Source organism: Amblyomma americanum, chromosome 5 (assembly GCF_052857255.1).
Source record: "Amblyomma americanum isolate KBUSLIRL-KWMA chromosome 5, ASM5285725v1, whole genome shotgun sequence".
NCBI lineage: Eukaryota > Metazoa > Arthropoda > Arachnida > Ixodida > Ixodidae > Amblyomma > Amblyomma americanum.
This window is the reverse complement of record NC_135501.1, coordinates 182,738,133-182,810,221: the sequence shown is the minus strand read 5'-3', so window position 1 is coordinate 182,810,221 and position 72,089 is coordinate 182,738,133. Positions and strand designations below refer to the sequence as shown.

Sequence of the window (72,089 nt, the reverse complement as noted above, 5' to 3'; positions counted from 1 at the left end):
TTTAAACTGATCCCGAGGCCGCGCGCTTTCCTCTGTGTAGTATGAGCGCGCCGCCAACATCTCCTCGGGCGCCCCGACGAGCCGCCGCTGCGCAGGGACAGATCGGTATGCGCCGACTGCCCCCCCCCCCCCTTCCCTCCTCTCTTCCTGCCCTTTCTAACTAGTCCCGCTTCCCTCTCTGCTCTCTCTTTTCTCCCCCTCCCCGCGCAGCCCAGTTGCGGTGTTCCCCTGCATAAAGGAGGCAGTTACCGGGCTGCGCCTCCCCCCTTCTCTTCCCCCCCCCCCCCCCCCCCGTATGAAAGTTTCCCAATAACCACTTTAGTACCTATTTTTCCCGTGCCGGTGATTAAGGACAGCCAATGGGCGCCGACCGTGAACCGTGACGTCGGTCCCAGTTCAGTGACCCCGTCGGCGGAGGCTGCGCGCGTCCGGCCGGCCGGCCCCGGCCGGCCGGGGCACTCGGCGGCTGCTTTGCCAGGGCGACGGGAGGGGAGCTAGCAGGGTGCGCTTTCCAGTCTTCTCTAGTGTCACGTGACTATCCCCTTCTCTTTCTGCTCGTTCGGGTCCTCCCTCAGCGCCTCCTCTCTCCACATTCCAAGACAACCGCAGCGAGAAAACGCGCGTAGTGTGAGCGTCATTCCGAGGAGCTGCGAGGCAGCGTCGACGTTGACGCTGTGCCGGCGCGGGAAGCTTCCCGCCAGTGTGAGCGCGCCTTAACGTAGTGAACCTTTTCGCTTCAAAAAGCACAGATCTCTAAAGCGGAGAAAGGGTGGCAAAAAATTAACTGTTGGCATCAAACGAATGGTTGTGATCGATAGAGGTCAATGTGAGAATGATGCGCAATGTGATGTCAATGGGATTATTAGTTAATTCATTAGAGCCAATAATGTCAAAAAACGTCGAAATAGCGCGGACGTCGATATACTGAGTGGACGGGAAAACAGCCGTTGGAGGCAGAATAGTGGGAAAGTAAGCAAAGAAGTGAAAATAAAGTCTGAAATGGATTGGGATGTGTTTGATGAGTGGTAATAAATCGAACAAAATGTTTGATTGACATAGATTAATTATTTAATTAGAAGCAAACGTCAATGGACTCAAAGAGGGGCGAAGAGAGGCGACGAGTGTCGAGGAGGCGTCAATGCTTTTGCATTCCTCCAATGCATGTAGCCGCATTGATCTGTAACGTTTTTTTTTTCCAGTAAATGCGTCTGGTACGTTTTTTTTTTTTTTACTGAAGACAGGCTGAGTGTTCATTGTGTGTTCACGGTATAGATGGAGATCTTTGCCTTGGCGCATAATCTCTGACGTGAATATTCTTGCACTGGTCTCTGTGCTGTTTTGCGACAAATGTAATGTAAGCGCAGCAAATTGACAACACTCACTCCTCATTCTAGATGACACCGCTGCGTCTCACGCCAGCAAAGAGTACGAGTTCGTTCTCTTGCCATAAGACATGAAATATAAATTTTTGTGTTTTTTTTCACAGTGGGACTACTGCGCAGTTTTTCGAATATTAGCAAGGACGAGGCACATAGCTAGTTTTTTTTTTCTTTCAGGAGACCAAGACCGTAAAAAAAATATTTTTATGTTATGGTACTTTTACATCCGCTCCCCCTGAAACAACGCTTTAGAAGCACAGTTTCTGTCTGTAGTCTTCCCAAAAGCGGGCTTCAAGTGCCTGGGTTTCCGAGCTCTATTACTAAAAGAAAGCGGCTTAGAACGAGAAAAAAACTTGTAGTTTCATCCCTTCGCGTAAGTGTAATATATGTGTACACTCTTCTTACAGAGTACGAGGACGCTGCAGATAGATGAAAAGCGAATCCAGCTGGGAATCGTGAGTATTTTTGTCTCCAGCCCTCCAAGGTACGGGAACCGGCACGATGATATCTTCAAAGCCAAAGTGCTGAGTGACATCTCCTCAATTCCGACCTCGTGTTTTTGTGCGGCTTTCCAGGTGCCCCCGATCGCCAGGGAAAAGAAATACAGCCATATCTCCTGTTCGGGCATATATATATATATATATATATATATATATATATATATATATATATATATATATATATATATATATATATATATATATATATATATATATATATACATGTACCCGAGACAGTTTTTAAAACTCGGCGTTCCAGGCGGAACACGAACGACGAGAGATGAACCTGTATTCAGGGCGCCGTGTGTTGGAAACGCAGGTGTTCAAGCCTGAATTTAATAATGCTGAGAGTGCATAGTGCATGGGAAGCACTTATTTTAACCCGACCGCGGCGGCTGCGTTTTTATGGAGGAAAAACGCTAAGGCACCCGTGTGCTGTGCGATGTCAGTGCACGTTAAAAATCCCCAGGTGGTCGAAATTATGCCGGAGCCCTCCACTACGGCACCTATTCTACCTTTCTTCTTTCACTCTCTCCTTATCCCTTCCCTTACGGCGCGGTTCAGGTGTCCAAAGATATATGAGACAGATACTGCGCCATTTCCTTTCCCCAAAAAACCAATTATTATTATTATTATTTACAATTCTCCCAAATTTATTTATCGCACCGTCAAACAAGGCAAGGTTCACTCTAGTAACTGGAACGACCGCTCTACTCTACAATTTGCGCAAATGCAGCTGCATATACAGTTGAACCTCGTTATAGCGAAGGTGAAGGGGCCCAGCGATTGCTTCGTTACAACCGTATCTTCGTTATAGCCCGTGTTGTCAGAGCTTCCAAAGGGAATCGTCATTCCTTCGTTATATTCATTATTTCGTTGTAAATCGCTTCGTTATAACGAGATTCGACTGTAATCGAAATAAAACAATGCGCGTAGCGAAAGCTGGCCACTTGGTACATCTTTCTGACGCCACTCTTTCAATGTAAGCCCGCGGTGGCTTAGTGGTTAGAGCCCTCGACGGCTGAGCGTGAGGACGCGGGCTCGATCCCGGCCGCGGCGATCTCATTTTGATGGAGGCGAAACGCAAGACTGTGCGATGTCATTACACGTAAAAAAAAAAACCCCTAGATGGTCGAAATTAATCCGAAGACCTTCGCTACAGTGTCACTTATAGCCCATGCCACTTCGGGGCGACAAACCCAAAATTACGGAGGGCACTAAAGATTACCTACATGCTTTAAATGGGGAAACATTGTTTTTTTATTTTATTTCTGCTTTGTTTTATTTTTCAACCTTTCTAATAACCCACCTACGCATCAGCATCAGTCGCAAGGCAAAGAATATACTGCTCCACCTTTGTTCGCCAATAGGCAACGCACTTTGGTGGCCAAGATTCGATTTCGATAGTATTCCCTCGTCCTACTTACCGCTCAATGTACTATGGATTCACTTGACATGATGTACTTACGCAGCTGCGAAAAATATTATTTTCACCGCGCACTGCTACCTTCTTCTACAAGCTGCATATGGAAACGCTGCCAGTGAAGATTCGGCTTCCGGAAATAGGCATTTTTGTGTCGTCTGTGAACTGCCGCCTCTCTGATATTCTTGAAACAATTGGCCATGCCTTCATCAATTGTAAGGACGCAATATTGTTTTGGGATGTCTCGCCATGGCCCTTGAAAAAAGCAAATTTATTAAACTTGTCATACTATACGATACCTAACCGGAGTGAAATATGTTGCTAAATCTCTAGACATGCTTTTTAATGGACAACACATATCACGGAAAACTAGGATGATGGACTGTCACTGTGAATCAGTTACTTCGACAAAATCTAATTTCTGCCAAATGATTGTTCATCAAAGGGAAGTTATGAACAGACCGGCTTTAAACTGGAGTGACACTGCCACTTGGTGGTATGCTCAGCCTTACTTCCCGTCTAGTGCTCTGTATGTCTCTCTTTTCTAGATGTCTTTCGTGGAATTTTCTAGAAGCTTTGGAAATAGTTCATGTGAATAGAACATAATTTCACTGTAATAAATACCATGTTTAAAAAAACTTCGGGGAGGACGCTAAAGCTGCTCCTTAAGGGTATGGCGCGATAGAGTAGTGGGTTAGGCTTAGCATTCTGAGCAAGGAAAGCATTTTTCATTTATACAATTGTCTGAAATAATTATTTAATTAATAATTACAGTCTATTTATTTAATTACCATAATCAAGCATTGGCTTTTCATTCTCAACCTTTTGCCACCCTCGAACCCCCTTTTTTCCAATTTTTCATTTTTTTCATTTCTCTAAGTAATCAATTAATTACAATGATACCATTAACTCGTCATCGCCTGTGACACACCAATCATTCATCAGCCACAAGAGTAATAATAATAATTGCTTTTTTGGGTGAAAGGAAATGGCGCAGTATCTGTCTCGTATATCTTTAGACACCTGAACCGCGCCGTCAGGGAAGAGATGCAGGAGGGATTGAGAGAAGAAAGGAAGAAAGAGGTGCCGTAGTGGAGGGCTCCGGAATAATTTCGACCACCTGGGGATCTTTAACGTGCACTGACATCGCACAGCACACGAGCGCCTTAGCGTTTCTCCTCCATAAAAACGCAGCCGCCGCGGTCGGGTTCGAACCCGGGACCACTAGAACCACAAATTACTATGACATGATTTTTTTATGCAGTCCCTAATTATTTCCGTCACGCGGTGACGACTCTTCAGAAGAAATTTCGGAAGAAGTTTCATTTTTCTCTGATACTACAGTGATGTCATCTGAAATATTTCGTGCCCACTTTAGCGATCAACGACGCCGCGTTTCCTTGCTGATACGCCATTTAATTATCTCGCATAAATATAGCATATACTATTTCATACCATGTTTCAGTGGCACCCGGATATGGTACAAGATGTTTGCTTCATGAAAGCAGACGGCGTCATCCTGGTCTACGACCCTGCAATTTTGGTGCGTTGATTTATTTGAGTATATGTCATACATTTACAACCAATCGGACTAGCAATGAAGTAACAAAGAAAAGGACGCGAAATGCGGCGACAAAAGAGAAACAGACGCGACAGGTCCAGCGCCAACTTACAACTGAATTTTATTTCGCGTAAAACCTGCTTTTTTGTAAGCCACCACGCCGTAATAACCGTGTAATCACGCATTCGCAATGTCAAGAAGCCAACACACGCCGTACAACAGAATACTGAAAGAGATCTAATACAAGAATCGCGATACGTACCGACGTAACACATTTTATCATGGCCATCCGGAAGAAAAAACTTAACGACGTGAAAAAAAATATAACAAACAGCTCTAGAGAAGTATGAAAATCAAACGATCATGACCACGAAAATCCTTAACAACCGAAATCTATACAACCGCATGAGGAGTGATGCCAGATGACCAACAAGAAACGTGGAAAAAAGTGCAGAATGAGGATTTTTAAAAGGACACTGAGGAGAACCCTATCAAAATTTTTTTGTTAGCAATATCTGATAGTTCGGCATTTCATGGCTTTGTTGACGCTTGTCCGGGAGCGAAAGATGCATTTATTTCAAAGAAATTTGGATTCGAAGTTGAAAAATTTTTTCCCGCCGCTCCGATTCAAACTCGAGAACTCTTATGACGACACGGAGAACTCTTATGACGACACAGAACGGAGTGACGTGAAACGTGACGTAAACGGAGACTCCGTGATTTCTGGCGGGTGGCGGTGCGATGCGCAACCTTCCTTTGCAAGCCTCAGAGATTAGTGACATCCATGAAGTAAGGAAAATTCCTCCATGGTGGCGTCTCTTGTTCTAGGAAGTTATCACGCTTGTACTTGCGAGATTGGCCTGTGGCGGCGATACCTGTATTTTGGTTCTTGCTATTTTCTACATTACAAGAGCTTTGTTTTCCGGAAGAGTGGCGTTTTTGTGATCAGGAGCTGGTATTCTATGGATACAAGCCAACTTCAATTTCTCCTCAGTGTCCCTTTAAGACCAAAGCCGCGTCAAAGGTAAAAAAGGTGAAAGGCTTGATGAGTGCAAAAACCTTTAACAACCAGAACCGGTCAACCAGCAACCATGTGAATGATATCCGATGACCAACAAGAAACATGGAAAAAGTGAACAAAGTGGAAAAGTGAAAAGGAGGCTCGGACCAACGTCAGCGTCAAAGGCATAAAATGCGAGAGGAATCCGCGCAAACAACGGCGCATCGTCAGAAAGAGTCGAAGGGAGTGCACGAAAAACGAAAAACCTACAAAAATCCTTCTAACAAAGTGAACTCATCATCGCTAAGCTCAACCAATTGAGCTAACTGGGACGGCAAGCTCATGGTAGGGCCAGAGCGAATTGATCAGTAACTCAAAATGGGAACAGCGTTGGTAAAATGTTTAGGGAAATACCCCAAGGTGGAGTAAATTTGTAATACGGGTGTAAAAACTCATTGGCATCCACCCAAACGCAGCCATACAGCTACAAAGGAAAGCTATACAGCTTTCTCAGAAACTTCGTAGTTAAAGAAAAATTCCTCCTAGTCCTGGTCCAATGAGTAATTACTCCTTAATTACAAATTTACTCCACCTTGGGGGATTCCCCTAGACATTTGATCACACACCTAGTTTTCGAATATTCGGTAGTCTGCAATAGCAAAGTGTAAGCCCACCATTTAACACGTATATGCATCATCGGTGCTCTGCACATTGTGTTTAATTGCAGACACTTCCTTGAAGAGCGCCGCCCGGCTAGTTTCACCTGACAAATTTACTGCGTTAAACGTCGCCAGATTCAATTTCCAATGGTCACCTCTCCATCGGTACAAATGGTCGGTGTAACAGCACCAGCCACTTGCCAATCCAGTGTACTTGCTTACTGCCTCAGATGCCGTCCTGTTCCCTCCGAAGTTCAACCCTGGATCGGAGTCGTGCCACCGTTGTGGGAACACACATGAATAGTGTGCATCATTCTGAAAACCGAATACTGGATGCCTTGGGAGGTAGTTAGCACAACAAGAAGGCTCAATGTATGAACCAAATAGCTCAGCTGAAAGTTGTCTTGGGCGCATATGCCTCTTCATCTGTATTTTGTGTTGTTTCCCCTGGTGCTCTTAGAAAGAAATATGCACCAACTAGCCTCGTAAAACTTTATGTTGCAGCGTATGTGAACAGCTTTATAACAATACTTCGCTAACTAAAGCATTTTTTTCTTCTGAACGAAACGCATCCAATGAATCTTGTATTTTTATCGCCTGTTGCTTTTCTCCCCCCCCCCCCCCCCATTGCCTCACCACTCCGCCTGAAAATGCCACATCAGTCGTCCTTCTACCGGGTACAGATGTGGTTTAAACGAACCGACCAGTGTGCTTCTAAAAACGTCAAGAAGCTACTAGTCAGCCACATGGGCGACATGACAGCGAGGAAGGTGGTTGACAGTATAATGGCAAAGGCAAGTTGGCATTTCCGATTACAAAACTTTCGTGTGGTTTAGTGCTGTTTTTTAGAAAGAAAGAGGAGTAAAAATTAGTAAGGCGCCGCTATTTTACTATTATAGTCGTATACAACTCAAGAGCGAAGCAGCAGATGCCTTCCAGCCAATGGCGTCGACCGATTTTCATGACGCTGTGGTTTATTCGATTAAGCCGTGGTTATGCCCCTTTTATATGGCACTCCCTGCGATTTCAAGCTAGCAGATCCAAAGGAATCAGAAAAGAGAGAGGGGGGAAGAATTGGTCGACGCCATAGGCTGGAGGGGCTCCTTTCAGGGGCATTTTCTGCTCCATTCTTGAGTTGTATCCAACTATATATCAAGGAATAGGTTAGACGAAGCTCCTTTTAGAGATTTCAACATACGGCCAACTTTTCATAACCGATTTTTATTGATTGGCTACTACATACTAGCAGCGAGACCTCACAGATTAGGTTGACTGCGTGGCCCAAATTACTGTTTCTTTGCAAGGTTTGTGGCTTAAAAGCAATACTTAGTAGCCACCAATGTGGGAGAAGATTCGCTGTTATAATTAGAGTGTTCAGTCAAGCGCCTGTTGCAGCACATGGGCTCCGTACGATTCCACTTATTTACTATGTTATTTCACTTTTGCCCTGCTTTTTTACTAATCTGTTTTTCTTGCTGATGTTCAATTCCGGACGCACTTGGGAAGAAATAGTTGTTAACTGCGCCTACGTGTGAGCCTGTATACCTGTCTTGTCATATCCTGTGTAATTCGTACAACTGCAAGAACTGAACGATATGACGAAAAACCAGCCTGCACCAGAGCTGCTTGACGGACCTCGAGTGGACCTCGAGTAGACCTTGACGACCCAAAGAGAAGTATCTACACGAGGCCCACGTTCCCGAATGGCTGCATTTCCAGATTTCGGCAGAATTCATTTTTGCAAGCTTAACCTGCTTGCAGTACTTCTGCTCCAGAGTTTCGCTGTAAATCATGACTGAATAGAGGCGGCGCTATCTTCCGCGCACGAAAGCGTTGTCACCCATCAACTCTGAGGATTTTCTAAGGTAGGCAGCGGCGTAGTTAATCGGAAAAGTAGAGCAGCTAGTCGGGATCATACGACACAAAACTCGCAATGGCATAGGACTGACTAATTTAAAGTTATTGACCTCATGAAGCAACTGACTAGAGGAGCAGGCCTAATGAGAGCACCTCACTGCATTATTACAAGTGCTCTACGTACGCTGGAACAGATCGATTCACGCCCGCTAACGGAGTTCAAGATTCTTGGTCACTGACCGCGGCGATCATCGGCGGCGAGGGCCTGCGAGGCCCTCTTGCGGTTCTTAAGAGTGTCGAGCCTGCAATACAGGCTGTGACTTCGCCGAAGCCTTTTCGCCTTGTTTTTTTTTTTATCACTACCTTTTCTCCCTCATCTTTATATCCCCTCATCCCTTTCACCCAGTGCAGGGTAGCAAACTGGTTTCATTTACCGGTTATTTTCTCCACGTTTACTCCTCCTCTACGTAGGTTTAGAATAACTTGTGTTTGATGAGCTCTTCTGTGGCTTTAGTAGTCAAAGTTTCAGCTGTTCAGCCACCGTAGAGTAAAAAGAAAACAGAACTATGTGAAATTAGTGAGGTGTGCCTCCCATTAGCATGTTATGTCTATTGGCAGATTTAGCTCACTAGTCAGAGGGAATAATTTTTAAGAGCGTTAGCTCTTATTAATAATAATAATAATAATAATTGGTTTTTTGAGGAAAGGAAATGGCGCAGTATCTGTCTCATATATCGTTGGACACCTGAACCGCGCCGTAAGGGAAGGGATAAGGGAGGGAGTGAAAGAGGAAAGGAAGAAGGAGGTGCCGTAGTGGAGGGCTCCGGAATAATTTCGACCACCTGGGGATCTTTAACGTGCACTGACATCGCACAGCACACGGGCGCCTTAGCGTTTTTCCTCCATAAAAACGCAGCCGCCGCGGTCGGGTTCGAGCTCTTATTCGCCACGTTTCGAGATTTCGTGGGGTCTGTTAGCACCCTGAGATCACAGCGCCGTCTGTGGCAGCAACTACTCATCACGTTTCGAGATTTTGTGGGGTCTGCCCCACCCTGAGATCACAACGCCATCTGTGGCAGCAACTACTCATCACGTTTCGAGATTTTGTGGGGTCTGCTCCACCCTGAGATCACAGCGCCATCTGTGGCAGCTACTAGGAAACAGCACATCTCGCATTCAGACTTGTAGCGCCATCTACAGTAGCATTGTAGAAACAACCACCTGCCGCGTGCCAATGATGACATCACGGTCCAATATGGTGGATAGAGGTAGAACTATGTGAGTATTACGTCAGGGGACGAAATGGCGGCATAGTTTCGGTTTCTCAAATTCAAAATGGCGGCCATTACAATTGGTTGCGCTCTCCCATCTATCCTCCCCCCCCCCGTATGACGTCAGGGGACGAAATGGCGGCAGAGTTTCGGTTGCACGAATCCAAGATGGCGGCCACAAAAATTGTGCCCTGGCTCTTCCTGGCAGTAGCCCTGGTGTGCTCTGGCTCTTTGCAGGCAGTAGGGTTTGTGGTGAAAACGATTGCCGAAAAACAGTAATGCGCCCCAGTGGTTATTTCTGTGCATCCAGGTATTAACGTTTCGGGAGAAGTTACCGTTACCGGCAGCATAGAAAAATAAGTCAAGTAGAACGGTGTCACCCGCTACGAGCTCGTTAACCGTATATGACGTGAAGAAATGCTACATGTCAATTCTAGTCAGACAAATATCGCAGAGATTTGCGATGAAGCCATAGTGGCTCTTGCTGCTGCACGTTTCCAGTAGTGTCAGCTTCAAGAGATGCTTTGCAGAAATGCAGAAATAGCTGCTACGTGGGCCTGGTACTTTGAGCAAATTCATCTTTGTCACCGTTAAACACTAAAATCAGCACATTGTGCTCATTTATCTCCAAAATATGTCCAGGTATGGCCGTAATTAGTAACAACGTGTTCGTTTCTGTAATGGCCGGAACATACGCCTGTGATTCAGTTCCTCATGAAAAGTACTCTGTAGAATAGGGCCTCTAGAAGGCGCACCATAGTGTGTCCGCCTTTTAAAATATAAGCTCCAACGGATCACGGTATTCCATCAACCTGAATAGAAAGTGATCACTGATAACCTACCAGTTCTTCCTAACTATAGAGCGTCTTTGACGAACTGAATAAAATGAAAATGAAATTTGGTTTCGAAGAAAGTAAATGGCGCAGAAACTGTCTCACATATCTCGGTGGATCCCCAGGTGGTCTAAATTATTCCGGAGCCCTACAAACCAAGCATAGCTGTCTGTGTGGTATTCTAACCGGTCGGTTTTCGTTACAGGGTTTCGCGGACAAGCAAGGTGCTCGATTCATCGATACGAGCGTACCAGATGGCATCAGCCTGGAGGCGGCAGTCACGGACATGGCACGTCAGCTCATTGACGGTTCGAACCTTGAGATGGCTGCGTTAGGTCACCCAATAAACGACCCCAGTGCCGAACAGGGCACTTCCAAGAAGCGCTCCGGGAATAATCGCAGGTATTGTGATGAATTTCACATTTGCGCTCTAAAAGAGGAAACTAGGTTAAGACTCAGTCGAAATTATCAAAAGAAAAGGGCACCAGGAAATCACAGCCTCCAATTACTCAATGTTAGTCACAACGTACGGTGCCAGGACCCAACTAGAATTATCCTCGGAGTTTCAAATTATTCTGTAGAGAATTTCTTTAACGCCGTGACAAATACTTCGGTGCCCTCAGGACATGTGGATTGTGCAGCAAGGCGGGTGTTATTTCCGCAACGGAGTGTAATCGCAAGCCGAATAATTCACTAAAAATTACCCATTTTCTCATTTTTGCTTTGAGGGCGTTAGATTGAATTGCGAAATTCAAGACCATCAGCATTGAACGAACGCTCCATTTAAACATATCGGAATCGGCTTTGTGGTTCAAGATATTGTACATAAAAAAAACGATTTTGCAACCTGGTTAGCTTGGCTTTCATACGTTTCACATTGATGAAATGGAGGCACTTGAATGTTTATCGCAAGTAATACTTGTGCACTTCATGAGTATTATGACATGGGTGGTGTTGACGTCTCCGCGACATCACGTGCAGCCATACCATTTCAGGAAAGTGAAATGTACGAAGGCCAACTTAAGGGGCGCTCGAAGGCATCTTTTTCACGTTTGATACCATGACCCACATTGCCAATTCGGAAATTTTCTAAACAATCCGGCCTACAGTTTTTAAAGCCTTCAATTTCACAATACTCGTATGTCTCAGCGCTCGTGCTGCTCGCCTCTATTTCTGTGTCCTCGACTTCTGCTGTAGTGCAGTTTGATTATCGAACGAGCCCAAAGAGCCACGTTTCTGACATTATTATACAATAAAACCAAAATTCTGAACGTTTTAGGCCTATTTCTGCGAATTGACTGGCTTCTATTTGCACCCATCATACAACCTTTGTCCGTAAAATTCCGAGACTGAGCCCATTAAAAAAAAATTCGTTTAATCTTGAAATAATTTGTGCAGCACCCCTTCGAAATAGTCTTCCTTGCAGTCTATACACAGGTTCCAACGCTTCTTGAGGTGTTGGAAACAGTTGGAAAACGCTTCTTTTGGCAGGGCTCTCAGCTCCTTTGTCGTGGCGCCTTGAATGGCCTCCACGCTCCCCATCCAGCGACCTTTCAGGGCTCGCTTCACACGAGGAAACAGGAAAAAATCGCTTGGGGAGAGGTCAGGCGAGTATAGCGGATGGGGAAGTGCAGTAATTTTGTGCTTGGCGAGAAATTCTGTCACGCTGAGAGCAGTATGCGGCCTTGCGTTATAGTGGAGAAGGCTCCGTTGCCCAGATAGCCATAAGTCAGGGCGACGGCGTCGCAGTGCATCACGCATGTGTTAGAGCGCGCGGATATAAAACTCCTGATACACCGTTGCCCTTGTGGGACGAAGTCGTCGTTTATGACACCTCTGGCATAAAAAAAACTATCAACATCGTCTTTGTTTTGGTCTTCTGTGGCCGCACCTTTCTCGACGCCGGAGAGCTTGTGGACCGCCATTCGGCGCTCTGCCTCTTTCTTTGAGGATCGTAATGAAAACACCATGTTTCGTCTTCAGCAATGATGCTGTCGACGAATGCATCATCTTTCTCTGCTTCGGAGAGCAAATCAGCGCTCACTGATGCCCGCGAGTCCTTCTGGTCCTGTGTGAGGGAGTTCGGCACAAGTCTGGCATTCAGCTTTCGTTTCCCGAAGTTCTCACGCAAAATTTGGTGGCATGTTGTCTTACTAATGTCGAGAACATCTGATAGCATGCGGACTGTAAAGGTGCGGTCTTGCTGTACGATTGCCTTGATCCGAGCCACGTTGTTTTTATTCTGTGAGGTTGAAGGGTGCCCCTGCCTTGTGTCGTCTTCCAGCGACGTTCTCCCCGAAACGAACCTCTTGTGCCACTCGAAAACTCGCGGCCGCGATAATGTATCGTTGCCGTAAGCGTCACGAAGGAGCTCATACATCTGTGCGGCTGTCTTACCAAGCTTCCCGCAGAATTTTATGTTTACACGCTGTTTGAGGTGGACGTCCATCTTTCCACATTCACTTACAGTAGAATGCGCAGACGATTAGTGACCACGTATTTTTCTACATGTAGTGCCATCTAGCTGCTGCCACAGCAAATAACATAAAAAACTCAGGTTGGCTCGAAAAGATGCCACTACACAAACACACCAACTTTTGTTTTGAGTAATCATTTCTAGAGAAGGAAATAAATAAGTCTCGAAACTTTACGGACAAAGGTTGTATAATTTCCGCCTTAGCGTGCAGCCCACAGTCATCATCCATGGTTTCTGTAGGAACATTTCGTATCTAACGAATTTTGAACAGCTGCTGCGTCTGTCAGTGGCTTGTTTAACGTTTTGCACAACTGCGCCAGCGCACCGCAGCCACCGAAACCGCAGGACTGCAGGGTAGGCAATGGCGACGCCATTAAGAGATCAAAGATGGCGGAGCCCATGTTCTCGCACTTTCTTCCTCAGTGCTCTAAAACATCGGGTAACCACATATGACTTCATGCTATTGGTGACCCTTTGTCCCATGAAATCGTCGGCTTTATTGCCGGTTTGCGAATCCAGTCATCCAAAAAACATTAAAAAATGTGGGGCATGTCTTGCTCGAAGTACTACACCAGACGGTTCGCTCGGCATATACTCGAAGTCTGCTCAGGCGTTGCTATACTTTAAACTCTGAACAAACTTGGGCTCAATCGAAAGCAAGTCTATAGTAGGATACAACTTAAAAAAACAGCAGTTGCTAACACTGGGCCACCGTCCGCGGCGTACTGTATTACTCCGCTGGCCCATCGTAATAGCAAACGAAATCAACTTTTTAACGTTTGACTATATGAAACAAGCCATGTTTCAACATTCTAGCTCCTGTAATTTTTTTATGATTATTTTTTGTTTAGGCAGCAGGAAAAGTTTTAACAACGAACTACTTTATTGTCGTGGAGGAAATCTGTGAAGCGTTCGTGCATGTGGGCGGAGCTTCACTGCAGACTTAAGTTGTATCCGACTATAGCTGCACAGCGATCCTGCCAACATTTCCAAATGAATTCGTTCATTTATTAAGCCCTTACCTTTATTCCTTACAGGGATGATGCATTTGCTATCCTTCTTGTTGGTGATAGAGAAGTAGGGAAAACAAGTCTTCAGTACAGGTATACGGTGAGTATTCTCTCAAAGGGAGTCTATCACTTGCCTTGTTCAGCTAGCACCTCGACGTGCAGAGGCTTCTTTTCCATAAGATCTCTTGCTTGATCTTTGTTTTCCTCAACGAAAAAACACCGGTATTGTGGGTATTATGTCACGTATCTCTAACTGCACTGAAAAATGAAACTGTTAAAGTGCATGTGTTCCGTGCGGTACTAAGGAATGGTGTTGCAAAAGCATAAACGTACCAGGTTCTATTTATTCTTTTATACAAACGCAACTCTAAAAGGGAAAAGAACTGGATTTGATATTGGCCATATTACAGTCCCGTATTTTTCTGCGCTAAACCGCCAATCACTCATACATAATTGAAGGAAGACGTTTAAAGCCTTCCACTCCTTTCATCTTCACATTATGCAACCGGAATAACAAAAGGCATTATTTCTTTCAAAGTAAATACCTACAGGCACTTTTTTTTATACAAAGTTTTGCAAGCAGCTGCATTGCAAATGGTGTCGCATGCAATGAGGGCATTCTAGCTGGCAACGCAGCAACTTCAAGTCACCCGCTATTCAGTGCTCGAGCAGACAACGCTGAAGACGAGAGCAGATGGAGACGGAATGAACAGAAGTGTGGAAGCCGGTGTGACGTTCAGGGATGCAAGAATAGAATAAATGAGGCTCTACGCCAGAGAACTTCATGGGTTTTTAAATATTTGGAGCAGTCCACATTTACTGTCGCAAGCCGCAGCACGCCCCCCCCCCCCCCCCCCAGTTTCCCACAGCACATCACGACGGACACCCGATCATTGCTGGCTATGAAGCGGACTGCGAGGATTTCATGATGGCGCCACTGGATTAAACTAGCACACCTTTCCATCAAGCCACTTTCGCCAAAGCAAAGGCTGATATGGACAAAGTCACCGAAAACGGCACAGTGGAGAGTGATAGGAAATTGACAAAATCCCAGTCATGAACAAAGACAGGTGTGAATAATACCAGTATATCCAGCTCCGAAAAGTACGCGCAGCACACAAGGCAGAATGTCATTCAAAGTTTTTCTGCACTTCTTCGGCATGGATCCTCCTGCCACAAGCGCAGTCCAGGTACCATTTCAGCTACGATGTAACCATACAGCTTGAGCCACGAAGAGACAGTTCGGCTCAAGCCACAACTCGAGGGTATGTTAGATTCTAGTGTGATCAGACATTTAATGCCAAGATTTGCGACACCTACCACTATTATGTCAAAGTAAATGGACCTCTTCGATTGTGCGCAGGCTATCAGGCAAACAGCAGGCACCTATTTCCCCTTTCCCCGTGCCCCGAACTGACGAGATATCGAAAGTAGCACGCGGGTGTGAGCGACTCTCTAGAACCGTCTTCTGTAAAGAACGGTAGAAAGTGCCAACTGCATTTATTCCTTCCTTCAACACGTATGAATATAACCGACCTGCATTCAGACAGGAAAACAGGGAATCATAGTACCAGAGACTAACTCTGCTCTTGGAGACTACTTAAGACATTAGTGCAATGCATACTCGGATGACAATATAGTCTCAGAAACTATGGCACGGCACACCAATTGTTTGTCGACTGCATTGGATCCTCTCAGCAAAGCACCGTTGTATATCAGCGTTTAAGAAAGTACGTTTTTCTGCCACACTGCGGTTGTTCTTGGGAAAGCCTTAGACGGACGCAATGATATAACAAAGAGAAGAGCGCACAGAGGATTAAGAATCTCGTGAAACCATTGGACGTTCATTCCTTCAAGATATTCTTTAGTCTCGCAGGACTCTCCGATGTGAGATTAAAAATTATGCATCAAGAACAAGCTTTCTCATATTTCTGACTCATAACATGTCCTATTCGAGTCATGACAAAACTGCGAACGCTGCTGGACAGTGTAAACATAGTTTCATCTGACCCTACAATGGAGTGATATCGGAGTTTAAAGTGGCTTCTCAGTCGTTTCGCATTGTGGAAGCGGAACTGTCCTCTGCCATAAAGGACAATGGTGACGAGGAAGGGAAACACGACCAGCAAAACTGAGGACGACGACATGGAATAAATCAGAAGGATGGAATAAATCAAGTTGTTAGCCAGAGAGCTTCTTAAATCCTTGGAAAAGAAGACGCCCATGATTTCCAAGTTTTCAAGACCATTAGCTCTTACTACTCGCATTCGAACGTTTCTTGTCCGTCCAAAATTTCAAGATGGCGGCCGGTCATGTGATCAAATCTCAGGTCAGCAAATGTCAGCAAGGCAACACAAATGTCAGGAACTTCTGGGTTTCTATTTCAACACCACTGAAAATGTTCCCTTTCTTCAGGGCCCTCGTTGCTTCGTCTAGCACCTAGTTCTACCATGCTCCATAGTGTTGTCATTTTGGTCCCGCTAGCTCTTAACCGTCTTCTAGCAACCGGTCCGTGTTTTGCACGTGCACATCTTCGTGTACTGCCATCAGCAAACCTATCCACCAGAGCTCCCAAACCGGATTTTTGAAAGGCCAAGTAATGACACCATTCGTAGCGATGACAGTGGCTGACGTCCGCCTTGAACTTCTTGAAGACGTTCACTGGCGTTAGCCTGCGTTTTGAGGCAGTCCTGCATTTATGAATTTAGTAAAACGCAAATCTGAAGTGTTAGAGGCTCCCGATTAACCATAGCTAGCAGCGTGAATATAAACATGATCTTGCGAGCGAAGTTAAGAAGGCAATGTCGAAAGCGCGAAGAAGATATCACTACTTCGCAACTAGCCTAACTATACAGATTTTGCTCTCTGCAAACGCCACGCGCTCACTGCCAGACTTGCTTGATCAAACCACTGCTAACCATATGTGAACAGGACTCACTCTACTAGTTTCTAGGTGCTTTATGGAGTCACCTTAGTGAACGCGTCTAATAAAAAAAGTGTACGTTGCCTAGTTCAGTCGTGGCAACATATATACTTTGTCGCAGTCAGCTTCCTGCACAAGGGCTCTTGCACAAAGGTCATTTCAACATTGCAGGAGACCAACTGTTCGCTTTCAATGGCTTGATGAAAGCCTTTACTGCATTCTTGAGTTCCACCTTATTTAGAAACGCTTGTCTCTGCTTGCACTCAATATCCTCTCCACTGTATCCTGTTCATGTGCCCAATTCTTTACAAGAGTGAGCCTCCAAGGTGTCAGGTATTAGACCTTTTTTATTTTATTAAGTAATGCTCCCTGCCTAACACTCATATCTTCAATACCTGCAGTAGCCGTTTGTGATAACAAGATAGCATGGCTGCTCAAGTTTTATTCATCTTTCATTCATGTAGATAGTAAGCCATATCACTAATCCACTTTTATTATTCTTCCAGAATGATGTCTACACTGGCTGGCTTCCGCTTGACATTGGTATAACTTATGTAAGTCACATGTTTATTGCATATATTATCAACTTATTTAAAGGCTGAACTAAACTATTTTTCATGACGCACAAAGACAACTTGTAACCACAGATCTTTGATCATACCAGTTTGAAAACTCGACTTCTACACCTGCCTAGTCCCAGCAACCACTTCGCGGAGGTCACCAGACTGTCCCGCAAAGAACACTGCATGGGCCGCAATCTGAAGCAGGAGCCCGAGCTCGAGACACAATGTACGAGCCCAGCCCAGGCCCGCGACTTCAAGCACGGGTCTGGAATAGGCCCGCTATATTAATCACTCTCCTGGGCCCGGGCCCGGCCCGCTAAGCTCGACGTGATGCCCAGCAGGCTGGGCCCGTTCTCGAAGCAGCTCAAGAAATAAAACGTAATGTGCAGGCAGATTCGTACTAAACATGAAAAGAAGTAGCTGGCAAAGTCGCTCAAGTCGCAATAACGCTTGCAAAATTGGTTCGGTAAGCACAAAAAAGATAGAAGATAAGGAGGGTTCGCCCACTAAGCTTTTTGAACAGTGATCCTGAAGTTCCGGGAGCGAAATGAAAAGGGTGGCATATAAGCGCAATGAACTACTTTGCGTTACCGCTAGATATCTGTGATTATCTAAATAACAAAACATTCTCGAAGCCGTAGCAATGACAATTTTAGTGCGAAAACCCTACTTCACGAGGTCTAAAAGGCTCACCAAACTTTGGGAAGCTTGACTTTGCAGATGACCTTGGCAAAACCTATAGCACAGCAACAGCCTATGCAGAAATAAAGTAAATATTGCCCCGACTGGGTTTCGAACCTGCGGCGGCGCGAACAGATCAGCTTCGCTGGCCACTGTATGAGGGCCCTATGCTAACGCCACTGCCGATCAGGCCTAGTGTTAAACTGCAACAAACTCTAGCGCTGTGCATTGCACATCGTCGTCTTCATTAACTAATACTACTATCGAAATAATACCGTCGCCAGACGTGCCCACGACCCCGTAACCAGGCTAAACGCATGCTTTCGCACGTTTACACGGTTTAACTGTACACGTTAAAACCGTACCACTTTTTGCAAGTGTTGCTTCTACACGTGCTGTGTTGTCACTTGCTGTTTTTCATGTCCCTTTTTACTATCCAACAGTGGTATTTATTCGACTTTATTTTAAAGAAACATAGCCGCTACTTCAAGGCGTTGAAATATAAAATTCACCTATATTCGCTCGTTTCCATACAGACTCTCCCAGGAGTACCTCAACCATACGACCACAGATAGCACATTCTCGAGAATGTCCACTCCTCCGAATAAACATGCCTTATGCTTTAAGGCCACTTGGACCGCATTCCCTTGCGTAGCTGTAGGTTAACGGTAGAGTTTTCTGTCCCTGCGTACTACCTTGCCCGTTACTGCTGTCGAAGGCCCTTGTATAGCCACCGTTGTGAAATGGTCACAGCGCCGTCGCTTACGCTGTCGTTACCGATGCACTCAGCGTTCAAGACGAGCTGTGTGTCAGTGCTTCGGTCAACAGAGGACCTTAAGTGAGTTTTTTGCCTCTTTCCGGTATGTTTACATGTCGCTTATGGCTGTTACGTGAAAACGGGACAATGCGCCTGTGTGCAATGGCTGAAGATCCGCTTTGAGCCTGCAAACTTACTTTTCGTTATTTATTTACAGGAAATAAAGACAATTATTCTCAATGGAAAGACCATCCGACTCCAGGTTGTAAGTGTTCCTCAATTTATTTTGTCTCTGTAGCTTCGTTACTGGTTTAGGTATGTTTTAGGCCTAACTTGATGCTTCATGAGTAGGGAGCAGTTAGCCAATTTCAGCAGCGTCAATGTGTGCCTTTGAGGTAACATTGTCTCTGATTTGCGCTAGGAATCAGAATGTTTACAAGTGTTACTCGGTCGCCTATTTATTTATTTATTTATTTATTTATTTATTTAGGACATACTGCAGGCCCAGTGAAGGGCCCTGGCACAGCAGTTCACAGCAGTTCCAAATAATATTTTCTACATGGATGAACGTATTTTAGAAAATTATAATAATTGATCTTTAGTAACGCGAGAATAATCCTAGATATGCAGTCCTGATTTCAAGCAAAATAATCTCACTCAGCAATCCGGCATGATCCGTATGGTATTCCATTGCAGAGTTTAGCTAAAAGCTGCGAAGTTGCATTCGCGTTTTCTCCATTCTCTCTAGGAAGAGGCAGGCGTTGCCAGTGATTCCCGGGAGTTTTCGCAACCCTTGAGTTATTATATGGAATTTCTAATTTAATTCCTCATGCACTGCCGACAACTGAGTCAGTGTCGCCGTCTGTTGGGCTTGGAATTGTTGGGTTAGTTGTGTCACGGCCCATTAAATTGGACTGATAATTTGTTGGACTTGAGTAAGAATGTTTTATGTGCTGGTGCGCTTGGCGTGTTGAAGGTGCGGGGGGGGGGGGGGGGGGGGGGGTAGGCCGGTGTTGGCTGTGTTTTAATGTGAAAGCATTTCTTGGCTCATGAGTGGCGTGGCGCCACCGGAAGCTCTGGACGGAAGTTGTGGACGGAGCGTGTCCGCACGAACTGAATAAAAGTGCAGTCGTAGCGCCATCGCGCGTCACCCACTGAAACCCTCCTCGCAATGTACGGCGCTGGTCCAGCAGATGGCGCGCACGTAGGCAAGATGGCGGACGCGTATGAGGGAAGAAGGATCTGCACATGGATGTGCACTAACAGAAATTGTCTCGCATTACTGCAGCTAAGCATACTTAAGTGCACCCCTGGAATTTTTTGTACCGGTTTTGGCTTTTCACCGCTGCTGCTTCCTGTGAGCGTGAAGGGTTAGTCTGCTTCTGACCTGTTTGTAAGAGCTGTTGTAGTTGTTCTACCTTATGAAGGCGTTTCTGTTGTTCTGATAGTTTGATTTTTAGTTGTCTATTTTGCTTCTCGAACCTAGCGCAATCCTAACATGGACCATACCCGTCCAGAACAGGGGGACAGACAGTCTGAGCCTGCAGCTTGCCCTTATGTCGTCTTGCGCCTGGTGGTCTGACTTAAATTAAAAATTAAAAATTAAATTAAAAAAAAGATTTAATAAACGACGCAAGGGTTGTGTTCTTAACTTCTCGTTTCATTTTCCTTTTTTCTCTGGGGGGGGGGGGGGGGGGTTCGTCTGTCATTGTCCGCGTCTTCCCTGTGGTGAAGGCTGTGGCGAACGGCACCAATGAGGACCAAACCAAAAGAAAGGAAACGAAAAAAAAACGTTACAAAACGCGGTCTCATGAACGGGTCTCTTAAAGGGACACTGAGGACAATTTGAAGTTCGCTTGTATCGATAGAATACCAGCTCCTGATCACAAAAACGCCACTCTTACTGAAAACAGAGCTCTTGTAAGGCAGAAAATAGCAAGAACCAAAATACAGGTATCGCCGCCACAGGCCGATCTCGCAAGTACAAGCGTGCTGACGCCATAGTAGGGTGGTGACATCTCTCCCAGTGTTGCCGAAAACGGCCGCTAAACATGACGGGCAGCCATGTTGTTCCCCTTGAAGAGAGCATCCCCGGCTTTCAGTGGCGTGGTCGCAGGGGCGATCTACATTAGTTTATATTCTAGTTTATCGGCGTTTCTTTCGAAGTTAGTACCAACAGATGACGCCGTTCCGACGACATAGAGCAGTTCTCAGCGACGGTGCATTACACTCCGAACGGGTCTCTCCTCTGCGCGCGTCATCACGCCAAAAGGCAGCGCTTATCAATTACGTAAAAAGGGTTCCTCCTCACGATGAGCACTAACCGAGCTTAGGTGTTGGGCGTTCAGAATTTAATGTTATGACGGTAATCAAAAGATTACGCAGGCCCACTTTTTAATGCTTATCAATTACTTGGTTCATGCGCGGCCTGTACAGAATGTGGCCGTAGTGGCTGTGTAGCTTATGTCGGGCATAATCACCGCAAGTGTTCTATCGTTGGATAGCTTATGTCGAGTATAATTGCACCGGACTAATTGTAGGTCTCAATTAATTACCGGTAATTAGTTAATTGTAATGTAATTGAAATTTACGCTACATCACTAAGTCGCTGGATAGCTGATGTTGAGTACAATTGCACTGAACTAATCTTGTCTTACCGACCATTAATTAGATAACCGTGATTAAAAATCAATCGTTATGCTCCATCATCAAGCTATATATCGTTGGATAGCTTATGTCGAGTATAATTCCACCGGAGTAATCGCAGGTCTTAATTACCATTAATTGGTTATTTGATTTAAAATTGCACCTAATGCTATAGCATCGTCATATATCGTTGAAAGGTCTCGATGAGTAGAATCGAAAATGGAACGGTAAACCGAGCTAACGCTGGTCTATGTAGGTTTAAAATAAAACCACGCAACAGAAGCAAAACAGTAGCACCTAATGCTTATGCATTCACAGCACGGGAAGAGACTTAAGTGCCCCAGTAGTTCTATTACCGACATCACAATGGCATTTGCGTGTGCAATGTACCATTAGTTTGTGCATTTTGCTCTTCTGTGAGCAATTACACATGCTCTACGCAATGAGCTATGCAACCCCATACTAGCACACTGTAGCTTCAGCAAAAGGTATAAACATACTTAAAAAAATTTAGGGAATCTTGAGGCTGATGTTAACAAATTAAGATCGAGTGTTGTAAGCGTCTTAGTTTTGTACAGATTGCCATTGGTTTAACATTAAAGCAGTGCTTCATTTCACATTGCCTACCATTTTTCCACGTGTGCTGTGAAACTAACTTACACAGGGTGTTCAGTAGGAGGCTAAAATGTTCAGAGTGTAACATGAGACTTGCTGGAATGGAATCAGAGAAAGAGGAGCAATACAAACAATGGGACAAGTGAGAAAACCTAAAATCAAGAAACCAAATGACATTTTCAGACGCCTTCGTGTAAACATTCAAGAAGCTTCTTTTATTGCCGACACACTTCTGGCAACTGTCAATTAAAGGGGAGGTGCTCATATTCTTTCTCAAGCAAACTGACAGAATATATAAGCATCCGCAGCCAGCTAAAGTGCATATGAAATTACATTCTTCCATTATCAGCATCTGTGAAACCAGTGAAATTTTTGTACACATATCAGTCACTCCTGTAAAACATATCTGGTGCGCACACTTATGGTGTAATTGCAAACAGGCTTATTATTTTTAAACATTGACCGAAGTAAAGCAGCTTCGTTGCTCAATGAACACTTCTACATAAAACAAAATATACTGATAGCCATGAACAAATTGCATGAGTGCCGTACAGAGGACACAACAAATGGGCTAAATTAGCAGGACTAGTAATGCAAACAACCCAAATGATAATGAGAAACACCACGGCAACTCTGTGGGAGCGTATGTTTTACAGCCCCTAAATAATGCAAGGCATGGTAGTGATGCTCCAGCCACAAAAATAAGACTGTTACGCACTTCACAAAAGACTTGAAACAGTGGTTTACACATTTGCATCTAGTTCCAACACTTGCTCCTAAAAACTTCACCTTTGATGAACACACTAGTGGCGCGCACTGTAAATCAGTTTGCTATTTCCAAATGCTGACTGAAGCAAAGCAGCTTCATTGGTTAGTGCACACAATTTGCAAGCAACAGCTTGCTACAGAGAGGTGACATAAAAATATGCTGAAAGACGTGAACAATTTACAGGCGAGCAAAGTACACACGACATACACAGTGAAAGTGTCAGAGTGCTATATTCGGGTACAACCCAAGGAAGTAGTGGCAGATGCCCACCGACCGTTTCCCTCCAGCCAATAGCGGTGACCGATTTTCATGACAACGCGGTCAATCCGATTAAGCCACGGTTAACTGCCGTTCATCTGCCACTCCCAGCGATGCAACTTCCCAGCATTTCTTTACTTGATCGCTCATTACTATGCTGTGACCTTTGAGCGCTTAAGGATTCGGCCTCCATGGGTGAAGCTGCGGGCAGAGGAAGTCAACTTGCATCAGTGGAATCTTCCCCACTGGCTTTATCTGTTCTCAGAAAGGAATGGGCAACGCTGTCTGCATAGATAACAGTGTCGACAGCTTTGGGCGGCAGCAAGGTGGTTGTTAAAGGTAGATCATACCCTGGTACCTGAGCACATTGTAGTGGACTGACAGTGTCCTGGGAACTCATGCTGTCACTCACAGCCGAGTCTTGTGTTTGTTCGGCTGTTGATGCGAAGACAGGCTCTAGAGCAGCACTACCACATGGTTCATTTCCAATGGGGTCAAGTACTGGGCTTTGCGTTGGCGTGGCCGGACGAAAGCAAGACCGCTTCTTCGGAGGCTTCCGGTGTTTCGGGATGGCTGAAATAAAAAATTCAGTCAATAGGGTAGCACTACACTCAAGAACTGCAGAAATTCTGCATTTACAGAAGAGCAACCTAGTACCTGCATAAAACTTCCAAATAAACTTCAGGAGTAGTAATATCAGTTGGGTTTTAAGATCCCAAAGCTGTACTGGGGGGCTTTAGATTTCTTACCGCCAGTGCATATTTAACAGCGTCGGAAAGCATGCTACGACTGGCAATGATTCAGTCGTGCAAAATTGTGCTCAACAGCAGGTTGTGTTAGCAGCTGAGGTACCATTGATGCAACTAGAATTACTAATCGTCCTGAATTTTGCCATTTTAGCTTCTGTGCCAGGTGACATAGAACAAATGAGAAAGCACAGAATGCAGTCTGCTACACGATATTTGTTTGATTCTAGACGTCCCCTTTCTCGCAGGCGTCGGGTGAATTATAAAGAAAAAACGATGCTTTACAAAGTATAAACACACTATAGGTGGCCTTGTGCTCTTTGAATACAAGGCTATATCTGTGTGTAACGTTTTGGATCTTAGTATCATATATATATGAGTGCATGTAATGTGTAGAGAAGATAAACAGTAGTCCCTTAGAGAAGCAGTGGGTGTTCAAGAAAAGCAAATATAGTAGGGGTAGGCAGAGAGTTAGGTGGCAAAAGTTTTGTTTAGTGCCATACTTTATACCTTTATGGCTTACACGGAAGATTTCAATTGTCATTCATTCATTTTTTTTTTCAATCTACAGTGAAAAATGAGCCAGAGGTAATGCAGAAGCCGTTAAAACACGGCTTAAGGTGATTTTATGTTTGAAGGTGCTGTTCTAATGCATGATCCTACAATAACGTGCAATATACATATTTTTTTTTATGCCCGCGATTTAGTTTTACAAGAAATGAATTGCATGGATCCCAACAAATTTCTAGCTAGGGATCTAGATGCTGATGCAAACATGCGCTGTAGGAATGCTTGGATATAAAAGCCATATCAATAGACCAAGAAGTTTGTGTGGATAATGTGGCCACAGATGGCACAGGAACCGGTTAAAGGGAAGTCAGTAGGATAGGCTTCGTCCTGCTATGGACCTTGAAATGCTGATGGTGATGAACCTTTCTTTGCAGCCTTCTAAAAGCAGATGAGCGCACATTTTTGAGCTTGCACAAAGCAACCACAGCACTACCGTATACGTGTAGACAAATTTCTTTGCAAACATTTCATATGAATGAGGCAGAGTTGTATTTAAGAGATGGATCAAAATTAGAAGCTTACCTCGATAAGTAAAAAGTGTGGGAACCGCATCTGGCCTTAGCTTCTTTAAGCCATCCTGTCTGTTTTGCTCGAAACTTGTTTCTTCAAAATGTGCCTGAAATGAATGGCAGCAAGTACTTCATAAGCATCAAGAAGTATATTCATACCTGCACATAACTGTGACAAATGCTGCAAACCGGAACATGACTAGCGTTACAACTACAGAGCTGTTTCTACCTGCTGTAATGTTTTCACATGCAGTCTTTTACCAGGCTATAGTGTCAAGCTAAATAAACTGGATAAGGGCTTCCTAAAGGCTTCATATGCATGCCAGTAACCGGGCATATACAAAATGTGTTCTTTTAGTCTGATCTTGGGTTTCCAATCTTTTTCTACCGAATAGCGTCGTACAGCAGAACGGTGCCTAGATAACCAGACCTGACTGAAAATAAGTTCCTCCGACCACAGCGCTCACGAAACAGCGAACGCGTACAATGTCAGAGAGATGTAGAAATTTATTTTCACTACCTCAGTCATGTTCTCTGACATGAGTCTTGGCGCATGTATTACAGCGCAAACAAGGAAGCGGGCGCCAATATATCGTGAGTGCACTCGCGTGAGAATTACAGTCAGCGAGGGCGAATGCGAACCGTTGCTTCTCGCCCTTGGTGCTCGAGACACGCCGCCAGCGCATCTAAAAACTAACGAGAAGATTGCACCCACGCCCGCAATGCGTAGCCTGTTATCAAACCCACGCCGCGCACGCCGTTCGAGGCGGCCGTGGTTTAATTATCGTAAACGTGAAGCACAGTACACCAAACATGGAAAGCGAGCAGGTAACAAAAGAGAAAAAGGTACGGTACTCACAGAACATATGCGAGAAGCAGCAGTGGGTTCCCAGCAGTCTCGCTTTACTTGTGCCAGCCAACGTTTTCTTCGGTTGGAGTCAGCCGGGAAACGAAACATCCGTGTGCCCTTCCTGCAGTGGTTCGAGCACTGCGGAACGCAACACCCGGGCATTGCTGCTGCGTAAGCTTCCTGGCGCACTTAGTGCAACAACCGACAACATATGACTGTCCCACTCAACGATGAACGGCGATGAAGACGCAACTGCTGCAGCAGCTAATGCGCGCCTATGCACGGCGGGGAACAAGATGGCGCGGCGTCTTCCCGTAACCATGACAACACACGCGCTGGCAACATGGGTCTTAGCGGGAGGCGGCATGTGCTGTGTCAAAGGAAGTCACCACCCTAAGCCGGGAGGGGGCGCGACATGTAGGCTCCCTACGCCATAGGATAAAAAGACGCCACCTTGGAGGAATTTTCCTTCCTACATGGGGTCGCGAATCTCTGAGGCTGACGAAGGAAGGTTGCACGGTTCAATATTGAAGTAAGTTTTGTTTTAAAACCGATAGTGCACTTTTATCATACAAGGAAGAAAGACAACAGACAACCTGAATGTTGAAAGAAAAGAACACCGATGCCTGGCGGCGCCACAGGCGTCCATGAGAGTTTCGGTTTTTTATGGCGCTTCGCGTCTATGAGCTTTGCGTGCCCCGTTGTTTTCTTTTTGACGCGCCTCGATTTACAAGCGCCGAACAGCAGAGCAACTCCAAGTGCCACTTCAAGTGCTAGTTAACCTTTGAAGGAGCCTGTTAACGCTGGTCAGATGATCGCCACGGCCGATGAAAAACTATGATAGCACGATAGTCGGTGATCGTAGAAGGCAGTTCGCAGTATAAAGAGCACTTGTGTCTTCGCACGCTCGCCCGACGAAACATTCCCGGCTGTGCCAGTCAACTTCAAACTACTTAACGGAAATCGTTTATTAGGGACGGGAGACAAGATACAAGGCAGTTAAGAAAAATTGCTGATGGCCTAGCTCTGTTAGGCCAGAATACACGTAGTGAAAGCGCGGAGACTTCTGCATCGGAAGAGGGCACTCACTAGATGCGCCTTTATTGACAGTGAACCTTAAGTTGGCGTGGCGGAGAGGTAGCGTCTCAGTCTGAAACGCCTAAGGCCCTGGTTCGATTCCGAGTCTCGGCACGGCGGGCGGTTTCAGTGGCTCCCATAGATGCCGCCACCGAATACGTTGGTTAGCTGTTCAGCGCGGGCTCTGTTAAGGTGCGTTTATTCGCCGGCGTAACGCGCGTACGCGCGCTGCACGGCGATGTCACTTCGGCCAAAGAGAGACCCTTTATCTCGAACTGCGCTTGACCGCCGACACGTTCGGCGGCTCCGGCAAGGTAGATGTACACTGGTAGCGAAGGCTCCATAGACGCCCATTGGTCCAAAAAATGGCGGCTCGTGGGCACTCCAGCGCCCCCTGGATTTTAGGGGGCAAACTACGCAAACGTGACGTAAAATGACGTCACGCATACGTATGCTTTGGCGCGAATTATAAAGCGGTCTTTCTGTAGAATCCGCGTTTTCGAGCCCGTACCTCTCGAAGGTTGCTGCCTTTCAGCGCGCCCCAACCTTTGCCAGTCAAATGTGCTCGCCTTGCGTGCTCGAGTTCCTGCTAGTTATGGCTTTGTTAATGTGCAATTGGGAACGCAATGAAAGTGACTGGTAAAGGAGGGGCAGCATAGAAAGGCAGCAACACTTCCAGACACTGGCGTGGCCGGGTTAGCCGGGTATCGAAACAAGGCCTGCAAAGACGCGCTGTAATGCACCGCACACTCAAGAATAGGGGGCAGGTCAAGAGTGTTGCAAAAATACAAAATTTGCCATGTTTTAATAAAATGACTTACCTCTTTCATAAAACAAGGTGCTAATATATTTTTTTTTTCTATTGGCAGATTACATTCCAATTTTGTAGCTTTATCATTTCTTTATATGAGTGTTTTGCCCCCCATCCTCTGGTTGTGCTGCAGTCGCGCTAAACCACTTTTCGGCCCAGCCTTCGCCACCACTTTAAATCCGCCTTGGCTTCGGCGCACACTGAGCGCGCACTGGCGCCGTGCTTCGAGCATGTCTCTATTTCGCGCCGAGTGCGCCAGCAGCCGGGCCGGGCAGACCGATTCGGCTCTGCGGCGATGTGCGCGTTGTGACGTACTTCAATAGTTTCGGCAGTTGGCGGAGCTGTTCTTTTCGAGCTCTCGGCTAATTTAATCCATTCACAGTACACATCTGAAGGTACATGCAAGTGGGCGAGAGAGCCCGCTCCAGTGGACCCGTTGAAGCGTCGTGCGTCGGCTTTAGTTTCAAGCCGCCAACTTTAAACGCCAGCACCCTTGAGCACCCATCCGTTTTTTTGTGGCAAGCAAATAACTAAATAACCTGGCCCTTGCAACCGTGGGAGACCTCGACGCCGCCTGCTGCGCCATGCAACCGCGCCGTTCAAGGAATCACAATCCGTTGGCCCCAAAGCCCCGGCCAGCCTCCGATGGGCGCAACGCGCCGACCTTGTCCTGGCCCCTCGCGACTCCCCGCACTGGGGTTATGATATTTAGTTTGCAACGGCAGCTCACTGAGGAAGGGGGAAACGGTCCGCCAGCGCCTAACCTAACCGTGCTCCCTCAAAAGCATCGCACGCTCTGTGGGGCTGAGGTCGCTGAAATTCAGACCGGAGTTTTTGCGAGAACTACGTCGTCGGGTTCGGGAACGGGATCCACCGTAACGCTGGCAAGACGCCGGTGCAAACGTAAACGAAGTGACGGTAGCGACCCCCGATAGATGCCTTCAACGTGCGGTGGCGGTAGCTTTCATTTCGGCAGCTGCTAGACCGCACCGCTAGCCGCCAGAAATCACGGAGTCTGCGTTTACGTCGCATTTTACGTCACTCCATCTTGAGACGTCATAAGAGTTCTCCGTGACATCATAAGAGTTCTCGAGTTTGAATCGGAGCAGCGGGAAAAACTTTTTCAACTTGGAATCCAAATTTTTTTTAAATAAATGCATCTTTCGCTCCCGGACAAGCGGCCACAAAGCCATGAAATGCCGAACTATATCAGTTGGTGCCAGACTATGATAACGCGATACTTCACCCAATAGTAATGATTTTAAGAGTGCTGCTCTCAACTAGCGTATACTGCGTGCAAACAGTTAAATTCAGACTTCTCCCTGCCAGTATTTCCAGTTACATTTTGTCATGTAAATATGCTAATTTACTCCCCAATACAGGTTCCTTAACATTTAGTTCTTTTCTCATTTGTTTCAGCTTGTCTCTTCCACCTATATGCGTGAGGACGTTGTGGATACATTTTCCGGGATGATCCGAGGCGTCATTTTTGTGTACGACATCACAAATCAGGTGCGTGAACTTGGCATCTGATGCATCGCTGGAGATCAGCCTGGTTAAATCCGCCGAGACGGGGTCAGAGGATTGGGCGTTTTGCTGCTGGGCCCATCTATGGCCGCGGGATCCAATCCTGTCTGCAGAGGACCCCGTTTCGATAGAGGCGCAAACAAAAAAAAAAGGAGACGGCCATGTAGTATGGGATGTCAGTGCATGTTAAAGAACCCATGGGTTAGGTGAGGGGGGCATTATTTGTCCTCTAGCCTTCCACTCTGCATCCGTCACACCCCACGTGCAGCTGCACGACTTTTACCCCATATACATATCACCAGCCATTTTCAACTGCCACGCGCAATATTCCGTACAATACTGGCTGCGTTGTGTTGTAGCATTTTTAGTCATCAGTCAAAACGAAACTTTATGAATTCTCTACGACTTGCTTTGATTGTAATTAGTAATTGGGTTATTTGTGGTGCGGGCGCCGTAAGGGAAGGGGGAAGGTGGGAGTGAAAAAAGAAAGGAAGAAAGAGGTGCCGTAGTGGTGGGCTCCGGAATAATTTCGACCACCTGGGGATCCTTAACGTGCACTGACATCGCATAGCACAAAGGCGCCTTTTGCGTTTTGCCTCCATCGAAATGCGGCCGCCGCGGTCGGGTTCGAACCCGTGTGTTCCGGCTCAGTAGACGAGCGCCTTAACCACTGAGCCACCGCGACGGGTTTCCTGATATCGAAAAATCCGGATTGGTCGAAAAAGCAGCTGCTACAAGAGGCTTCCATAGACGGCGCCACCTACACTAGCGACGCATAAGATCTTCAACGATGGGATCACCCCTCTAGCTGCTACGCAGCAGACCCATTGCTGTATCCCTTGATTCTCGGGTTGCGAGTAACACACGCTACCGCTAGGCCACGCATGCGCGTTCTTACTGCTTGGTTAAAGCAGGGCGTTATATGTATACCGTGCAGTCTTTCATATAACGATTCCGATTGTGAACGATTAACAGTGTCTGTGTCAACGTGGGCAAGAGGAACCGCTTTCACGTCATACCCTTGAAAACGGAGCTTAAAAAGGACACTGTCGGGAAATATCAAACTAAGAAAGACTGATCGATTATTCCTAAAAAAACACAACCAACGTTGTTGTTTGTTTGTTTTTTTTCTGCGCGGAAAGGTAGCTGCGTTGCTTAGAAAACCGCAAATGAAAGTCCCGAAATCCTTCCAAGTTCAAAGCGCCCGCGAAAAATGAAGTGCCGTGTGACGTCAATTCTACCCGACCAATCAGAGACGACACTTCCAAAGACCTGAAACTCGGCCGGAAACCTAGTCAGCATCCCCCCCCCCGTTTCTATGGGGCCTCGCCGCTACATAGCGTGCGTTTGCGTCTCGTTGCGAGCTCCGTGGGTGTGAAAGAATGCGAAGTTATCAAGGCCAGCTGAAGACTGTAGAACAAACTGCTGACCGCATACTCTGCCGCATCAAACGTATTGATCCTCAATAATGTTTTACGAAGTATAGACACCTAAACTTGGTGACATGTTTTCCTCTCTACAATGATGCGGAAGACATTACTAGGCATTAATCACCAAGTTGTAGTCACCTACGACCGCTAAATAATTTATAATCGTATTTTTCTTGTCAGGCTGTTTCGGTTTCAACAGCCGAACGATGGCTATGGCGCCAAAGAGTGGTTTTATGTCACGTGAGGCATGGAAAAACGTCGATGTAGTCGCTGCTTCATCGTTTTAATTCGCTACAGTGCTGAAGGCAGCCTTTCTCAAGAGCCAGAATGACAACGAATGTAGAAACAGCGATTATATTGCAGTTTTGCATGCCTCACGTGACATAAAACCCCTCTTTGATGTCACAGCCATCTTTCGGCTGTTGAAACCGAAACAGCAGGAGAAAGAAATTCGATTATAAATTACTTAGCGGTTGTGTATGAAAATACCAGGTGGTAATCCATGTATAACAATGCCTTATGCATCATTACACACAAGAAGACACGCACCCAAAAGTTAAGTGTCTATACGCTTTTAACTTCTTGTTTCTTGTAATCGTGCTGCTAATATTTTTGTAACAGATGTCGTTCGACGGTGCAGTAGAGTGGCTGCAAAAGGTTGAGCGGTCTAGACTGAAGAACATATGCAAATTCTTCGTTGGCAACAAGATCGACCAAGCAGAAAAAAGGAAGGTCGACTACGCCACTGGAAAGGCAAGTGGCGCTGCTATCTTGACAGCAGTAGCAATGGTTGCTCCGTGCTCGGGACAGAGCAACTAGGATTGGCCTTATAGATTGGCCTGTCGGGAATTGCTTCACCTGATCAATCACTTATTTCAAAGAATTCAGTCAGCTGTCGTGGGCTGTGTATCCACCCAATGGACGCTGGACCTCCCTTGGACGTCTTTCGGACGTCCTAAACGTCCGAAGGACGTCCATGGTAGTTAATGTCCATTGGGGTGCACATCCTTTGCGCACTGTTGCACAAAAGCACGTTCCATTGCTGTTACATTGTCAGTACTCCGATGACACAGGCGTCAGAATGTGCATGGGACGTAGTTTTCTTGTTTATTGATGTTTCAGCGTCGCGCCGCTGATTCACACATCCAGTAGTTTAAATGTATATTAAGCATATTTTGTTTAACTGTCTCGCAGACTTTGAAAACGTAGCGTACGTGGAAATGGAATACCGTTTTTTTTTAGCAAAATCTCTTGTTTTATGAAGTTGAGTCATAGTTTTCCTGACAACGGTAGCCTTTTTCAAAGCCGGCATGCACAAAACAGGGTGTTCATTACAGGTCCTTGCTTCACGCAGGTAAATTACCTGTGTGAATCGCCTAGCGATCCTGGATTAAGTGTTTGAGTTCAACAAAGAATGTAAAAAAAATTTAAATCAAAATACTGAAAAAAAATACGCATATGTCGGCACCTTCACTGCAGCTAGCAATTCGAATATGGCGGTTATTGATGGACCGACAATTGCAAAGAAACTGACGCAAACACTCAGAGGAGTTGCGAGAGAAGCTGAGACAAATGTGAAATCTAATGCTATTGCATTCCACTCTTGGAGACCTAAGCGTCCGATAGTTTTCTAGTGACTCTGAACTTGGGTTTCTGAAGCAAGTTTCCAAATTATCAGAGAGTCTTTCGGCTCCACTGCAGGCCTTCGCTGACCACATGGGTATGCTCTACCTGGAGACAAGCGCCAAGTATGACACGAACGTCGAGGAGCTCTTCGCAACAATGACGACCCTTATCATGAAGCGTTGGGATCAGTCGACGACCAACCAAATCGATTCTCCCCCGCAAGCGAAATCACGAAGCTGCCCAGTGCAGTGACTCGGCAGAACTGCTTCACTTGATAGTGCCTTCCGCTTTGGTATTCACATTCGTTTTGTGACACAGTGTTTGATTCGTCCTTGCATAAATGCTATTCAACACCTATTCAACAGCAGTTTCGTCCTCTGCAAGGTATGTCGCCTGGTAGCGAAACTCCCAGAGGGCGCCAGCAGTCTGGCAGTCATGCTGGCAGTCGACGCTCGCGCATTCATGTTAAAAAAATGGAAGGGTGTACGTAGCACTACGGCATTAGCATATATAATGGTTTGCCTTTTTTCTCGCTAGCTGTGAGAAATCTGAAAATAAAGCAAGAAAAACAACACAGGCTGGAAGTTGGTACACCTTCAGCACACATTCTAAGGGCTACAAAAGTATTCTGTACTTGCAAAAGCAAACACAACGCATGTAAAGAGCAACTTGGGTGACCAAAAGAAAAGATGGGCTTACGCTGCACGTATGCAGAAGTTCTACTATGCTAAAAAAATATCTGCCTAAACCAACATACCTTGACGACGTTGGCAATGGAAACCAAGAGATGAAATAGAAGGCTGCAACAGCTGCAACCATGAATTGAACGCATGCAGGGGCTTCGGAACTTTTTTTGAGTGGGAGGAGGGGGGGCAATACTTCGAGTTTATTTTGTTATTTATTTAATGTGAATTTACATAATAAATTTTATATTATTATTTCTTTATTTTTCAATGTTTAGAGGTTGATCCAAACTGTCAGGTTGTGGTGATGACACTCCAGTAGTCAGGAAAACAACGAAAAGGCTTCCAAAAGCAACTGTTCAAGGGGCTGACTCCCGCCCACTAAGAACTGAATGACTCGGCGGCGGCAATAGTCACAAGCGCGCTGGGCGGTCATCGAACTGATTGTATGCAGTTCTCGACCACGCTCAATTTAAAGCTAGCAAGGATCCTTCGAGATAAAGAACCAACAGCAACTACAACAATCTGGAAAAATGTGCAAGCATTTGCACGTGGCCACGGTCAATGAAGATAAGTCTGATTGCATCTAGCATTACAAAACGAAATGATAAAGCCGCGTGCCGGCGGTTTTGAATGCGAACGATCAAACGGTGCCAAGATTCACGGCAATATAAAACGAACTGAAATAGGCAGCTTTATAGATGTGCGCACGAGGAGTGATCAATTGGTTAAAAAAGTTCGCGCATAGTTTGTTTAAATTCTGGTCATCATGACCATGTACACGGGTCAGACAGTCGACTTCTGTTCGGACATGACTGGTTTAGGTTACTCATATACGAAATGCTTTACAACTGGCTGCGAAGCCAAGTAGCTCAGCTCCACTGTGCTTTGCATTAAAACAGCCCTAGCTGGAACTGAAGTGTTTCAATTGCCAGAAATGTGATCCAAGTGCAAGCAATTGGAGACTGGGTGGGGGTGGGGGCTGCCCCCCTTGCCTCCCCCCCCCCCCCTCTTCCGGGGCCCCTGAACGAGGCCTTCTCACAGCACAATGAATGCTCTAACATACGCATTACACCACGATCCTGAGTTTTATTTTCTTGTGGCTAAGTGTGGGGATAAGACTGCTTGGAGCCAGACTGGAGGGGGGGGGGGGGGGGGGGGGCGTCTTGAGGTAGGTGCAGCAGACCGCGCGTGCGACACAGTCCGGCGTGGGTGGTGATATCAAGGCACAAGTAATCCGGTGGGATGAGGTGAACACAACACAAACTATACCGCTGCGACAAGACAGATGGGCGACGGGGAAGTAGGTAGAGCAGGTTAATCCATATGGGCACTCGCAGCAAAAGAATGGTGGTTCTCCGAAGGTCCCTCCCGCCTATGACCGCAGTGGACGGCCACGCTGCCTTCAACAACACGCTACAGTCGTCGGAGGCGCTGATGAATGCAGGGTGCGTACTAGGAGTGGACGGATGGGTGGAAGGTAGGAGCGTCCCCTTTGAAACGGGGCAGTGGTAGTTGCCACCATGCCCAGTTTTTTTCCTTTATTTTTGTTTAACTCTGCTGCAAGTTATTAATAAAATTCGCCGTTTTCTTTAAAATACGTCTTCCTACACTTGAAAACTTATGTCACCTCTCTGCTTTTGAGCCACCAATCATCCAATCGGTTTTTGCTAATTTTCACCGCAGATTTATTTACATGACTACTGTTATCTCTGAACCCTAAGGCCTCAGGAAGAGTGACTGTGCCTGTATCGACATCGGGATGGATACCATCACATTTTAGTATGAGGTGTTCTATTGTTTCTACAGATTTAACACATACAGCACATGTGTCGTCTTCTTCGTTAAATTTCTTGTTGTAGCTGCGCGTTCTAAGACACCCTGACGTAGTTTCAAAGAGGAGGGCACTGCCTCTTGAGTTATCATAAAACGTTTCCTTCCTGACCTGCCTTTTCCAGCATCGATATAGTTCTACACTATGCTTCTTTTACCCATTGCCACGAACGCCGCCTCGAACACAGCGGCATCTGCACTAGGACTGTGAGGCTGCTCAAAGGACTTGCGATGCGCCGCTGCTACATAAGTTCCAAAAGGAATGGTTTGGGCCCGCCGAGGTGCGCGAGAAAGCTGCCGTGAATCCGCAGCTACGAAGTCCACGACAGCCCAGTGATGAGTGCAAGAGCTGCCCCGCGCTGGGGTTTGCGCGCGGACGGCTGGGGGCTGCGCGATAAGGGAAGGGTGCGCAAGATGGCTTCCGTCCAGCGAGGAAGTCGGGCGAGCGACGGGAGGCCATTACTGCACCTCTGCTAGACAGCGGCGCAGCGAGGACTGCTGATGATGGGAGATGCCTGCAAGGAGCACTGCATCATGTTCAATTCGGGCTGCAGCAGGGGAACCGCTAGAACACGGGCACGTTGGTGACCGCTGCTTCCGGCAGTGCGATGAAAAGGTAGACTGCCGTCGCCTTGCTGCAGCAAGGAGCCGACGGCCCACGTGCGAGAAACGCATGGGCCGATAGAGATGCGGGGTCAATTAACCGCTTCTTTCAGATATTCAAATGATACTCTTGTTCGATCTCTCAAAACGACGAGTGTAAGAACAACAAAAACTTCTCACCCCGCAGCTGGTTGCGCGAGGGAAAAAGAAAGCGAACACACGATTTCAATTTCTTGTTGAAAATCATTGATACCGAAATGCTATGCACAGTTACCTTTCTGGACCAAAATGGTATCATTCGTTTCTAGGTCCTTAGTGGGAGAGCTGCCTTTTCTCCTGTTTCTATTCTTTCTATAGCGGTCTACAAACGTTCGATGAATGTTGTACGGGGCCTGGGACATTCTTTTTTGGGCGCACCTAGCGAGGTATGTTGCTATTTTGCTGGATGCGTTAGACACTAGAATACATGGAGCGCCACGTGGTATTTACCTTCGACACTAAATAATTTATAATCTGATTTCTTCTTTCATGCTGTTTCGGTTTCATCAACCAAAGAGCTGTGACTTGTAGTTCACCTTTCACTCACATGAGGCACAAAAGAACCTGCAATATAATCGTTGATACGTAGTTTTAATTTACTGCAACATTCTTAACGAGCCTGCTTAAAGGGGGGGGGGGGGGGTGAAACACTGCTTGAAGGGACGCCGGCCATCTTGAGGTGAATTCTTTATGTCGCACAGGTGCCGACTACAAAAAAAAATTACAGGAATAGGTGCATAGGAACGGGAGTTATTCAATGAACAAATTTCAAAATGCAAGCAAACGAAATGCTGCCCTTAACTCGATTTTCGCGGTGCTTCCCATTCCCATTTCAACTTCCCAATGACGAAATTGCGTGGGACCAACCAAAACAGCCTATCTAAGCGCGTTGCATAAGTTTGTTTTTCCTCCATGGTTGCAACAACTATGTGGACACCCAGCTAGCCCAGCGATGCTTCACAGTCACGTCGGCGGCGCAGAAAGGAGCATTGATCAATGGCCTTCCATGATTTATCCGAACTTGAGCGCGAGATACTTTTTAGCATAGCGCGTACCGCAACTACCACCGTGCCCTGCCACTGCACGCTGTTGAGAATGTGGCGCCATCTGGCACCGCCGCCAGGTGATCCTTCACATGCTGATGATGTGCACGGGTAAATTTGAAATGAATGGCTTTTTTGTTCCATGTCCTTCCTTTGGACCAAAACGAATGTTTGTAGAATGCACTGGCTCGATCAGATCGATTCCGCGAAGCCGTTCTTAGAAGCACAGAGTGTAGCCCTTAGGGCTGTGTCATATATCTGTACAGAGAGGTGCCAAGTCCTTCGATGCAGAATAGCCACAGCCTCTGGTGATGGTTTTCAGTTTTGCAGTGCTTTCACGTAAGGCGAACATGTTGATTTCGCTGATGCTATATAAAACCTTAAAATGTGATATATCTTCATTTACGAACCCAATTTGCAGTATATTTACTATTGGTTCAATCAGCAAGCTCCCACCTGATGCCATATCCACTGCTCCATGAACGTTTTTGTGGGCGTATTAAAAGAATAAAAACTGGAATACACGCGGTACGGCCGATACCAATAACATCACTATAACTGATTCCATGCAACCAATTGGCAAAAAAAATGCACTGACAATCTGTTTCACAGCCCCTGTAAAGAAATGGAATGACAACAGCGTATCATGTTGCAGTTTTTTCCGTACCTTATCGTACGGCTGAAAGCGAAACGATAAAAAGAAATTAGCTGTCGTAGGCAAATACCACGCAGTGATCCACGTATACTAATGAGTAACGCATCTCCTATCTAAAAAAAAACATGCAAGCAAAAAGTAGAGCTCAATGCTTGACAGAGGTGGCCACGAGTGATGATAGGTAATGTTTCTTTTCGCGGGTGCACCTTTACAGACTGCAGACATGGATAGTTGTCATGGCAATTAGACGAAATCTTAAATTTTTGATAAAATGGAGTGTAGGAATTTTTGCTATCCTAGAAGATGAATGTTGAGATGGAGCCTAGCAATGACAGCACAGATGTTACAACCGGAGAAAGGAACAGAGCGAACAAGTGGGCACCTCTTGTCCACAGTCACCTTCCAAGAAACTTTGAGCAGGTGTGTTGATGCGACATATCAGCTGGAATACTGTGCACGAAAAGAACGAGTAGAAATGGTACATAATGCAAGGTGAACAGGAGAGAGCAGTCTTTTATGGCAAGTGCAAGATCCATCTATCCCTTACAAAGTAAAAACTGCTTTAGAGCACCGACTGCAAAATTACTACTCGCTCACTACTTCTGTTGGGAAAGCAGTCCCTTTCGAATCTTCCACGAGCCCCCCCGACATCCTCTTGACGTCACTACTCTAAATACACCACGAGCTTTAAATTTTTCCTGCTTAGACATGAAGTCCAATCAGGAATTCCATTTGTGTACTTCAAATAAAGTAATCTCAATTGGACATTCCAACTAGAAAGCATAACTGGACCGAATTGTTTTTAATGTGTTTGTACCAATGATTCCACTGCATCCAAAAACCGATTCATTAAACAGATTTGACCTTTGCGAGGGCCGACGGGGAGGGAACAGCTGCAGCGTAGAGAAGCAAATCAGAGGCGCATGCCAAGTGACATCAAAAGCGGCGCACTCGTGCCACTGCACTGGTGAAGTCTGCCGGCTCCGCTGCAGCTGGCACACCAAAGGGGAGGGGGGTAAGAGAAGTGAGTAAATCCTACTGTGGCTGTTTTTCGGGTTAGCGTGGAGGCTATCCCTGGTCCGTCTAGGTTGTTGAAAAGTGTCTGGCTCGACGAGTATAGGCACGATGACAGTGGTAACCTGGCAAAACGCTAAAGTGCAGTTTCCCGGCCTTCAAAGGGCATTAAGAGCATTGGCTCTTACTAATCACGTTCAGAGATTTCGTGGGCTCTGCTACCACCCTTGATTACAGCGGCATCTGTGGCAGCAACTACTCATCACATTTCAAGATTTAGTGAGGTCTCCTACCACCCTGAGATCAAAGAGCCATCTGTGGCTACAACTAGAAAACAGCGCACCTCAAATTAGGACTTGTAGCATTATCCACAATAGCACTAGAAACAAGCACCTGCCGCACGCCAATGATGACGGCATCGTCCAGTATGGTGGATAGAGGTGGAACTTGTACGTCGTCAGGGGACGAAATGCTGGCATAGTTTCGGTTTCTAGATACCAAGATGGCACCCATTTAAACTGGTTGTGGCCTCTCATCCTCTCCCCCCCCCAACCCACCAAAAAATATCCTAACGGGTAGGAAAACTGTCTCATTACGGGACTGTTATACATGTGTACATTCACTCCGCTATATATACTTAAGACAACGGGCAACCATTCGGGGACAGTTATATACCAAATTTGGTAGGCAAATAAAATCCTATGGGTTGAATAGAAATAAAACAATTAAACAGGTAAGCATTGTATACATGCAATTACGAATTGAAGCATTACCATATTGCACCGCAAGCTGAATTCTAGGCCCACCTTGACCCCCCACACGTAACAAATTTCGTTTGGGGGTGCAACTCGACAATGGGTAGACATCATTGTAATTTCTCCGATAGATGGCGCTAGGCGGCATGAGTGCACTAGTAAACCAAACATTTAACGCTCGTTAGTTCGTCTTCCAGACGGTGGTGGCTTTTTTATGCAAACTGCACGCACTGCAGTCCATTCCCATGCATCACTACCAATAATGCCTGCCCGCCAATAATGATGTAATTTGCTTGTATGTATATGAATAAGTTCACCACTGATGCCTTCTGTGGCCAACAGAGGGGCTCGAGCACGCTGAAACTCGACCATCAACGGCCGGCCAGGTGCTCAATGGAGATAGACAAGAAAGCGCCCAACAAAGAGATTTCTTTTAATACGCTTCAAATATACACTAAATCATACACTTCTCATCACGTTCGACTGGCCGAGCTCGGAAGCATCCGAAGGAACACAGAAAAAAAAATGTCGCTCAGGCGGCATCAGCGAGAAACACTCAAAAAGCTCTCGCCACCCCCATCAACCGCACCGTTAGCACAAACAAATTAAACACAGCTGGCAAAACACCCCAACTGTGAAGACCAACATCTTTTCTTCCCCCAGCTAAGGCAGCAAGTGCCCTGCGCACACAGAAAAAGTGTCGCTTGGCAACACACGACACCTCCCTTCCGCTACGTTTACTTTGTGGGACGGTTAAACCCTCTCCAAAAACAAAAACTGCAAAGGAGCACCAGCTCTGGCTGGTATCCCCATAACGCATCACACATGCCCATCCGAGTTACCAATCCAGAAGATTCAAGAAGAAAAGATTCAGCGCGAAATAAAAATTGGCGTTAAAAACCAGCACAACTTGAGGGGGGAGAACGATGCTTACATGGACAGCCTACGCCTTATGTACATGTGGAGGTCATGCCATATACAGCATTATATAATATATATATAAATGTAGAGCGGTAGTAATACAGGCACTCACAAAAAAAAAAACCACTCACTAAGAGAAGACAGCCTTTCAAAACATAAAACAGGCGAGGCCAAACAGTCAGGCAGCATTTCATTGAAGTCCAGAGCATGCTCTGCTGGTGCCTGTTATTTTAGTCTGGTTTGCTGTTTCAGCTGTGGAAAAGGCATTATTAGTCTTATCTGCCATTCATCTTCCCGCAGCTTTCTCTTGCCAATGTGCACAGCCATGCACTAAAGCCTCGTACCTCCGACACTGCACCTCCAAGTCCCCACCCCACAAGTGTGTGTTTGGAATGCTACAGAAATTTCTTTAAAAAAGGGAGGCAATTACAGGAATTCAAGCAGCTCTCCCACTCTCCATGATGAAAAAAAAAACTGCCACCACTCCACGAGGCTCAGCTTCAGATTACAAGTCACTCTTCCCACTCGCTCCACTCTCATATCTCAAAAGCCTAAGCCCAGTCCAACTAGACTATGAACAAAGGTGTCGTTAAAGCCCCACGAACGGAGTGCCACTGCACCCCCTCCCTACCTCTACCAAATTTTGGTAACGCTGCATCAAGAGATGCTCCGTTCAGATTCTGCAGTCATGTGCACCCGAGTCTCCGATAAATATCCCATGTCCCGAGATGCACTTTCCCAAATGCCCCATCAGTTTTCACACAACATTTTGCAGTAAAAGGCCTTGACACAAGCACTTATGGCAGACCACGTACCTGAATCCCTTTAATCGGTCAAAAGAAACGCACTAAGGTGTGCCTTAGCAATGACCGTACCAGCCTACTTTGACAGCAAAAACAGCAACTCAAACTGCATGGCAACGGAGGCCTCGCTTGAGTTTGAAAACAAAGACAGCAATCACAAGGTCAACGAAGTGTGCAGAAGAGCAAATTAACTAATAATTTGATCATCAATTTAGTTTTAGTTTATGATGGAAAGAAAAAAATGTTAAAACAATCTCGCCATCTTTACACAGCCCATCACACGAGTCCAGAAAAGTGTAGGCAAAGAAAGGGGAGAACAGGGTCGCAACAGAGCACACAATTTCTTCAGCTCCAGTTCACAGGTGTGGCAATGGCTGCAGCAATGCATCAATATACATACGAGACCCTCGTTAAAAAAAAACAAAGGTAGGGACTAAGGGACAGGGGTTAGGGAGGGGTGCAGGAGGGCCAGCCACCGATGGGGACAGGGGTTTGCAAGGAGGCCAGGCTGCAGCAACAGAATGGGAACAGCGAAACACTGTACAGGTCCCGGCACAGTCTGTTGCCACAGGCTCCTAAAGATGTGCCGGATTTTGAGAGGAAGTGCAACAGTTTTTTTTGAGAGCCAAAGAAAACAAGAGGTTGGATCCTAATAAAGAAAAAGATGTACGGTGTCTGTCTTTGTTACCATCCTCAAGTAGGAAAGAGGCATGCGTGACAGAGAAAGCAGCTGAGGAGGGTGGTCAGTCATGGTGGTAGTAACGTGACTGGATGACATGAGAGCCCTCCAAGAAGTTGCCAGTTTTTCTCCCTCCCAGACTCCTCAATGCCCTCTCCATGGCACCCCGCTCTTTCACAGCGGCCACAGCTGTCTGTCGGCATGTACGTGCCATCCCTCTGCGCAAGGAACCAAGGTGAGAGGGATGGTGGGAGGGAGAGGCTGGGTCTTTCTCTCTGGAAGAGTGGGCAGCAGAGGGGGCAGGGATAGTAAGGTGGGTGGGGAACAGGTCTTCAGGATTAGCAGCAACCCGAGCCACGTGGCTGAACAGGCGTCCCTGGGTTGATCTTGCCGTCACTGCGCAGGTTTGCCTCCGTGGTCGGGGGGCCCATGCGGTTCTTGATCTCGGCCGCCATCGTCATGAATGCCTGCTCCACATTTGTGGCATTCTTGGCGCTAGTCTCGAGGAACGGAATGCCCAGCTGGTCCGCAAACTCCTGCACGGCAGGCACAGGTGGTCAAGAAAGGGAACCTTGGAATGTACACAGTGAGCTTGGGAAAAAAACCTTGTAAAAGGAAAACGTGTAGTACAATGTGGCTGGAAAGCAAGCTCACTTTGGTCATCAAACAATGTCCAGCATCAAAACATGAGGAAATTTTATCCATAAATGAGAGAACACCACACCTTTTTTTTAGCAATACAGTAAAATCTCGTTACTACGAACATCAGATTAACGAAATTTTCAGATTTACGAATTTTTTAAAAATCCCCGCCAAAATGCCTATACTTTCAATGTAAAAAACTTTCAGTACTACGAATTTCAAATTACCGAATATTTCAGAATAACGTATGTAATTTAATCTCGCATTCGTCGCAAAACGCTTCGTTATTACGAAGTTCCGTACCAAATCCCTGAAGCTGACGCCTGTCATCATCATCCGAAGCATCAGCTATGCGCTGGGGAACTCGTTGCAACGGATACAGCCCCAGCGGTATCGCCATCACACGAGGCGGCGCGAGCTGCCGCCCGATACAAAGGGTAAGGCCATTATCATCCACCCAGCGTGTGGTCACATACGTACTGCGCAGCAGTCTTAAGCCTATTCAGCGCAGTGTCACCACGTCGACAGCGAACGTTAGGATCTGCGAAGTTATCGGCGCTGTGATTGTGTTGTGCATTAGCTTTGCTGACAATGAGTTCTCCTGGCCCCCGCGTTAAAAAGAAGCGACGCCAGTTTTCGCTTAAGAAAAAGCGGACATTCTGTCGCAGCTGCTGGAAAAAAGCAAGCGGACTTGTGCAGGGAGCTTGGCATTACACCGTCAACAATAGCAACGATGTTCCAAGATCGGGACAAGATCGTATAACTACATCGAGTGTCGCAGCTGGCTCCCTCAAGAAAACGTCTGCGGCTGGGCAACTACCGTGGACAGCGACTTTCGAATTATGTGGATAGCGACAGCGCGGCAGCTACATCCGCGGAGCTCACCACCGAAGACATCGTGAATCAAGTGCGTGAGCAAGAAGAATGTAGTAGTGACAAAGACGATGCCAACACTGGATCAGCGCACGAAGAGGAAGAGATTGTTTCCAGCTCGGATGTCCTAGTCTTTCTAGAGAAGACCCAATCATTCCTCGGGCGCTGCAAAGATGTCCCCGATGACGTGCACAGGAAGGTCGAGGATGTGGAGACGTTCGTCCTGCAGCGTTTGTCGTCTACTCGCCAGAAGAAGATAAGACTTTTTCAAGCAATAAATTGTAGTTAAACTGTGCCCAGCGTTATCGTTTATTATTTACTTACCAACACATAAATCTGCTGCAAAGGTACCTAATTTTAGTTCTTGTGATGCATTACTGACATGAAAATAATGGTTTTTCAGTACTACGATATTTCAAAATAACGATTGAAATTCGGCGGTCCCGTGAAGTTCGTTGTAACGAGATTCTACTGTAGCTACATTACGCTAGCGTGTGGCTGGTCACGTGGTGCAGAGCAGCTGCTGGCGGCAGGGCGCACCGGCAAAACAGAGTGTGGGGGGGAGTGAATCCACGTCCACGGACGAAGATGAAGTAATGGCCAGCGAAACGAAGCGGTGAAAGACGACTTTGCAATTCGACTGAGAGTTACACTCGGCCAGCTGTAGCTATCAAGTCATTCCATGTTTAACCACAGCTAGACCCCAGCCAATTTTTTTTGTTTAATGGGTTGAACGTCCCTAAGTGGCTCGGGCTATGAGGGACACCGTAGTGGAGGACGTTTGATAATTTCAACCACCTGAGGTTATTTAACGGGCACTGACATCACATAGTACACAGACTTCTAGCATTTCGCCTCCATCGAAATGTGACCGCTGCAGCCGGGATTGAGCCAGAGTCAGTAGCTAAGCACCACAACCACTGAGCCACAGCGGCGGCCCACGCCTATATAAGGGTTGGTCTCGATGAAACTGTCACCATAGCAGAGGTCAAAGATACGTGGTCACAAGAAACCTGGGCTTTGGTACGAAAAAATGCAAAGCAGTTTCCTCCCCATGGTCAAACACAAGCAGACGCCACACTTCTCACAGCATATGTATGGACCTCCTTCACCCCGCGACGTCACGAAGATGCGGTGGCGCTGATGTTAGCAGCGACTTTCGCATGGTAGGCAAAACAGGTTCCGCTTGCCCGTGCCTACCGCAGCTGCCGCAGTTACCGGCGGCTGCTTCAAGCCTGTGCACTGCAGAAGCAGCATATATTGACCAGCTGCGTCACTGCTGGATCCGCGTAGTAGCATAAAAATATTAAATTAGCCTCGATAGGTTTCTCGCGCATAAATGCCGCATTCGGAAACTGGCTAACAGGCATTGGGCCACGGTAGTAAAGCGCGAAGTCTGGGAGTCGATGGACACTGCCACTCAATGCACTTAATAGCATGCAAGTTACTGCGTTCATTCACCTGAACTTCAGGATAGTAGGCTGATAATTGCTCAAGGAAAAAAAAGACATGTAGCTGCACACGTACTTATCACCTTGAGCCGGAGTGCACGGGGCGCCGACTGGTTCACTCGCCCCCAAGGAATGCGTTTTTTTGTTAATAGCACACCATGTTTCAATGGCGCGTTTTGTGACATTTAATATTTACTTGAAACTTTTTCTTGATATGACGACGTAATTATTTCATTCGAGTAGAAAGAAGTCTGGTAAGTTGTGTCAATCTTGCGCGGTCGCGTTGGTGTGCTTAGAATAGCGTACCTTAAGTGTGCTAAACGCCATATGCTTTTTCATTGCATCATGCATGTGTCATGTTTCATGAGGTAATACATGATCGCGAAGCTTGTTTGGAAAGAAGCAGCCGCAGGCGTGCTACTAACAGACACGTGGCGAGATTGAGAGGGGACGCGGCATGAAAAGTGTTTTCGTTATTCGTGCATGCGATATGTAACTAAACTTGGTGCAAATATGAAATTCCTACGCTAGTTTCAGTCATTCCTTTTATATATAGCTATACCTGGTGCAGTTCTGGGTAATTATAATTAACACCGTCGTCAAGTCCCCCCAAGCTAGACCTCAAATAATTGAGTAGATAGTGCGCAGTTTTTTTATGCCAGCATGTGCATAAAGCCCTGTTCTGTATGATGACGCGATTAGTTCTTTTTCTATATGATCAGTACTTATGCATGCATAGTTACACGACAACGTTTCTTACAAAAAATAACTAACACAATACTGCATGTGTAGGGAAAAAATCGAGAGATTTATTATGCTCCTCAACGTCTCAGGAATAGTTTGCGACAAATGGAATCATTTGATTTTCATGCGAATTACGAAGGTGAGTGATCCAGTCGCAGAAAATGTGAGAGGTCAGAAATCGAACCTTAAAGTTTATTCCCTCGTTTATGGCATCTTCGCTTTCGCTTTGGTCAAAGAAATGCGGCACTGAAATCAAAGAAATTATCTCACAATTTCTGACGACCACACTTCTAAAAAGCGTAATTTATAAATATGTACTCAATATTTTGCTATAATTTTTCGTCACGAAACTAGACTTCAGGGCTAGGAAAGAAAATAATTCTAGAAATCAAAAATTTTCATCAAATCGACCAGCTTAACAAGAGGACAAGTCGGCCTGGCTGGTGCGTGGTCATGCGGCTAAAAACAGCGCTAAGCGAGACAGGAGATCGGGGACACGACGCTGTCCCCACTTTTCGCGCAGCGCGACACGTACGTATGTCAGCAGACGATGAGCGCATGTCTGCTCCGACGAAACAACGCCAGCACTTCCCCTCACTACTGTCCCGAAGTAAAATCATTCCGGCTAGTGCAGAGTGTCAAAACTTGTTTTATTCAATGCCTAGCGCATAAATAAACGGCAGGAACGCTTTCTACATGTTTACTACTAACCATATATACAATACACAGTGTCAAACTATTTCTCTTTATAGGCCGCACGTGGACAACGCGAGCTCGTGTACTTCGACAAATTACTAAGTTGGAAGCATCGACCATTGCTATGATTCGCAGAAACTGGAAACGCGCCTACAAGCCTTGAAAACCCGCGCACAACACCTATCCGCGACGCCACTCCCCGACCTTTTGCCTACCACGAGCTCGCTAGCGACTGCAGCGCCACCTCGTTTGTTTACAAACATGCAGGAGGTCCATAGGGGCCCTTGAATGCCATCAAGGAAATCTTCCGAGAAGTGATGGGGGCCCGTACTTGGCATCTTGCTGAACTAGATTGACAGGTTTACCTCCTTTCTAACGTGTGGGCTAGGCCAAGACGTGCATTTTTAGCTCAGGGTCCAAATAATTTTTTATGTGTGGGCTGAATAAGAAAGGGATAAACCCCAGTCACTAACCGGTTTAAAACTAACTGAAACATTGCATAGCTGAAAAAGCCAGGGAGCCCATGCAGCCAAACATGTGCAATTGTATTTGGCTCAAGGCCTCAAGCAGAAGAGCGATATAGCCCTTTCATTAACTGCCCTTTCATTACCTGCCGCAGGGACCACTGCCCGCCCCTCAGACTCTCTTGCACTCTGTGTGAAGCTTGTCAGGTGTGCCTTTTAGTAGGTGAAAAATCTGCTCATGCCCATTACAATTAAAGAAAAAAAAACATTCTCTGCCTAACTCCACTACCCCTGCATGTTATATGCTCCCATCAAGCACGCACTGCTCACACTGAAGCAACACAGTCGATTGAAACATGTACTGAGCCATAAAAATTACCAATTTTGAGTGAAAATTCAACTTGCTACCGCTGTAACCAAAAGTGACCTTTGATGCAGTTTTGGTTTTAGGTTCTATGTGGTGTGACATTTCAAAGCGACTCAGGCTATGGGGAAGCCGTAGTGTAGAGCTCTGGATAATTGACCCTCTGGGGTTCTTAACGTGCACAGACATCCCTCGACTCTGACTAGGCCCTAACATTTCAGCAAGGACTTCCTAGTGATGAATTCATAACTGCCAGATCCTTCAGGACAGCAATCAGCCTTGGTAATCCCTATGCGCACTGCTCTCATGCCATGAGCCACGACAGACATGGCCAACGTGGCAAAATGCACTAGCCTATGCCTAGAAATAGAGACCTTTACACCAAACAAAGGAGACTCATCGACGCAGTTCAAAAGCCCTCCTTACTAGAGTCAAATGTTTATATCGAATTTCAAGACATAACGAATGTCACATGAAGAGTGAGCTCTACAGTACCCTGCGGATACCGCATACTGCTCAAGAGCGTATATGAAATGACAAAGCAAGATATACTGGCCAGCAGGACGTATGCGAGAACTTGATCTCAGACAGCCATGGGAACGGAAGAATGGGATTGTAATCACCTTGAATCATTCCCAGAATGTGTGTCATCATGCCAAGTCCTCCGCACCATCGCATGCTAGATCGAAGCACTTGCGGCAAATGCACCTCCATGCAAACATACTAGTGGCAAGGCAGCTTTAGGCTCGACGATTTTGAAATTGTCACATCTAAATTTGCAACGTACTCGACCACCCACATGCGATGCGAGCTTGAAGGACGAGAATTGGAACGATTTTGAATAAATTAATGTCATAAGCATGATGTGCCAAACTTTAACGCAAAAATTTTGTTAGTGCTACATGCTCAAATCATAGTATGGATCGTGTTCAAATCGCGATTTCATCCACCTAATTCCCTGCAGACCAGTTCGATGGGAGAATAGCTAAACTGCCAGGCAAGCATGTGCCCCCATCACGGAACATAAAACAAAGAAAGGAAGACCCCTGCAAGTAAAAATTCAAAAGAGCAGGAAAGAGCTGCACTTGCCTTTGCCGTCGTGTAGTCGACCACCTTCTTTGTCGTGAGGTCACACTTGTTGCCGACCAGAAGCTTGTTGACGTTCTCGCAGGCGTAGCGGTCGATCTCCTGGAGCCACTGCTTCACGTTATTGAACGACTCCTGCAGCAACAGCAAAGACGTAGCAAGGTTGAGGAGAGGGCACAGAAATGCCATGGACGCATCTCGGCTACATTCCTCTGCAAACGACCCTCACAACAGAAAACTGCGTGCTCATTCTACTACCAAATTTAAACAATTTTACACAAATGCATCACCCTTCGGTGGCGAAGCATTGAAATCCACTACTAACTAATGAAGCGGGAAATTCCAGTGTGCGCCTGGACAAAGCGGCAGAACAGTGCCACAGCACAATGAATAAAGCTGCTTGCCTGCGAAAGCCATACGACGTGGCAATCCAACTTACAAGGCACAGGCCCAACACTGAGGGAAAAGGTCGTTCCCCACATGGTCAGCCTTTCCATATAACAAAACATAGCTACAACTCTTCACGGCTGTACACACTGCATTAAGCTGGTATTTACTGGCCTGGTGCTGGTCACCAGAATTAGTAATTACCCTGAGCAGGCGTCATGCGGTGATTAGTCTCTAGAGAAAAAATTTCTTAGTCTCTAGAGAAAAAATTTCTCAACACCTACTGCTCAATGCACATGCCTTAGAGAAAGACTGACTTGTTTAACTTTGCTAGGGCACATTTCACATACTGATGTGGAGGAACCTAGATTAATTTCAACCAACCATCCGAGGTTCTTTAAAGACGGATGGGGGTCTAAAAACTGAAAAAAAAAAAAACTTTCCTGTTTACAAGTTTGAGAGGAGAATATCTCTACAGACAGAGCAATAATCTTATTGCAGCATGCTGCTGAATAATCCAAGCATGTAGTGTTGGGAGCAAATTTCTCAATTTATGCTCACAAACTTCTGTGCACACTAACTGAAACCACTCATTAAGGGAGGAAGAGGGTCTTAGAGAAAAAATTAATATTGGACTCAGCAATATTCTGATTTTTTCAAAAAATTGGCCACTCAGATTCAAATAAATTTTATCCCAGCGGATTCTACTATTATTAATGTTTGCAATAAGGGTACTTTCATTGTTCTAGCCCTTCTGCAACCAAAGTTAACGTTTTGAAGTTCACATAAAAGTGGCGAGGAAAAAAACGATTTTTGTTTACGCTGTTTAATATTTTCACATTTTATTAAGAGTGCTGTTAATAGTTTTATTGCAAGCTCCAATCATTCAGCTTTCAAATAAAACAATGGTGAAAATCATGCAAACCAATGCCGGGAAAAGGTTGTCAGCAGTGTGTAGGGTGGTGCAGAAAATGAAACTGAGAAAAACACAAAAAACGAAATGAAACATTTTGAAGCCGTGTAAGCACATTACAGTGCTTAATATTCCAAAACAAACAGCTTAGAAGGGCCATTGTGAATAGTCTGAACCACATTTTTGCCGTTGCCGCCGCATAGCAAGATGCAAAATAGAGGTCGAGGGTGCACACTGTATTGTGAAGCAGTCTGTCGATCGCCACCAAATCTACGACCTCGTCAATAGCTCCGCAGGCAATTGCGGGTTGGCATCTACTTGCTCGTTTGCTAGCGTCCACATCTTGCACTACTAGGTTGCAGGAATTGCTGCCAAATTGGCGATTTTATCATCGGCGTGCTTTGCAATTCCTCGTGATCAGTGCTGGGCAGAAATGTGTCTACTATGACCCGCTGCTGCCAATCTCACCCTAGACGCGACTTGCTCGGTATCAAAGGCGGACGCCGAAGCTCGTAAAGAAGCGCTTATCACGACCGCCGAATTCCACTCCTGTGCCTCGTTATTCCCTCTTCCGATCACTCCTTGTGAAGTAAAACCATCCTCCGGCTCTCCGTTATCCGCTGCACCGCGATGTGCACCGCGCTCGGAACGAATGCCGGAACGGCTGCCAAGGTCGCGTCATCCGCCGACCCACGCTCAGGCACTCCGCTGCTGCTGGAAGACGTCACTGCCAACGAACTTGTGCCTTCCGCTTGCTTTCTGCGGCCTTTTTTACGTTTTTTACCAAACTTATGCACGCTGGAAACTTCCGACAGGGTTTCACGCCACGGTGGTCTTTTTCAAAATGACGTCACGGAACAAGCGCAGAGCGTTAAAAAAAATGGCACCAGCCAATGAGGCGCTTGAATTTTGCCACGTGGTGGCCAACAGCCAATAGCATTGCCGCATTTTAAATTTTGTTTTCTGTATTTTTCTGGACGACCAATCGCAGTAGACTTCGTTCTGGAGGGAAAGAAAGCTGAGGCGTCGCTCTTTCAAACGAGACCAATGTCACCTCGCTGCGCCGGCCACTTTTGATGTGACACGTGACGCAAAACGGGCATTTCCTAACCGATTTTCGCAAGCTCTTGTCAAAATTGCATTTCAGAGTGTCGATTTCTCGTAAACTATGCGGTATTCAGCCATGAAACTTGAAATTAAGGTGGAAAATGATGAGACATCAAATTATGACAACTGAAAAGTCGATTTTTTTTTGCAATTTTTTGGTCCCAAAGACCCACGTCAACCCTTAACTAGTCCTATCAATGCTGAACTTCAATGTACTGTAAAATAACTAATATTGGCATAACCTGAAAAGCACTTTCAACATTAGATTTCTTGTACTTTATAATATCTGATGATGATGAATTTTTTTTTATGGCGCAAGGGCATCTGAGGCCAAAGAGCGCCATGGCACAGGGTATTTTCGATTGCTCAAGGTGGGGTCAAAGACCCATTTCCCAAGCATTTCACCCTAAATAAGCCGAGCACCAGACCAGGGGAAAGCTTGCACCCATTGTATCACTGGTGGGTACCCGGCGGCACTGGGGATCGAACCCCGCACCTCCCGCATGCGAGGCGGATGCTCAACCACTCGGCCACCGCTGCGGTACTTTATAATATCTAGCTATGGGTTTATAATAACTCTCTTTAGAGTTCTTTCCTTTCTCTTGTGCTTCAAAACAAAGGAAAGGATTGTGTAATAGCTTGACAACTAATTGCCAGAGAAAAAGCGATTACGTATTTCAAATAAACACAAAAAACTGGATATGATTGAATAGTTGTACTGCTTTTGGCCCCCAAAAAACAAAAATGGCTATAAGACCGTTGTCTCCTCTCAATCCAGACTGACACCTAGCAGCACAGTTTTTTTTTTCATTCCACCTGTGTCGACATGAGGCCATTGCAACCGACATTTCATACCATGGTGTTCAAGCTGTTTCCATTGCATTTCACTGCTCCACTCGCACAGCAGCATCGCACTACAAAAATGTGCTATCAACCAGCACTAACATAGTGCCACCAAGCCTTACTTGTAATATTTGTCCCTGCTAGAAGCTGCCAGCATGCCGCCTTGTCAATGTGGCAAGAGGCAAACATTTCTCTGCAATGATAGTAGCTGCATGCAGCTGCTTCTATGACAATCGCGAATGTCGTTTGTCCTTGCCGTGCTGCATCTCTAAAGTTCATCACCTTTGCGCTGGGTGCGGCTCACAGCGGCGAGGATTCTGCCTAGCACACCTACTGCTATTGCCACCACCAAGTAGTTTCTGTTTGCTGGATGGACACAGGTTAGCTTAATGAACAGTCAACAGTTAACAGCAAGTCATTTGTCAAGACCACCCTAACAACATCTGCACCTGTGCCATTATCCTGAGAGGGGGGTGCTACAGCTGAAGAGCTGGAATAAACGCCCTTACTCGAAAGTATTCACAGTATAATCTATACAAATCTCGTGGGGCTTCTGTATGCGAAATCAGTATGCAGAAACATGAGAAATGGATTCACGCAAATATTTTTACGGCCGACAGGATTTGTTTAAAGCCACGTGGCCACAGCTCAACCACTCACAACGCGTAAAACACAACTGGCCATCAAAGCATCGGCGATATATGGGCAGAGCTTAGTGCTAGGCGGCGCGGCCGGTGCTTTCGTATCATCCATAGTAGTGGCATGGAAGTGTGTTCAGAACACCCAAAATTCTGCAAGCTGTACACAAAGCACTCCATATGCAAAATTTTATAAATACATTACCCTAAAATTCGTACCTAGCGTGACGTAACATTGAGATTCTGCCAAAGATTCAGAAGCATTAAAAAAGTGAGAAAAACCAGACTGTCCTGCTGCTGCAAAACCAGGCTGCAAGCGTGGTTCCTGCTCTTTGTTGTGCTCATTCCAATGAGGCCAGCTTATACAGGCAGATATACCGTATATGCTCAAATAAGGTCTGCACTCTTTTCGCGGTTTTGATGAGGTGCGGCCCTTTCAAGAGATTGGAATCATTTAAATTTTTCAGAATACAGTGGAGTCCCAATTACACATCCCCCTTTTATGCTGCAATGCACTTTTTCATGAAGAATGAGCACAGCTCTTGCAAATCCTAATACATAATGCATTGAAAGTAAGGATAAGGCGCCTGCCCGATGACCGGCACGAATTAACTGCCCAGAGTGCAACAGCTGCTGGGTCAGTTTACTGGCAAATGCAACGTGATTTGAAGTAATTAAGATATGGCGCTCAAATGAGAGTAATGATGCCTTGATCAACGGTTCAGAGCCCTAGCAGCTTCCGACTTGTGCCCTCCACTGCCGATTGCCTGGCGCTTAGTAGAGATCAATTTTAAGTTCATTTTAATATGAAGTTGCAGTGCAATGGTAAACTGGCAACAAGGTTAGACATTTTATGATAAACTGACCAATTCAAAGCACTTTCGCTGTGGCTTCGATGTGAAGCATGTTCGGTGCATTACTACAGCAAGCCACCGAGTACACATGATGAGTTAGCAATGCTGAGGCAATGCGTGTCCATGAGTCCAGATGGAGTAAGATGCGTGGGACAATGCACCTCTGGTTGTGCAAAGTGTCGCAAGCAGTTACAGTCTATTCACTCTCAGCGGAATGTAACACTGGCAAAATTATGCGCACATGAAGAGATTCTTTTAGCAGACTTTTGTTCTTGAAAAAAAAAAAAAACTGCTGATAGGTTAGGGGTGAGCTTCTTACATGAGTGTTCAGTAGCCGACAGATTTTTCAGACTTGTGCAATATTTCGTCCAGCGCGGAGTTTCTCCAGCGCAGATTTTATGCAGCACGGAGTTTCTCCAACACAGAGAACTTCGCTGAGGAACCGTCGCGCACCTCACAGGACCATGTACATTTTCACGACCGATATTTCGGACATTGTGGGGTCTAAAATTTCAGATTTTTCGGACTAAAACCGAGGCCAACAATACTGTGGAGATACGTTTTTCAACCGAAAGTTCATTATTTCCACCTAGTGTAGGCCAAGTGTGGGCATCGCTGTCACAACCAACTCGTTCTCCGCTGCCGTGAAAGGCGCCATCTTAGATTTAAACAGAATCGACGGGCGCTGACTGAGTGAATCGGATGGACTGGCTTGCATAGGCTTGGCTATTTCTTCATCATGGCCATTCGAGATAATGGGATGTTTTCCGTTACCATCGAAATGGCCTACAAAAGCAACGGGACAGCAGCTGTCCGCCGCAGCTTGGATGAAGCCACCCGTGATGTGGGGCAGGAAACGCGGTATAGAGGGGGCGAGTGCATTCAGAGGCGCTGGTTTCCACTCGAGTCTTCCCGCGAGTAACCTCTCCGCCTTCGCGAGCGTCGCTGCCCCATGCAAACTGACTGTTCTTGCTTCACAAGGCGGGTGCATTCGTTCGCGGCATGACTTGCAGCCGCCTCGCACTGTCTCAGATCGTGACATGAGAGGGCGCGGGATGACAAATACATGAATACGGCTCACACGCAGTAATATCGATTGTAGGCGGAACGTGGCGAGCGGCGATTTTCGCAGTATTGAAAGCTGGTTTGGCGCAGAAAGTTATTTAAAGTTCACGAATTTTTTAAAAAGTCTGTTCGATTATTCGGACCATTTTCTGGGTCCCACCCAGTCTGAAAAAATCTGTCTACGACTGTATACGGTATTTTCACGAAGCTGCGACAACTGTGGAATGGAGAGTTCCATTGTGGTTCACCAACTTTCAGCCATCCAAGGAAGAAAAGACCATCACAGTGGGTCATGTCTGGATGTGTCATCATAGTTGGCAACCCCCGGAAAAAGTCAGTTCCAGCACATGTAGCAGGCCGAGAATCCCCCGAAAAAGCAAGAACGTGATTCAGCTGCACGTAGCAAAGCGCCCAACAGTCAAACTAGCACTTACAAATGTTTCATTGAGCCAGAGTGGTAGCACTGACTCGCTGCTTCTGGAGAGATAACTTCCACAACTGCCCTCACAAGTTGCAAAAAATAACTGAAATCTCAACAACATGAAATGGCACTCAAAAATCTGAAACTTAAAATTTTTTAAAGGATAACATTTAGCTGAACTTATCAAGGCACTGATCTATGCCACGGCCTTGAATGCAACTGAAGGAAATGCTCTTCAAAGAAGTACCATATACTCGCACTGCCCGCTGCAGCCGATTTTTCCAGTCTTATCCAAACAGTTTCAAAGCTATGCATAGCTGGCTTGGAGACTGCTCTCCAGCCCTGGATGACCGAAAGCCTAAGTATGGAAGGCTGTCTGACAACAATCATTGCACGCTTCCAGCCTTGGCACGTTTGGTTCCTTACTCGGGTCTTTTTCACAAACATGCACTCTTTCTCTCCGACACAGGCGTCAGTCTCTGGCTCTCTCCACAAGCTTTCAAACAAGAGGTCCACCTTTCAGTTAAACTCGCCAAAATCATCACTGGCACTGTCTCGTTCCTGTTCTTTCTCTCTACCAATGTTCAGCATCAGACAGCAACGTGGAGTTCGCCGTCCTGGCGCGACACATGGCCTATGAGACTGTGGCGGAGGGCTACGGAGTAATTTAGAACACCTGAAGGTTCTTATATGCTCAAACTTCAAAGAAACTTGAAAATCAATTTTGATATAAAATCTTTCACTTCTGAATTCAAAATCATTCTTTTATTGGTGGAAATATTTTCCTTAACACCGATCTTTGAGTAGTCCTACAATGTAGGATACTAAGCGAATTCACTGCCTGTTACGCGTGGTAAATCTTCAAACATTTGACACACTTTAAAATCCCATTTCTCATGATGAGCGGTGGCTTCCACATGAAAATGCGCAGAAGTTGTTTTTGCAAAATTGCAATGCAGTCAATGGGGTCGAATCTGAAAAATGGTGCCCAGAGAAGACTTTTCTGAATGCACGAAACCCAACCCTTGTCAAGGACGAGTTCACGAAGGTTTTTTACACGGCTGCTGTAGCCGGGATTCAACCCCATGACCTTGGTGAAAAAAAATTCCAAAAACCATGTTGCGTACACACACCTGGTCTGTGACGTCGTAGGCGACAATGATGCCGTGTGCCCCCCGGTAGTAACTGGACGTGATGGTGCGGAACCGCTCCTGCCCTGCTGTGTCCCACTGGAAGCATTCACAAGACAAAGAGAAAACCGATTAGAGCACACTGTCACGTGTAGTTTGCTGCCAGAGCCACTAACTGAATTCAACAGTGGAAAACAAGTTCACAACTTGTACAAGTGCAGTTACAGCATGAAAAATTGTCAGTCAGAACAACCAACCCTGCATGTGCAAGCAGAACAGTGCTACACACTAGGGATGAATGCAGAAGAAGCAACAGCATTAAAATACCAACAGTGAATTTCACTCCTGTCAAGCAACACTACTATGAGCATTACATGTTTCAAAGACAACACTTTATGGGAATTATATCTTTCATCTAACACAAATTATTTGAAGAGCTTTAAAATACCAGGGGGAAGAGGCGGGCCATCTTCAGCACAGTCCGCTCACTGCGGCTACCCTCAAATCCTGGCTGTCCGAGCAGCTAGCAACAATCTGCCCCCTCATGTGCACTGCCACATTCGCTTGCCAATTTCACGGGGGGAAACCAGGTGCTCAAAGCTACCACTTCCATACACTCAAAGTGCTAGCGCAGTTCCTTCACAAACTCAAAACCGAGGCTTTGCCCAATTTTGCAAGGCAAAGATCTCCCAGCGACTAGAAAGGAAGACGGCAGGCGTTTCGTCGAATTCTAAAGGCAAGCACAAATAATGGCTTTCAATTTTTTACAATGCAGTGTCTGCTGACCTATCTAGAGTGAGAAGAAAATATCAACAAGCAATTTAAAATTTACAAATTTGAGCACCAAAATGTCTTGACCTGAAGTGCAAACTAGATAAAATAGTTGTGAACAAATCTGCCACGCAGAGGGAGCTTGCATGCAGAAAACCTTAACAGGGGATAATGCCCAATGTTCAGGCGCTACCCTGCAATGCAAAGCTGCCATGGTTCACAAAACAATTTTTTTTTTTAGAATGCTTCTCTGTCGATTTCATCTATGAAATTTCAGGGAGCTCATAAAAACGAAGCATGCAAGCGAATATAACAATTATTAAAAACTAATTTTTCTGTCCAGTTTCTGCGCATTCAAAATATCCCTCAAATGAACACATGGCATTGAAAGTAAGTAGGATAAGAGCTAGCCGTTACGCAGCCCTGGCATTGAAAGTAAGTAGGATAAGAGCTAGCCACAAAGACACCAGCCGTTACGCAACCCTAAGCGGTAACACACACAAGCATGGCAGTTGAGTGGTCAGACATCCAAGGAAGAAATAGGCAATCACTGCATGTCATTTGATGATGACGTCATCATGTCACTCAAACTGCCAAATGCTTTCTTAGCCATGCCATATATATATATATATATATATATATATATATATATATATATATATATATATATAGCAAACAACATTTCCTACAGTTGCTGTCAAACTTGATAAGAGGATTCCAGCCGTGCATAGTAGAAAAAAAAGCTAACTCAGGATAGCCGACAGTTTTCACATATGCAAGTGTGTGCCCAAGTGGCATATGACAGATCTCACTACAAAAATTTAGAACTCCGCTGTTGCAGCTAAGCACTGCTTTGCCTGTAAGGCAGTGCAATGAAGTGCTCCACACAAGTTGCCACAAGTGAAAGTGCAGTTCTGCACTGCCAACAAGTCATGAGAAGCGGTACTTACGATCTGCAACTTGATGGTTTTCCCTTCTAATTCTATCGTCCTTATTTTCTGCAGGAAAAAGAAACACGATTTAAGAAAACGAAGGCACTTGCAATGACACTACACGCAATCACTACATTCTCGCGCACTTCCCGAAACAAATATGCGGCAACACCCTTTTAGGTTCTCCCAGCTTAGAGACATCAGGAAAGGGCAACCGGACATCAGGAAAGGGCACCCGACAGTCTTATTCGAATAAGTCCTGTGCTCACTGCATCATAATGGCCCGAATCAATGCAATTCAATAAGCCTCGAACAGCTGCCTAATTGACAGCCACCGATTACCAGTCAGCCAGCAGAAATACCCGACAAGATGCCAGAGAGAAAAACGCTTAACTACAAACATTCGAGATGTAACTATTTAGTTTTATCGCAAAAATGAATGCTCTTTTCCACGGGTGCATCGAATTTGCTACGTTTCTAACACAAAACAGTTCCTTCAGCGAATAGCCAAATGAACCTGCCTAAGCCACATGGTTTAACGTATAACATGCCACCAGTCGAGTCTACAACGAACAGCAGTGCACGAGCCAAGGCTCCATCTCAGACAGCCAAGGGAACAATGGCAAGCAATCACAGGTAGTCATTGCCAAAACATTTGTGTGTCATCATGTAAAGCCTTGAGCGCTCGCACACATTCTGCCGTGAAGATTGGACGGCAACAGTGGTGACTGATCATCACAAAGGGGTTAACCTCTGAATTATGAACGACAACCATAAAACCAAGCCACTCAATGCCACGTTCTACTTGTCTTGACTTCACTAGATAGATGACCTCTTTTGTGAGTAACACACAAGAAAGACAACTCTTCCTAAGAGGTTCTACACCTAATGTGGAAAGGGTAATGTTATCACAAAAGGGTGACAATACTATGCACAAAAACCACGAGTCGAGTCTACCTGTAGCACCAGCAAAGTTCCTGTCACGCTCAATACCTACACAAATAAACCGCCCTCGAACAACTAGGCACCAAGCTCAATGAAGGATAGCACAAAACTACCAGTCTTGCCAGCTATTGGCTTGTTCCCCCCCCCCCCCTCAATGAAGTTCCCCCTCCCCAAACAAACAAACAAAAGCCACTTACAAAGTCAACACCAATTGTGCTGATGTAACTTTCCGTGTAGGTATCATCCTGCAAGAGAAGAGCAAACAAATCAAGACTACAGGTATGGTATGCAGGTCAGAAGGCTCCTAGACTGGCTAGACAGACCATGCCAACTGTGCCACTCAGACATCCAAGGAAGAATAGGCAATCACCGACATTCACAAGTAGTATGACGTCATCATGTGTGGCTTGGCTTACTAAACAGACCATAGCACAGGTTTCCAGAAACAAAATTCTCAAGCAAGATTGTACCTGAACAGCACAATCCTCACATCGTAAGCCTCATGTACCAACAGTTCACCAGTGTAAGCACGCTAAAGCTATGAGCATGGGTCCCCACGCAAGTTTTCAGCCCCGAAAGTGCTAAACTATGCAGTATGCAGTGTTACCAGAGAATGCTTACCCAAGAGGATATGCTATTGGTAAATGTTTTAGATGTATTATTGCCTGTTAAGGGGGCACTGAACACAAACAGAAAGAAGTTGGCCTGTGTCGATAGGAAACTGCATTTATCAAGAGAAAGAGACCATTCTTGCCAAAAAAACAGCTTTAAGCTAGAAAAAAAAAAGGCATGCCGCCCTCATCAGCCGATTTAGCAAGTAAAATGCATGCATCGACACCCGATTTATGGGCACAGATCACAGAGTACTACATGCTACACTACCCATCCACCTAAAAAAGGCGGCAGCCAGTCCTTTTCGATAAGGACGTCACGAGTTTGGACTAACTGGTGAGAGGATTTTGACATCCAATTTTTTTTCCCCCTCCTAAATTCTTTCCTTGACGGAAAAACTTAAAACGGCCAGAAACAGCTGGAGGATCTAGTTTTACTGAGAACAGTAATTGGACGGAATTGGCCTCAAGTGTATGTTGAAAGGCATTTACACAATTGTGCTCACAGCAGAGCTTGCAGCGTTTTCCAGGAGTGCTGACTGGAGCAGTGATTTTCACAATTGTAAATAGAGTGCTTGATGGTCCATCCTACACCATTTCATACAAAAACACTTTGCAAGCTGGATGCAAAATTCACCTGAAACAAAAGAATCGGCTAGAAACCCAGCGTGTCAAGGGGTTAACTAAATCCTACACTGATTTATGCCAAACGCAACTTTACATTAGCACGAAAGATATTCTTCACTCGCTACGCAGTTCGCATACCTATCCACCCCATTTTATACAGGCCCCAAGTTACCATGAGCAAACAAACCAAACAGAACAAAAGGAAACCATGCCTAAAACTCACCGCAAACCTGAGCAGCAGACACGACTTGCCCACTCCAGAATCGCCAATGAGAAGAAGCTTAAATAAATAGTCGCTGCAAAGAAAGAACATGGGAAATGAGTAGGAAAGCCAAGTGGGCAAGCAAGCAAGCATCAAGCTCCAAGTTGCAGAGGAAGCGTCAAACCCTTTGTGGTCATCAAGTCAGGTGCAACAACCCCTATCCAGCACTGAAAAACTGGACATTCCAGTCACAAGTTGAGTAGCACCATCCAAGCTCCCTCCCATTCACAGTCGAGCTCCCAGCACATCCTTGCTAGCCAAGTAGCACTGTATCTTGCCTCTACCAACACAAATTTCTTTAAATTTAGAGTTTTGTGACATGGCCCCGATGCAAGTACGAAGTGATCTTGCAAACTCCATTGTCACAACACAGCCAAACACAGCGACATCATTATAAACGCTATGTTTTGTGTACCGTGAGAAGGCCATTTTTGTCCGACATAATTACATTCCTCTGTTCAAAGACAAAGGGGGTTCCATCTGATGGCTCAGAAGGAGTCTAAACAACGCAGAAAACTACTTTCTGCACGCCGGCACTCCAGCTTCCATCCTGCAAACTCTTTACACCAGTTGACATAAAAGGAGTGCAAAAGGAGCCCTAATACCCAAAAAGGTTTATGGGGTTTAATGTCCGAAAGAGACTCTGGCGATGAGAGACGCCGTAGTGGACGGCTCCAAGCAATTTCAGCCACTTGGGGATCTTTAATGTGCACCGACAACTCGCGGTACACGGGCCTCTGGCATTTCGCCTCTGCCCAAGTGAGATTGCTGCGGCTAGGATAGAATCCGCGTCTTTCGGGTCAGCAGCCGAACGCCATAACCACTGAGCCACTGTAGTGGCTAAAAATACCCAAAATAAATGGAGTAAGTAATTATCTAGAAGCGCAGAGATCTTTTCTGTGAAATTTAAGCTTGCCCCTAACACCAGCTCTTCGTTAAGTGCATACAATGGAAAAAATCTGGCTGTGCACAGCTTATCCCCTGCGCTCTATATATGCAAATTCATTTAGACATGTCCCGCAAGTACTACCTTCAGCGTCACAGGGAAACTGCCTGCATTACAGCAAGACACGACCGCCAATGAGAACAGTTTTGCACTGGCAATTTACAGCCTGTTGCCAAGCTTCAGACATCCAAGGAAGAAGAGACCATCACAGGAGGTCAAGTCTAGGTGTGTCATCATGTTGGCAACATACAGAAAACACCAGCGCCCAGACCACACGCAGGCCACACCGAACACTTTCACATTTTATTCTCGCCAAGGTCAAGAAAAGTAACAGCCAGCAATGCCCAAGCTGTCGCCCAAATGTGCGACATAAGCATTAAGACCAAAAACATGACCCCAGGGAACAGTCATGCAGACTGCATATAAATTAAACAGCCTGATCAGTGCATTACTTATAACTGTAACTTCGTTATAGCCCGTGTTAACAGAGCTTCCACGTGGGGATATCCATTATTTCGTTATACACCGTTTCGTTATACTGTGGCTAAGCTTTATTACGCCGTGTCCAGCCGCAGGTGGAAACCAAACCCTGCTTTCAATCACAAGCCGGATGCAAAAAAATGCTGCACAAGGTGAAATAGAATAAAAGACCACTAACCTTTTATCAATATCAGCAATACAAGATAAGCTGCTCTAAATGCCACTCAGTGATTTTCCAATCTCAGGGGACCAAATTCCCCCTCCCAGAATGCCTGCCCCCAATGGATAAGAGTTGCTGCACTGGATGCTCGGCATGCATAGTCGAAACAATGGTATCAATTTTGTGCCAATTCCCACTCGGGTCAGAGTGCCATGCCCTTATCTCATGAATACCAGCCACGCGAGCAGCGCAATAAGTCTCTTGGTGCCCATCCAATTGCGCTTCACTGCGTTTCCCCACACCTCTTGCTAGAATGACTGTGAACGTGCCCTACACCTAACTCTGCCCATTCATATGAACAGGTTGTTCCTAAACATGCTGTTTGCATGACAGCAGATTGTGACTATCAGTAGTCGAATAAGGCTGATTACAAATCGTGCACAAAATGCACATATATATCCTCTCAAACTTTCGCAATAAATTACTGCCACCATGACTTTTTTAAAGCACTTTTATTCACACTTGAGTCCCAGGTCACCTTTCTAAGCAACCCCGAAACAGCGGCACTTGCATTCGAATCGCGGCCACAGCCAACACATCACATGAACTGCAAGGAAGACGAGGGGTAACCCTTTCATGCGCTACAATCTCAGCGAACAGGCGTGGCAAGGCTTTTGGTCTGTCCTGCCCACCCAAAATCCTGAGTACTGAACTATGATTGACCTAACGTCACATTCATCCTCTCAAGCGACTGCAGCAGGCTGAACAACTGCCCCCTGTTCTGAACGGAGGCCCAGCACAACAAGACATGGCGACAAGAAAGCCAACACCTGGCCATCGAACGCCCTTGTCCTGGGCCACCCTCGGCGACCGCGCTTTTCTACACGCCTGTTTTCCTTATCAGACACCGCGTCCTTGTTCGGCGCACGGGTGCACTACTGAGGGGGCCGTGTTGACAGATAAACCCGTTACGAAACCCCTGGGCGGTGATCGACGTCCAGCACGCGCATGAGGCGTCACAACCGCCGCGCGCTGCCGAGTCGTCATCGCAAGAGTTGCTCATCGCCCGCTAGGGGCGAAGTCGATCATCAAGGCACGTGCTCGGAAGGCGTGACGGCCGCTTTGCCTTTTTTTTTTCATTTTGCTCGTTTCTCGGGACGTCGGAGCAGTCTCGGCGCGAACGGTGACGCAATGACCGACTATGACACCGCGCAGCTCTGATTTCTCGCCTTGCGATTTTCGGCGCATTCCTTTCCACGTAGACGCATCGCTCAGACCGATGTGCGATAACCTTGGCGTAAACGCCTTCGTGCAATTGTCGCCAACACAAGTTCGTTCAAAGTCGCGTCAATAAGGCGCACGCATGCAACAGACGACCTGCTTTAACGCAACACAGTGCACTTTCAGACTCGTTACGCAACTCGTGGCGATCAGATGACGTCGCTGCGTAGCAACCGTGTCGTCCTTGTAAACGGCGAAACGTGAAACGATCGCACAAGCGCCAACAGGAAAAAAAAATTCATCGCCCTCACGACGCTTACGGTTCATCTGCAACGCAGGTGACCGCGGCAGGCCGTGACGTCATCGCCGGGGCTGCGTCACTCAAGACGACGCGCCGGTCACGTGACGGGAGCGGCGGGTCAGTTCTTTGAACCCGCGAATCACCCAGACACCCCCCCACCCCAACTGCCTGCACTAATTAGGACTGCACGTCAGTGCTTGAAAGGACGCGCTGTTCCAACAGTGGACCTCAGCTGTCACGGCGAGACGAGGGATGAGCATAAGCTCCGTCGAGCGCGCAGAAATCACCGCACCGAAGACACTGTCCGTCGACAGCGCAGGTGACATTTTAGGCGACTAAATGCGTCTGCACGGCAAGGAAAAAAAAGGGGGGGGGGAGGGGGGGGGGGGGCGACGCACCGCGCACTACGTTGCGCAACTCATCTGCCAGGAGGGCGGCGTATTCATGCGAGCAAGAGGGTAAAAGTCTGCGACCAAGCGAGAAGCGAAGGCCGTTTCTTGCGTTGCGTCACATGACTGACTAGCAAGCGGCAGGAGGCGGGGAGACTGCTTGCAGACGACGACGAATTTACATCTCCGAGAAAAGCTTGAACCCCGAGACACAGGCGTGGGCCGGTTAGCTCCGCCCAGCCCGAAAACTCTTTCGCGCTGCAACCCAGCGAGGCGTGATTTGGCACTTTTGACACCACGGCACGCCATTTCACGCTGGTTACACGAGCGAGGCCGGTTTGACGAGCTGTCACAGCATCAATTTCGACTCGGTCAAGTTTCTGAGCAGTAAGGGGTGACGTTTCCGCGAGACCACGACCACCATAGCGGCTCCGGACAGCACTGCGAGATCGCCGGTAGAATGCGAGGAAAAAAACGGGTCCCTGTACAGGCTTCGCTGAAAACCAGTCTCCCCAAGAATAGACGCTGATTTACTCGCAAAAAGAGTACAAGAACACGCAAGGCCGACGAATGATCACCTTGTGGAAAGCGATAGGCCGTGTGTTACCTAGGCAGGCTTTCAACGCGTACAGCAATTATCGCACACTTGCGTCAGCTGACCACTAAAAGTGGCGACTGAAGCCACATATTTCCCATAAATTGATGACAAACTGGCACAAGACCAGCTAAAGCACGAGCCAGACAGATTTTCATCCATCAATCTGCAAATAACTCGTAATGAGCCAGTGCCGCGCCGGAGAAAGCCAGCGTAAAACAATGCTGACGTCTACAGCCGAGCTGCACAGCACAATGCAAAGCGGTGTCAAGCATGCACGGGGCTCGGCTTTTCAAACGGGCCAGCTCAACGTTCAAACGACACTGACCGAGCACCACCCCGTTTTGGTTAGGCCTAGGGGGAAAAACAGCTGTCTGACGGGGACGGGATGGAGAGGCCACAAAAGTTTTGCCCAAACGAGACAGCCGAACAAAGGAGCACTCCGACATGCTTCAACAAAGCCGGCCTGCCAAGTCCCGTCTAGAAAACCTTGCCAACTTGCAACACTTGCTAGAATCGACAGCGAAATTAATCGCGCAAACTCGTGCAACGCATCAGCAGGCATTTAGCAGAAACGCATCCCCCCACGCCGCAACAAGTATCGTTATCGCCTCCTATGAAGGGTCGCTCACGCCCGCCCCAAGTTTCACTCCGAAGTTTCTGCGGTCGTTTGAAGCATCTAAAACCGCAGCAGAAACCGCGAACTGACGATTAAAAGCAGTCAAGCGATACCACGTTCGCAAAGCTTGGTTGGGTAACGCCAGCCGTTGGGAACCCCGTGACGACGAAGTTGCTCCCAATCAATGGGACCTTTCATACAGACACTCGCGACGCACAGGGACGCTACGTTCTGCCAAAAATCTTTCATCCGCGATGCCCCATCGGTCAAAGCTTGCCACGAAATCCCGGCCCTGGGACACGTCTGGCACTCGCGAACGCTCGAGTCGACGTGGAGACGTCACGACTGCCTGGCTGTCGGCATTTTTTTTTCTCTTGACCACCGCGACGTCGGCCCAGCATCACACACGTAGCGGGGTAGGCTTAGCCGGCGACACCCCTGCGCCATGCGCGCTCGAAAAACCCCAAAACACGGGAGAAACACGGGGCACTTACTATTCTGGATTCATCGTAGTCATTGTGTGGCTGTTGGGCGGTGGGTCGTCGGCAGAACTTTGGCTTGCTGAACTTGTGTTACGGCGTTTCTAGTGGGATCTGGCGATTCCGGAAGTTCTCAATATGGCTGCCTCCACCCTCTAGCCCAGCGGAATCTTGGGGCCGTGCAATCAACGAATGACGTAAGCGCACGCGACGTGGCGAAACGGTGGCGCCACCCCGGGATCGCAAGGCGACGTGTAAATAGTACAAGATGAAACGCAACTCAGTGATCAACCAACCTGCAAGTGGTATTTAAACTATGAGTTTTTAAGTTCTAATTAAACATGAGAGACTTTATCGTTGCGCTTATCAAGAGTCAGGAAGTATTCGCTAAGCGTCGCTAGCGTATGTCACTGTTCAGTTTCGGTTTCGCTTGTGTCGTTCGCTTTATGGTGCATCGTCTCATCGAGAGATGTCGCTGCATCCCTGGAAAGTGTGAAGTTGCAGTGGTTTGACAATGATTCGACATACGGAGAGTAGCGCGAAATTTGAATGCAATTAAGCGAAAAAATGAGCATCATCCTCAGCGATTCCAAAATGGGTATCAATAATTTCGCTAAAGGGCGAATTACAAACACTTCCCTTAGAATCCTTAACGCAACCAAATTCTCACCAAATTATTCCGAATTGATATGGGTCCCAGCCCATTCGGGGAATCCGGGGAACGAGGCAGCCCACAATAAAGCCCGAGGTTTCGTCGACCGGGCAGTGGATGAGTCTGGCTCCCTGAATTTCACGAAGGACTCAATGATCACATATCATGATCTCACCAATCATTTTAAACTAGAGAGGAGAATTTTCCCCCCTCCAGACAAAAGACTTACTAAAGAACAAGAGGTTACGTGGCGTCGTCTACAGACGAGATCGATACGCACCCCATCACTCCTCGCGCACATTTATCCAGATCTTTACAACCCAAACTGCAAACACTGTGGCCAACGTGCTACCTACGATCACATCCTGTGGGACAGCAAAATAGAGCCACCTCCGGGTGATCTAGTTACAGCTCCTTCTCTCGAGCGGTGGGAGACCGTGCTGGCTAGCTCTGACCCCAGAACGCAAGTTTTGGCGGTGGAGTGGGCTGACAAAGTCGTCGAGGGCTATGTACTCTCGACCACTTAACGCGACCTCTTGCCAAGCTCTTCCCGGCGAATAAAATGTTTTACAATCAATACTTCTGCGGTCAGAAATAAGAGCATATCTTAGAACTGAGCGCACCGGAGGTGAACGAAGGCAGATAACATTCTTCGTGTTGACCAGTTGCGCTTGACGCAGTGCGTAAAAAAAGAAAGTTTTCATACAATCGCGCATTTAGGTTCGTAGTAGAGCATAGAAGATAAGGTGTCAGTAAAACAGGAACTGCCTCAGTTTTTTAGATGATGGAAAATGTTATCGAATAGCAGGTCGATATTTCAAACAGGTCAAATAGAAATAACGAGGAAAGAGCAGTGACAGCGGATCACATGCTTTGGCGTCTTTGTAAAGCAGCGTTGTTTACCGGAATGAACCAAACTTGGCCGTTTGGTGCGGCGGAAAAGGAAGGGGTAGCTTGTTGCTGAGGGATAGTTTAATGACCACATTAAGTATGAACCCCTACGCATGGTACAGTTTATATTCGGATGCGCCCGTAAACACGTGATTACGATAAGCAGAGAGGAGGTTAACCGGCGATATCCACCGACGGAAGTCGAGCGACTGGCGGTCATTCTAAACGCGAGCCTAGTACAGCCGCATTATTAGAATTTTGCAGTAATTTCCCCCCTGAATCCCAACAGGAAACAGCGGCTGGTGTTGCTATGTGCGGCCGAAAGTCCCTAGATTAGCAAAGCTTGTCTGGCATCACTCAAACGGGAGGAAAGGAAAAGAGGCTTTTTGCAAACAAGAAAAAAGGTAGAAAGAAAACCGGCGCTAAAAGGGAGCGCGCGCTCAGCTCATCCCGAGGGAACAGGGCTGACAAGTCTCTTGTGTGCTCCGAACCCCTTTCGCGGAATGATTCTCCTCCACATCCTTCTCAGTAGTACTCGAGGGGGAACGGCCGACCTTGGCGACACGACCGAGAATGCCTTGCCCCCACCCCTCTTTCGCCTTCCACCCGCCGCTGAGTGCGAACGCGAACGAAGAAAAGCTCCCCCCTCCCTCCCCTGCACCGAAGAGGACTCGTGAGTCCTCTGAATGGAATCGCTTACTGAGGGACTTGAAAGACGTTGGAATGGGCGCCGAAGCTGAGGGCGCTGACCGGATCGTGGTGCTGCGCACGTGCAGCGAATAAGCGAAGAAGCCGTGCGGTCGGAACAAGGAAGAAAAGCAAAAATAGCAAGAAAGGAACATATGCCCGCAAATATCCAAACCTAACCCATCTGACCACGAGAACCTGAGCCATGAGCCCTTCCTTGCTACAGCGGACTTTGACTCTTTGAGCACTTAAAATTCCCATGCGCTTCAAGGAAATGTGAGGTTTCCATGACGCTGTTACGCTGCAGGATTCCTCGCATTAATCTATATTTTCTCCCGTTTGAATCTGCACCAAACCCTGACTAATCCCCCACCGTGGGTTTGTGCCATCGTTTTTGAGGCAACAACAACAACAGCAGCAAGTACCCTAAATGGTTTTCTTGCTGAACGCCTACAGAATTTGCTCATCACACTGTTCTTTCCACTGATGCCTCCGGGAGCCGTGAAAAGGCGGCGATTGGGACATTCCCGGGATCTGGCTTAGAGCTATTCCGTTCGTACCCCTGATTATACTCCTACATTATTTCCAGAGCTCTTGGCTATTGGCTTGACTCTTCTCAAAATTCGGAGGCATGTAGCACGGGTTCTTATCCTTGCAGACTGTCTCATATCCAGTCTCTCTACAAAGTTCCGGAAAATCTCTGTTGAATCCATAGTGAGTGAGGTCTTTTTTGTCTGGGTACATGGTCTTTCGGGTGTATACATTAAGGAGGTGGCTGATTTATTGGCAAGGCAAGCTCTCTGCCCCTGTAATCTATCGCGTCCCTCACCTCATTCTGTTGGAGACTTCCCCTTTCCAGCAGTTCCAACATATCTCAGCAAGCTTGTGTGATCCGTTGCTGAATACCGTGGATTTCCAACACTTAAAGTACTCATGGAATATCCGGTCGCGTAAATCAAGGCTGTGGGAGGTGTCAGTGATGTTTCTGCGATGCAGAATCCCTCACCTAAAATTGTACTTACGCGAATGCGGGTTCGCTACAACAAATTTTTGTGACTCATGTGGGGAAATTGAAACAATCGATCATTTTATCCTCGCCTGCCGGCGGTTCGCATTTCAGAGGAGAAAGTATTTGGAGGTCCCTCTTTCGAGGTTAGGACTCCCTCTGGTCTCTTCCAGTGCTTCTCTCGTTTGGTGCGAGCGCCAAAGGATTTGTCGTATACCTTCATGATTTCATTATCATAACTTGTCGGTTGCCTTGTTTAATGTATATAAAATTCTGCAGTGTGTCCAAAAAGTGTATTTTATTCTATCCCTGGTACCCCGCCGCGGTGGCTCAATGGTTAGCGCGCCCGGCTACTGATCCGGAGTTCCCGGGCTGAAACCCGGCCGCGGCGGCAGCGTTTCGATGGAGGCGAAACGCTAAAGCGCCTGTGGGTTGTGCGATGTCTGTGCACGTTGAAGATCCCCAGGTGGTCGAAATTATTCCGGAGCCCTCCACTACGGCACCTCTTTCTTCCTTTCTTCCTTCACTCCCTCCTTTATCCCTTCCCTTACGGCGCGGTACAGGTGTCCGCCGATATGTGAGAGAGATACTGTGCCATTTCCTTTCCCCCAAAACCAATTTCCCATTGCATTCCTGGTACCTCAAATTTGTTCGAACCCGACCGGGGCGGCTGCGTTTTTGTGGAGGGAAAACGCTAAGGCGCCCGTGTGTTGTGCGATGTCAGTGCACGTTAAAGATCCCCAGGTGGTCGAAATTATTCCGGAGCCCTCCACTACGGCACCTCTTTCTTCTTTCACTCCCTCCTTTATCCCTTCCCTTACGGCGCGGTTCAGGCGTCCAACGATATATGAAACAGATACTGCGCTATTTCCTTTCCCCAAAAACCTAATATTATTATTATTATTTCTTCAAATTTGATATATTTATTTGAATTTTTCAAAAAAGTTATGTTTATATCTTCGGTCATTCCACTATTCTACTTCGCCGCCTCAAGCCTTTTTTTTATTTTTCCCGGCAAATACTTCCTTGGCATTCCCCACCGTACCTTGGCCAATTCCCCCGCGTGTGTCTGTGCCATGTTTAGGGAGGTAAGCAACAAGAGAGAGAAGGATGGAAGGAAAGTGAAAAAGAGAAAGAAAAAATAGCAGTGGCTTAGCTCGGCTATGCCAGGACATATGTAGCGAAAGCAAGTGTGGAACTCCCCGGTTGGCCTTGTTCACATATTCCACAACGTATGAAGCACAGGCATGACCAGTATGACCTGTAGGTCCTTGTTTGATTTCAGCACCGAGGCTATCCAAGGATTGAAGGGGTCGCGTCACTCTTACGTTTATTCTCTAGGCTAACGGCACGTTGTTCTTTGGTTTCTTGAGCCCGCCAAAGTCTCTTGGTCGCATATATTCCATCGTTCATCACGGGCCGTCTTCAGTGAAGCAGCTGTCTCAGGTCTCTGCTCCGGCTGCGGTCGCTGCTGCTAGCGGTCGAGACACCGGACGTGAAACGTGCCTGTCTCGCGGCGGCATATTCACGGCGGCGTTTAGCCAGTCGTTCGGCGCGCTGTTCGTCTGTTTCCGGGCCGATTCGTTCCCTCTTCATCTCGTTCCGCTGTCGATTCCAGGCCTCCTCCAGCTTATCAGAATTGTCGCCTTCCATACCGTCGCCTCAACTGTGGCTGCGGCGCATGTCAGCTCTCCTTTTCAATCCTGTGACATCTTATCACGCATGCGACGCAGCTGTCGAAGCAAGCGGAGGCGAACGCAACGACGAGGAACGCGGTGTCACGTCCTACTAAACGCCGGCGGCGGCGAGCGGCGCGGTGTGACGTCATGCCAGATGGCGCGGCGAGCGCGCGAAGCACAGTAACCTTCCGCGGCGAGGCGCGCGTTGTGACGTCACTTGCCTCGATGGAGCACCGCCACGGCGAAATCGCGAGTTTGCGGCCAATAAAGCTTTCGCTTTAAAAAGTACTAACGCGAACATGGCTCCGGATGCATAAACGCGGCCCCTGCTACGATGTTTAGAGAAAGAAAAAAACAGCCCCAACCAATTGGTACTGTGGAAAGTAAGAAAAGGTCACAGCATAACTACGTCCACTACAGGACATGTGCCAGCTGCAGCCACATTATCCCCGCACGCTTCTTAATCTCATACGCCCAACTAACCGTGGTGCCTCTTGACGCGTTTGCCCAAACATACACGGAGTCCGCTCCGTCCTTACAGTGCAGTAAGGTGTGCCTCAAGATGACATACATTTCAAGGAAGCCAACAGTCACCTAAACCAAGACACGCACGAGGGAATATTTTTTTATTTAATTTGTGGTGTTTGTGAATGGAAAATTGGTATAATCATCATTTTCTTATCTGAAAAAAAAAACTGTCCGCGGTTTAGCTCTGGTTAACCCAAGTCGAATTGCAAAAGCTTCGTTTCCTCGGCACGTCGTCTACGCAGCGTCTCATTCCGACGCTCTAAAAAATTCAAAGCGGTCTCTTCGGCAGTTGAAGAGTCACTAAGGTAGGTGTCACTTCTAGCCGCATCTTCGTTAAGACGCTTCTCGAGTCTTGCGGCGCGTTCTTCTGGCGTCTCTTGAGCGCGTTGTCTCTTGCTCGCTTCGTTTTGTCGTTGTTGCGCCTCTTTCGCGCTCTCCATAACGACTACAATATGCACGCCGTTTAGCTAAACGTTGTTCCCGCTCTTCATCCGTTTCTTCCGCACGCCGCCGCTTCTTAGCTGCAGCACATCGTTGCAGCTTCACCTTATACACATCATCCGACATACCGTGGAGGATTCGCTGGGACGATCACGACGAGCCGAGTTAGGGGGGCGCTTTTCCACAGCTGGTATGACGTCACACATAGGTCACGCTAAAGGTCAACGGTGGATTCTCCGGGACGACGGCCAAGAGCGGAAACCTCAAGCAGTATTGCTTTCGCAATAAAAATTAGCTGCTGTTTAACTACTGTTGAACCTGGTTAGAGAGCAAAAGCTGTGGTGTATCGGGCAACTAGATGCGGATTGGGGTATGTGACGTTGAGTGCGTTCCGCACACTGGATAGGCAGCGCGCACGCCCTGGTAGGTGGTAGTTATATTAATGGTTGACAGCGAGAGGGTGGCCAACCAATGAACGCTGCGGCCTACTGCTACAGTGCCACGTGTCTGCCACGACGTTGTTATAGCGCTAATGCATACAGCCCACATCGCTCTCTCTCTCTCTCACCACGGCCACTAAGTACCTCAAAGCGCGATTGAGGTGTCCACTGGCACACGGAGCCAGTTATGCGTTCTTCTTTTCCTCAAAATCGTCGGAGTCTAGAACGTTGTCAACGCCAACGAACACAATGAACGCCGACGGCTTCTAGCTTCAGTCCCGCGTTTCTGCTACAAATTTGACAATGCCAACGCATGGAGCGCACATCTTTCACTACCGCCACGTAGCCTAAAACACTGTCCCGCGGGGTTATTATGCGCCTTTCCTTTCCTTTCGAAGCTCCCGCTCTTCATCGGTTTCGGAGCAGCTCCGGAGCGGCTGAAGGTTGCGTAATTCAACCTTAGCTGCGAAACACATTTGCATGCATAGGACCCGCCGCAGTGGCAGTGGGTAGGGCGCTCGGCTACTGATCCGGAGTTCCCGGGTTCGAACCCGACCGCGTCGCTCGCGTTTCCATGGAGGCGAAACACAAAGGCGCCCGTGTGCTGTGCGATGTCGGTACACGTTAAAGATCCCCAGGTGGTCGAAATTATTCCGGAGCCCTCCACTGCGGCACCTCTTCCTTTCAACTTTCACTCCCTCCACACACACACACACACACACACACACACACACACACACACACACACACACACACACACACACACACACACACACACACACACACACACACACACACACACGCACACGCACGCACGCACGCACGCACGCGCACACACACACACGCACACACACACACACGCACGCACGCACGCGCACACACATCGCTCGCTTTTCTCGTAATGGGAATAGTTATGTGTTCGCATTAAAATTCGTTGGAGGCACCCTCAGTTGTAACTTACGTGCCTCGACACACGAAGGGAGACAAGGCGTACGTACCTCGCATTTCCCGTAGCCGTCGTTGTCGCTTTCACGCAGACGGCTGCTGCCTCCCCGTACTTTTTACGACTACTCGCACGAGGCAGTGAGAGTTGCCCAGTTGGAGCCAGTCGACACCTTCCCTTTCTTCCCCAGACACATACACGTGCGCCTCGCGGCAGCGTGGGGCGCACGTGTTTCGAGGCATCCGCGGACTACCAAGGCAACAACAACAACAACAACAACCCGTGGTTTCACTTAGCCTTCCCTCGTGCCAATCGCGACCGCCTTATTCCAGCAAGTTCCCGACCTCACCAGCCTAGATGCTTAAGCCTCTGCAGCCCGTTTCCCGCCCCTTAGCATTCCCTCTGTCACTCTCTTTAACGAGAACGCCGTAGAAATTCATGCGTTCAAATC

At 46.8% G+C, this 72,089-nt stretch overlaps 2 protein-coding genes across 3 annotated transcripts in view; one reads left to right on the top strand and one right to left on the bottom strand.

Annotated features, from left to right (window-relative positions):
• Positions 1–4,813, top strand: part of LOC144133126 (uncharacterized) — a 48,581-nt gene extending 43,768 nt beyond the window's left edge. For both annotated transcript variants that reach the window (XM_077665987.1, XM_077665985.1), the window contains exons 17-18: positions 1,787–1,834; positions 4,768–4,813. The gene's annotated coding sequence lies outside the window, so the exon portion shown is untranslated. The remainder of the gene's footprint in view (positions 1–1,786; positions 1,835–4,767) is intronic.
• A 34,552-nt stretch (positions 4,814–39,365) lies between these two features.
• Positions 39,366–64,542, bottom strand: Rab1 (RAS oncogene family member Rab1). Its single transcript, XM_077665984.1, has 7 exons — positions 64,387–64,542; positions 59,143–59,215; positions 57,879–57,926; positions 56,755–56,802; positions 55,037–55,132; positions 47,679–47,810; positions 39,366–41,891 (listed from the first exon to the last, which is right to left on the bottom strand). Exons 1-7 carry the CDS (start codon positions 64,407–64,409, stop codon positions 41,694–41,696), a joined length of 618 nt encoding a protein of 205 aa, XP_077522110.1. The 5' UTR covers positions 64,410–64,542; the 3' UTR covers positions 39,366–41,693.
• Positions 64,543–72,089: the final 7,547 nt, after the last annotated feature.

Excerpts from the sequence above, each read along its gene's own strand:
- Rab1 (XM_077665984.1), bottom strand. The coding sequence starts at position 64,409 with ATGACTACGATGAATCCAGAATA. Across the intron at positions 55,133-56,754 it reads AAACCATCAAGTTGCAGATC|TGGGACACAGCAGGGCAGGA; the intron begins GTAAGTACCGCT and ends GAATGCTTCCAG. Across the intron at positions 41,892-47,678 it reads TCGACTACACGACGGCAAAG|GAGTTTGCGGACCAGCTGGG; the intron begins GCAAGTGCAGCT and ends CCTGCCGTGCAG.